General features: G+C 45.0%; 1 protein-coding gene across 2 annotated transcripts; it reads right to left on the bottom strand.

Moving 5' to 3' along the window:
* Positions 1 to 47,697: 47,697 nt before the first annotated feature.
* LOC123430509 (pre-mRNA-processing factor 19) lies at positions 47,698 to 58,142 on the bottom strand. 2 transcript variants are annotated; one of them, XM_045114384.1, is made up of 18 exons: positions 57,955 to 58,140; positions 57,755 to 57,840; positions 57,599 to 57,670; positions 57,353 to 57,415; positions 56,777 to 56,863; positions 53,101 to 53,242; positions 52,901 to 53,019; positions 51,873 to 51,989; positions 51,538 to 51,633; positions 51,382 to 51,441; positions 50,000 to 50,074; positions 49,325 to 49,429; positions 49,130 to 49,246; positions 48,958 to 49,035; positions 48,784 to 48,880; positions 48,456 to 48,507; positions 48,220 to 48,290; positions 47,698 to 48,127 (listed from the first exon to the last, which is right to left on the bottom strand). In XM_045114384.1, the coding sequence occupies exons 1-18, from the start codon at positions 57,965 to 57,967 to the stop codon at positions 47,994 to 47,996; spliced, it is 1,584 nt and encodes a 527-aa protein (XP_044970319.1). In that variant the 5' UTR covers positions 57,968 to 58,140; the 3' UTR covers positions 47,698 to 47,993. The 2 variants fall into 2 exon arrangements, with proteins under 2 accessions (XP_044970319.1, XP_044970314.1); XM_045114379.1 differs by having other exon boundaries at positions 57,755 to 58,142.
* Positions 58,143 to 72,089: the final 13,947 nt, after the last annotated feature.

Below are 72,089 nucleotides of genomic sequence, written 5' to 3'. Positions count from 1 at the left end.
GAGGAAATTCATTCCAAAGTGTAACTTCGACCCCCTTTAACAGTACGGTGTTCCTATTACTCAAATGTGAAGAAAATAAAACAGAAAGAGTAAATCTTCATGCTTCAAATTCTTCAAAGTGATTTTCTTCAGGACACACCGAATTCCTCAATTTCAGTATCTTCATGAGGAATATCAATTTCATCGCAGATTCCTTGCAATTCATTTCTTCAGCTGCAGACCAATTTCTTCAGCCGAAGATATACATTTTTAGGGGTCGATATTCTTCAAATATCTCAAACTCCTCAATGACTTATAGATCCTGTGTACACTCATAAACACATTAGATACTTAACCTATAAGTCTTCAAACCACCAAAATCACTAAGGGGCACTAGATGCACTTACAATCTCCCCCTTTTTGGTGGTTGATGACAATTAGGTTAAGTCTTCATTAGGGATCAAAAAATGAAGTGTAAATACTCATTTGAGGAATTTGAAATCAAGATTCAGAGAGACTCCCCCTGAAGATGTGCATATCTTGAGGATTTTGCTTTTCACAGCAAATGCACATTGATGATTTATATCATGGGAGATCTCCCCTTGAGTCTTGTAAATCATGCATACATGTAACATATCATATGAAGAAAATGAAAATGCATGATGACAAATGGTATCTGACGAATTCCAGCATGCGTGCATTAAAACTTGAGGAATAAGCATGCGAAGAAAAACGTCCAAAAGCATCAGAGTACCATCGGGCTTAAGTTACAACTCATTACATAAAAACTTTAGAAGAGCCAAGAGTTTGTAACTTCAATATAGTTCATAAGCCCCAAAAATATCCCGCTTGAAGACTAACTCTCAAGTTTCTCCCCCTTTGTCATCAAGTGACAAAAATGGACAAACTGAGGACTAACGCCCGTGAAGACTTCACTTCTTGGCGGTTGAGGAAGAGCCGTGATGCTTCTTGGGAGTAGTCTTCTTCCTTGGACCGGTAGCAGTGTCGAGCTGTTCTTCATCAGTTTCAGCACTGCGGAATGAAGAAAAGGAGTTGTCTTCAAGGTCTGGAACTGGAATAGTCCTGAACTTCTTCTTCGGAGGCCACGACCATTCAAAGTCTCGCTCAAAGTCCATTTCTTCAAGCTCAGTCTGAGTCTTCTGATGTGCAAGTGTAGCCCAGGTGCGATCAAAAACCTCATGCAGATAATGATGGTTAAGCTTCACAGAGTTCTGTGTTTCAGTGAGGTTTTTCACAATGGCACCAAACTAGCGTTTGACCCACTTGTGATTGTGATCCACCTTCTGGTGAAGACTGAGGAGGAGCTCTCTTGTATTCATCACGCGAGGAGGAACGGGGCTTGCCGGACGAGTCTCCGTATCATCCCATGAAGAATAAGCTTCTGGCTCTCTGAACTGGCCATCAAGGGGCCTACTGCCTTCTTCAATCACTGATTTGCCTTTTCCTTCAATGGGCTCGAAAGTCTTCTTGTTGACCCAGATAGGAGGCATATAGCCAACATGGTTTTGGAAATCAGCGTGGAAGTTGATGCATGTCCTTGTCCTGATGAATCTCATGATCCATGGGGCATATATTTTGTGATCAAAAGGACACATAGCATTGTCGACCAAAGTCCTCAAGAATAAATCATGGATGTTGGTAGGAATACCATGAATGATGTTGAAGAGGATATTCTTCATGAGGCCTAAAACATCTTCTTCATCATCATGGCCTTTGATCAGCGCGAGCACACTACAGAGGATTCTGTAAACAGATCTGGGTGTGTACTTGAGCTTGTGGACGAGGAAGGTTGTTGTTGGAGGTTTTCCTTCAGCCAAAGGCTTCATGAGTACTTCCATCATCCCATTTGGCAGCTCACGCTCACCATAAAGCTTCACAGCCTCGTCTGAGGGAATTGGTACAGGCAGTTCACGGAGGAGTTCGGTAGCAGGAGCCTTGTAGTGAGTGTTTGTTGCATCCAATCAAACACCCAAGTGTTAATGTCTTCAGGGTTGCCGGATATGTGAAGAGTGGCATAGAACTGAAGAATTAGCTCGTTGTTCCAGTCAGAGATGTCGGAGCACATTGGTAGTAAATCAGCATCATGGAGTACACTGAGGACTGGCTCGAGGCATGGTATAGCTTCAAGTTCAACGTGAGGAATATGCATGTGCTGGAATATCTTGTTTCGTCCACATAGCACAGAGGCATAGTAATTCATCTGTGTCCTAGTCCAAAACTTCAGATGCCTCATTTGAGGCTTGTCATAGGGGTTCTCTCCAATGAAGTACATGCGTTCTTCAAAGAAATTTTCCTTTTGAAACTTTGGACGCTTGGAGAATGGCTGACACTGAACTGGCTGAAGATTTTGCTGAGGAACAGGAGTGGAGACAACAATGGCAGTCTCTGGGTTGAGCACGACGAATGCATTGTCTTGGTCAGGTGCATTTTCCTCAGCATTTTCCTCAGGGTGAGGAATTTCAGGAGTTGGTACTTCAGGCTGAGGAGATGGTGCTGGCTGGGCGTCAGGCTGAGGGGCTTGCTCTGGCTGAGGAATAGCTTCTTCTTGCTCAGTTGGAGGAGTTGGGTCAGCCTGTTCCTCATCTTGAGGATTTTGCTCAGAGCATTGAATTTCATTAGCTTGAGGATTTTCATGTTGTTCTTCCTCAGCTGGCTTGGTGGCAGAGGCAGTTTCATCAGCTGGTGCAACTGATGCTTGAGCAGTATCTTTCTGAGGAATGAAGGGCTGAGGACTGTCGTCTATATGAATTTCTTCGTCAGTGTGGTCCTCAGAGGTGGCATCCTTCATTTCCTCATCTGCCTTTTTCGCTTGATCATCAATGATGACCATTTCATAAGACAGAGCGACATTTAAGGGCACAGGGTCCAGATGAGCAGTTTCTTCAAGTGCTTTGAGACGCTTGGCCTCGATTTCTTCTTTTGCTGAGGAGGCCTTTCTATTTTTGGATTCCTTCTCAGTAGCCCTGGTTTTCTTCACGTCTGATGCAGACGGAGTCATCTTCTTCACCTTTGAAGCTTTTGGTGAAGGGGATCTCTCGACAGATTCTTCAGCTGGTATGGAGGAAATAGCTGGAACAGAGTCATCAGCTAGCTTTGATGAAGCAGCTGCGTCAGGGGCAGTCTCATCAGCTGCAGCAAATTCATCAGCTGGAGCTTCCATGATGATTTCTTCAATGGTCGGTACATCTGCACGGCTTTCTTGGTGTACTTCCTCAGCTTGAGGAGTTTCCTCATCATGAGGAGATTCGTCTGCTGGCTCCTCAATCAAGGGCTGAGAAGTTGGTGCTGGGGGTGCAGCCTTCTTATTGTAGTCATCAACAGCTTTAGTGGCCAGCTTGATGAAATTGCTCTTGAGACTCTTACGATCTGACAGTTTGGAGTACTTGTCAGTCAATTTCTTCAGCTCTGCCTGTGTTGATACTAGTGCATCAGGAGTCAAGTTGAGGAGATTCTGCTTGAGGAATTTCTCCTTTTTAAGCTTTGCAACTTTGGCCTGCTTGGCCTGCTGATCTTTCCACTTGGCTTCATTGATGAAAGTGGTCACCATGTGGCTAATGCCAGGGGGAAGTTTCAAATCATCAAGCGGAGTGTTTGGGTCCTCATACCAGATGTTGATGTAGTCAAGGAGGACCTTGGGGTCCATGGCCAGAGGAATGGCACTGCCTGATGCTTGAGCTACTCTTTCCTGCTTGTTTCTGAAGATGGCTTGCAGGGTTTGATCATCATATTCATCACTGCCCTCTGATGCAGACGGGACGGTGATGATTTTGCTGGGGCTTGGCAGAGTTGCATGTTCAGCAGACACCTGAGTCTTCACAGGAGGTGGTGAAGATTTTGTCTCCGAGCTGGTTGCAGCTGGGAGTGAGGAGCTGGAGCTGGCGGTCATAGGCTTCATGACTTGCTTCTGTACTGGTTTCTCTTGAGGCTTTGGTGTTGGTGCTGAGGATTTTGGAGCTGAGGAGATTGGCACTGAGGGTTTTGGCGCTGATGGTTTTGGTGCTGAGGGTTTTGTAACTGATGCCTGCGCAGACTTCTCTTGAGGCTTCGGAGCCCTTGGCTTTGACGGCACAGACTGCATTTGAGGAATTTCTGAACCAGAGGTCTCAACGGCAGAGGAAGTGGCAGCAGCTGAGGATTCATTGAATTTCCTCACTGCAGCTTCTGCCTGCTTCTTGAGCTTAGCCAGATGCTTTTCCTTCTCATCTGGATAGTCATCAATGGTCTTGTGGCTTGAGGGATGTGTTACTTGATGATCCTCAAGTGGGGCCCGTCTACCAGGGGGCTTCAGAGCGAATTTCTTCGCATACTTGGCAGTCACAAACCTGTATTCCTTCCATTCCTTCGCCCATCGGCGTTCTATCTTCTGCAGCCGTATCTTTCTCTTGGCCATTGTCTCATTTTCATCAGGTGTGCAATAGTCCAAGTAAATATCCTCAGGGATATCCAGAGCTGTGTTTTCCTTAAGTTTCTTTACTCCCTTCTGTTTTCTGTCATCCTCCATTTTCTTCAGCTGAGGATTTTGCTGATGAGATTGAACTCTTGAGGATTCTGATGAGACTTGAAGATTTTCTTCCAGAAACGCTGCAAATGAGTTAATGTGATGAGAACCGAGAGATTCATCAGCTGACATGTGTGTACCTGTGAACAGAGTATAGTTGCGAGGAATTTGGAGAGGTCATATGCGTTCTCAGATTTGAAGAAAATGAAAAAGTTTGACAGTTGAGGAATATAACCAGTGGTTGAGGAATTTGCCTAAGCATACTGTTCTTGGGTTCCAGAGTTGTACAGATCCGAAAATTCGCACAATTGAGGAATCTCGTGGAAATCTTAGATGCTTAGTATAGTTCATCAATGATGTGGTGATAGGCATTGTTTGAGGAATCAAGTGCTTATCGATTCTTGAGGAAAAACAGATTTCACATAGAAGATGTAAAAAAATTAGATCTAACTTGCGGTAAAAATGGGATTTCATTTACCCTTGAAGGAGCACACGAAGAACACAAATAAGTTGTGTAGAGAGGCTCTTCGGTCGCGTGTCCAATGCACCCTAACCCGGCAACAGAGGACGTCTACGGCGGCGGCGGACGAAGATGGTCCGACTCCGGCGTGGTTCCGGCGATGGAGAAGTCGAGGCAGTGAAGCTCTTCCTCACCGGCGACGAGACTACCAGCGATGGTGCTAGGGTTCGGTGGTGTTTTTTGTAGCTGGAGAGCGATGGAGCGAAGAAGAGTTTGCCGAGGGGGATAAGGACATATTTATAGCCAGACAGTTACTGTTGGCGCGAAGATTTCGGACCAAACAGCCCCTGCCTCTACGTCTCCGCAGGATACGTGTAGTTCCCGAACAAGGCGGTGGAGATAGTGGAGATCGTGGTTATCCGATCGTGGGAAGTGGGGTTCAGTTACTGTGCATTAAAGAAACATTTTTTGAAGATTTGAGGATTTCCGTTGAAAAATCATCAGCTGACAAGGACGCAGTGAGGATTTTGAACAAAGTTTCAAGTAGAACGCATATGAAGAATTGAATAGACTGGATGAGTATAGCATAGAGGGAAAGTAGGGTCCGATCACATTCACTTAGCAGAAATATCAACTTGAAGAAATAGCTATAAGTGAATGCTGTTGAGGACTTGAAATCAAAGTCTATCTAGTCAAATGAAAGTCATCAAGTGTGTTTGAAGATTTTGTGATGAATCGTCCCAATGAAGAACAGCTGTTTTGAAGAAAAACACAATTTGAGGAAATGGAACATTTGAAGAAAATCAACTTGAGGAATTTCACATTGGGCGGTGGCGTGACCCACCATATAAGAATGTTGATTACAGACGCCGTGTACAATTGTCGTAGGGCCCTGAGAATCAATTTCTTCGTTAATTTCTTCACATTCAGAGTGACATTCTTCATCAGTTGAAGAAAATTGATTCATCATGTGTTGCACATCTAAGTCATCAATTTTGCATAAGTGTTAGGATGTGTGCATGTTTTTACAAAACATTTGAAGATTCTAAGATATTTAGCTCACACCGCAACTTGCAAAACATTTTCTCATCCAAGGGCTTAGTGAAGATATCTGCCAGTTGATCATCAGTCTTCACATGGTCGATGAGGATATTGCCCTTGAGGACATGGTCCCGAAGAAAATGATGACGAATCTGGATGTGGTTGGTCTTCAAGTGTTGTACTGGGTTGTATGCAATCTTGATAGCACTCTCATTGTCACAGTAGAGAGGCACATTCTTCATGTTGATGTCGTAGTCCTTGAGGGTTTGCTTCATCCATAGTAATTGAGCACAGCATGAACCGGCAGCAATGTACTCAACTTCGGTAGTGGAGAGTGATACGCAGTTCTGCTTCTTTGAGGACCAGCAAACTAGTGATCTTCCGAGGAAATGGCATGTGCCAGAAGTTGACTTGCGATCCACATGGTCACCAGCATAGTCAGAATCAGAATACCCTACCAGATGAAGATTTGAGCCCTTGGGATACCATAATCCTACTGTTGGTGTGTGAGCTAAGTATCGAAGAATATGCTTCACAGCCTTATGGTGTGATTCCTTCGGTTTTGCTTGAAAACGTGCACACATGCAAACACTAAGCATTATATCTGGCCTAGATGCACATAGATACAATAAAGAACCAATCATAGAACGATATACCTGATGATCGAAATCTTTACCATTTTCATCAGTGCCGAGGTCGCCATTGGTAGGCATTGGAGTCTTGGCACCTTTGCATTCATGCATGTCGAATTTCCTCAGAACATCCTTGAGGTATTTCTCCTGTGATATGAAGATTCCATTGCTTTGTTGACGAATTTGAAGACCTAAGAAGAATTTCAGCTCCCCCATCATGGACATCTAATATTCTTCACTCATCATGTAGGCAAATTCAGCACTGTATCGTTTGTCAGTACACCCAAATATGATATCATCGACATATATTTGAAACACAAATATCTCATTATCATAGGATTTAGTGAAAAGAGTTGGATCGAGTGAACCAGGTTTGGAGCCTTTCTTCATGAGGAATTCCTTCAATGTATCATACCATGCCCGAGGGGCTTGCTTGAGACCATAAAGAGCCTTTTTGAGTCTGAAGACTTTGTCTGGATTCTTTGGATCCTCAAAACCTGGAGGCTGAGCAACATATACTTATTCCTCAAGCTTACCATTGAGGAATGCACTTTTCACATCCATTTGATATAAGATGATGTTATGATGATTAGCATAAGCAAGTAGTATTCGAATAGCTTCAAGTCTAGCAACAGGTGCAAAAGTTTCATCGAAATCTATTCCTTCAACCTGGGTGTAGCCTTGGTCTACAAGTCGTGCCTTGTTCCTCACCACTTGACCGTCCTCATCTTGCTTGTTTCGAAAAATCCACTTGGTGCGGATGATGTTGTGCTTGCGAGGATCTGGTCGTTTGACGAGCTCCCATACGTCATTCAGCTTGAATTGAAGAACTTCGTCTTGCATAGCTTGGATCCACTCTGGTTCCAGAAAGCCTCAGCAACTTTTGAGGGTTCTCTGATGGATACAAAGGAAAAATGACCACAAAAGTTAACTAAGTGTGAAGGTTTTGAGCGAGTGAGAGGACCTGACGCGTTGATGTCGTTGAGGATTTTGTCAAGTTCTACTTCGTTTGCAATCCTCGGATGAGCTGGTTGAGGATTTCGTCTGGGCTGAGGAAGTGGTTCTGGTGCAATTTCCTCAGGAGCATCTTCTTGATTGTCATCAGTGATGGGGATAGTTTCTTCACCAATTTCCTCAGTGGGAACAATGTCTGCAGTAGGTTTGAGCTTTATTGCTTCCTCAGGAGACAGCTTATCTGGATCAGAAGGCAATTGCTCTCTTTGCAGGCCATTAGTTTCATCAAACTGCACATCTACAGTCTCAACAACTTTGTTGTGATAGTTGTTGAAGACTTTGTAAGTGTGCGAGTCCTTTCCATAACCGAGCATAAAACCTTCATGTGCCTTAGGTGCAAATTTTGAGCTACGATGAGGATCTCTAATCCAGCATTTTGCACCGAAGACTTTGAAATAACTTACATTGGGTTTCTTTTCAGTGAGGAGTTCATATGAGGTTTTCTTGAGGAATTTGTGAAGATATACCATGTTGATGATATGGCATGCAGTGTTGATTGCTTCAGGCCAAAAGCGACGAGGAGTCTGATATTCTTCAAGCATAGTTCTTGCCATTTCAACCAGAGTCATGTTGTTCCTTTCGATGACACCATTCTGCTGAGGAGTATAAGGAGCAGATAATTCGTGAGTAATACCAAGTTCATCAAGATAATCATCAAGACCAGTGTTTTTGAACTCGGTTCCATTATCACTCCTGATATGTTTGATCTTGATGCCAAAGTTCGTCGAGGCCCTTGAAGAAAATCGTTTGAAGATTTCCTGCACTTTAGTTTTATACACTATGATATGCACCCAAGTATATCTTCGAGGGATGCTTGGATCTGGTCATTTTCCCAGATTCACAAGCACCGCAGAGATGATTCTTGAGGAATTTGAATGATTCGATGCCGATGACATGCTTCTTCTTCGCGAGCGTGTGCAAATTCCTCATGCCTGCATGACCTAGTCTTCGGTGCCACAACCATCCTTTTGAGGTTTTTGCTAGTAAGCAAGTGGTTGGTTGAGGACCTGTAGAGAAATCAACAATGTACAAATCCCCTCTTCTTACACCTTCGAAGACTTTGGATCTGTCAGATTCCATGATGACTACACATCTATATCTACCAAAGATAACAATCATATCAAGATCACAAAGCATGGAGACTGAGATGAAGTTAAAACCAAGGGATTCAAGAAGCATCACTTTGTCCATATGCCTATCCTTGGAAATAGCCACTTTGCCAAGTCCCAATACCTTGCTTTTACCTTTGTCAGCATATGTGATTTGCTTCACAGGTGATGGAGTTAGTGGCATATTCATCACTAAGCTTTTATCACCAGTCATGTGATGTGTGCAGCCACTATCAAGAACCCACTCAGTATTCTTGGGTTTGTCATCCTCCAGATGAATTAGTACAGCTTACCATCTCATATGCTTCAGATTTGAAGAATATGATATTAGTTTCATCAGATCAGAATTTCTTCATAACAGAAATATAAGGACGTGTGAAATATTTCTATTTCATCAATCATTAGCTTGCGTCCTATCAAGCATTTCCTCAGGTCTCCAGCAAATTCTTCAAATGATGATTTTCATCTCGAGACCTGACCTGAGAAGTGATTAGTTCGATTTCTTCACCACCCACATCTGAAGGGGTGGCAAAGCATTCATCATCCTGCGAGCACCATATGAGAGAGGTGGCATTGAGGCCAATGCGCTTCTCTTAACAGTAGGGGGTTAAAGTACTCATATGAATATGCATAGAACTGGTTTGAGGATTTATGAACATAATGATTTGAGGAGTAACGCTCATATTCATATTCCTTGTAGTTTCCCTGCATGTTAGATGTATTAGCACGGGTACGAGCATAGCTTTGACCAGTTGAGGATTTTGATCCTCTTGAAGACTTTGGTCCTCCTCAGGAATTTGATCTGGGGTTCAGATTCTTCAGTGGCGGTGTCATGAGGACATTCACCTGAAGATTTTCAAGACAGCTTTTGGAAACCCAGATATTCCTCAAGGGAGGGCCAGTCCTGCAGTTAGTTCCAACATATCGAGCAAATACTTCACCAGATTGATTTTTGAACAGTTTATAGTTGGAGTCAAATGACTCATCTGAGGAATAGGATAATTCACATGAAAAGCCAGTTAGATTAGATGGATCAAAAGGAGGCCCAGTAGCAGCAACCCATGAGGTTTTGGGATACTGCTCAGGTTTCCAATAAGATCCCTCAGCATTTAATTTCCTCTCAAAGGCAATTCCTTCTTTCCTCGGATTCCTGTTCAAGATTTGCTTTTTGAGCACATCACAAAGGGTTTGATGTCCTTTGAGGCTTTTGTATATGCATGTCACGTACAATTCCTTCAACCCTGCATTTTCATCAGTAACATTTGTGTTTTCCTCAAGTGAGGAAATAGACACAACATGTGCAGTTGAAGAATTTGTAGCAATAGTAGCATTTGATGATTCTGGTGAGGAATTAGCAGTTTCGCGTTCAATGCATTTAAGACATGGAGGAATGAATTCAACTTGACCAGCGCTGATCTGTTGAGCTAGTAATGAATCATTTTCCATACGAAGATCATCATGAGACATCCTCAGCTTCTCAAGATCAATCTTCCTTTGAAGAAATTCATAGGAAAGCTTCTCATGATCAGTGAGGAGTGTATCATAACAATCCTGAAGATTATCAAATCTAGACTGAAGACTTTTCACATCTTCAGTGAGGATTTGGGTAAGGTTCATTTCATCATTCAACAGATCATCACTTTTATCTAGCAGTTTCTGAAGCTTTTCCAGGGCAGTTTGTTGTTTAGTGGCAATGATAGCAAGTTTACTGTAACTGAGTTTCTTATAATCATCAGGTTCACAATCACTTGAATCAGAGGAGGAGGCATTATTTGGTACCTTTGAACCTTTTGCCATGAAGCAATAGGTTGGAGCGAAGTCATCAGCATAGTCATCAGTATGGATAGAACAATCATTTTCTTCAAGATTGAAGATTGACTTGCTGACGAAAGTGGTTGCCAGTGCAAGACTAGCCTGTCCGGATTCCGAGTCTTCATCAGAACCCTCTTCTTCATCACCTTCCTCTGATTCTGCCTCTGAGTCCATTTCCTTGCCAATAAGTGCCCGAGCCTTCCTGAAACTAGTCTTCTTGTGCGATGAGGGCTTTGAAGATGAGGATTTTGAAGATTTCTTCTTCTTCTTCGAGTCATCAGAACTGTCATCCTTGTATTTCTTCTTCTTTGATTCATTTCCCCAACGGGGACAATCAGCAATGTAATGACCTGATTTCTTGCACTTGTGGCAGGTTCGTTTCTTGTAGTCCTCAGATGAAGATTCTGATTTCCTCATATCTCTCCTTGAAGATTTACCGAACTGGCCACCTCGTGTAAATCTCTGGAATTTTCTCACGAGCATTGCAAGCTCATGTCCAAATTCTTCAGGGTCACCAATGCTGTCATCTGTGTCTTCTTCTTCAGATGAGGAAATTGCTCTAGCCTTCAGTGCACGTGGTCTGGAATAGCTTGGTCCATATAGATCTTTCTTTTCTTCTAGCTGGAATTCATGAGTATTTAGCCTTTCGAGTATATCAGCTGGATCAAGCATCTCGTAGTTTGGTCTTTCTTGAATCATCAGAACTAAAGTATCAAATGAAGAATCCAAAGATCTCAGTAGTTTCTTCACAACTTCGTCATCAATGATGTCTCGAGCTCCCAGTGCTTGCAGTTCATTTGATATGTCAGTGAGGCGATCAAAGGTGTCTTGGCAGCTTTCATTGTCATGTCTCTTGAAGCGATTGAAGAGATTGCGAAGAATATCAACATGAGAGTCACGCTGGGTTGATACTCCTTCATTTACCTTGCACAGTCTCTCCCAGATCAATGTTGCAGAGCCCAAAGCACTTACTCTTCCAAACTGGCCTGGGCTCAGATGGCCACAGATGATATTCTTCGCCTGAGAATCAAGTTGCTTGAATTTCTTCACATCAGCAGTAGAGACACTGGCAGAGATGATGGGGACGCCATGTTCCACAACATACCAGAGATAATTATCAATAGCTTGTAAATGCATTTGCATTTTGTTCTTCCAGAAGGGAAAGTTCTTTCCTTCGAAGGTAGGACATGCTGCAGTCACCTTAAACATGCCTGAAGTCGACATAACTAAAACTCCAGGTGGTTAAACCAAAATCACACAGAACAAGGGAGTACCTTGCTTTGATACCAATTGAAAGTGCGTTATATCGACTAGAGGGGGGGTGAATAGGAGATTTTTAGAATTTCATCACCGAGGAAATTCCTTTTGAGGAAATTCCTCACTGATGACTAACTTACAGCGGAAACAGTAAAGGATCAGAAGTGCAAAGTTTCACAACAACAGTTTTTCGGAGTGAGGAATGTGAAAACAGATTGCACTGTGAGCAGGCACGCAAAATACAGATGAGGATTAACTTATGTGAAGAATTTGGGGTTGAGGAAATTCAGAGAAAGTCTTCAGCAAATTCTTCAAACAGTTGCAGTGAAAGTCATCAACACATAATACGAGGAAAGTAAGGAGTTGAGGAATTAGAACCCGTTTCTCAGTGAAGACAGTCGTTGATGACCCAGTTCCAACTGCTGTGACAGTCGTACATCTGGTTTGGAGCGGCTTGGTATTGAAACCAAAGGACACACAGTCCCGGGACACACAGTCCCTACCGTGTTCTCCTTGGCCTAAGGACACACAGTCCTCGCCCAACACTCGTGGTAATTCTTCAGGGCAGACTTCCAAACCCTCACAAACTTGGTCACCCGGCGATCCACAATTGACTGCTGGAAAGCTCTAGACCATGACGCCTAACCATCTGGAGGATGCACAGTCCTCAAAGGTAACAGGCTTCAGTCCCACACAGGAACAACTTCTTCAGTGATGCTCAATCACTAGGTTTGGTTTGTGTTTTCGGCGTATGGTGTATTTCCTCACTGATGAATTACTCTCGAAGACCGTGAGGACTTGGGTTGCTCTTATGACAAGTGTCAATTTCTAACAGAGCAGCCAACCAGCTAATGGTTGTGGGGGGTGGCTATTTATAGCCTCGGAGCATCCCGACATGATTTGACACTAATGCCCTTAAATAATATGACCGTTGGAGTGGATAAGACCAATGACTTGGCGTGGCTATCGAAACGGTCGGAACCCTTAACTGTGAGGGTCCTCATGTCACTCGTATTCCTCACTTGAGGCTTTTGGTAGAATTAGGCTTGGGTTGAGCATCATGAGGAAATTCATTCCAAAGTGTAACTTCGACCCCCTTTAACAGTACGGTGTTCCTATTACTCAAATGTGAAGAAAATAAAACAGAAAGAGTAAATCTTCATGCTTCAAATTCTTCAAAGTGATTTTCTTCAGGACACACCGAATTCCTCAATTTTAGTACCTTCATGAGGAATATCAATTTAATCGTAGATTCCTCGCGATTCATTTCTTCAGCTTCAGACCAATTTCTTCAACCAAAGATATACATTTTTAGGGGTCGATATTCTTCAAATATCTCAAACTCCTCAATGACTTATAGATCATGTGTACACTCGTAAACACATTAGATACTTAACCTATAAGTCTTCAAACCACCAAAATCACTAAGGGGCACTAGATGCACTTACAGCGCTGCATACCCTTCATAGGTGACACCTTGAGATAGACGAAGTCATCAAGCTAAGACATGTCACGGCGCTTTCTATCATAATAGCTCTTCTGACGGGACTGAGCTGCTCTGAGGTTGTCGCGAATGATCCGACACATCTCATCAGCTTCTTCTATCATATCATTCCCAAGGATCTGACGCTCGCCGGTCTCGGACCAGTTGAGCGGAGTACGGCACTTCCTACCATAGAGAATTTCAAACGGAGCCTTGCCAGAACTAGCTTGATAACTGTTGTTATACGAGAACTCCGCGAAAGGCAGACAATCTTCCCACTTCATGCCAAAAGAGATAACACATGCTCTCAGCATATCCTCAAGAACTTGATTCACTCTCTCCACTTGACCACTAGTCTGAGGATGGAACGTTGTGCTGAAGTGGATCTTCGTGCCCATAGCAGACTGAAAGGAGTCCCAGAACTTGGAAGTGAAGATACTTCCAGCATCTAAAGAGATCATCATAGGCACGCCGTGCAAAGAGACAATCCTAGAGGTGTACAACTCTGCCAGCTGAGCTGCTGAAATGGACTCCTTGGCTGGAAGAAAATGAGCCACTTTACTCAACTTGTCGATGACGACGAAGATAGCATCATTACCTTTCTTGGACTTCGGAAACCCGGTGACGAAATCCATCTCAATGTGATCGAACTTCCACTCAGGAATCGGCAAAGGCTGCAAAAGGCCTGCTGGGCGTTGATGTTCTGCTTTCACCCTTCGACATACATCACACTCGTTTACGAACTGAGCAATCTCACGTTTCATACGAGTCCACCAGAATGTCTGCTTCAAGTCATGGTACATTTTGGAGCTTCCAGGATGAATAGAGAGCAGAGAGTTATGAGCTTCTTCCATGATCACCTTCCTGAGATCACCTTTCGGGACGACAAGGCGATCCTCGAAAAACAACGTGTCCCTAGCATCAAAAGTGAAGCACTTATACTTGGGAAGACTCTTTCCCACGCCAATCTTGACCTTCTTCACCATAGCGTCAAGAAGCTGAGCTGCTCTGACCTGATCTTCCAAGGTAGGAGAGATCTGAAGGTTCACAAGAAATCCCTGAGGTACTAGCTGAAGGTTGAGCTTCCTGAAAGACTCAGAAAGACCCAACTGGAGAGGTTGCAGAATCAGACTGTTGCAATATGCCTTCCTGCTCAATGCATCCGCCACAACATTTGCCTTGCCTGGCGTGTACTCAACACTCGGATTAAAATCCTGGAGCATTTCCACCCATCGTGTTTGCCGAAGATTCAAGTTAGGCTGAGTGAAGATGTACTTGAGACTCTTGTGATCGGTGAACACTTCAACCTTACGCTCCAACAAGAGATGTCTCCAAGTCATCAAGGCGTGTACCACAGCTGCTAGCTCGAGATCATGCACGGGATAGTTCTTCTCCGCAGGCTTCAACTGTCTGGAGGTATAAGCAACCACCTTTTAATCTTGCATCAAGACTGCACCAAGACCGTGGAGAGAAGCATCGCAAAAGACCTGGTACGGCTTGGAATCATCCGGAGGGGCCAAGACCGGAGTGGAGATCAGCTTCTCTTTGAGTGTATCGAAGGCCAGTTGACACTCTGGAGACGAAGCATACTTAACACCCTTCTGAAGAAGACTTGAGAGCGGCTTGGCGATCTTGGAGAAGTTCTCAACGAACCTTCTGCAATAGCCAGCAAGCCCGAGAAAGCTTCGAAGCTGCTTCACATTCTGTGGAGGCTCCCATTAAACAATGTCTTGAACCTTGGACGAATCAACTTTAATGCCCTCGGCAGAGATAATGTGCCCAAGATAAACCACTTCTTTCAGCCAGAACTCGCACTTGGAAAACTTGGCATACAGCTTGTACTCTCTCAGTTTATCAAGCACCAACCTGAGATGTTCTTCATGTTCTTCCTCAGTCTCAGAAAAGACCAGAATGTCGTCGAGATAGAGCAAGAAAAATTCATTCTTGTATGGCGAGAAAATATAGTTCATCAATCGACAGAATGTCGGAGGAGCATTTGCTAGACCAAAAGACATGACCGTATACTCATAAGAGCCAAAACTAGTCCTAAGGCCGTCTTCGGAATGTCTTCCTCGCGAATGCGAATTTGATGATAGCCCATTCTGAGATCAAGCTTGGAGAATACTTTAGCACCTTTCAACTGTTCGAACAACTCAGTTATGTTCGGAAGTGGATATTTGTTCCGGATTGTCTTCTTGTTCAATGGACGGTAATCGACACACAGCCGGTCTGTGCCATCCTTCTTCTTGACAAACAGAACACCACAGCCCCATGGAGACGAGCTCGGTCTGATCAAACCCAAACGCTCCTGCTCATCGAGTTGCCTCTTAAGTTCCTTCAATTCTTCTGGACCCAGCTTGTACGGCCGTTTGCACACTGGCTCTGTGCCTGACTCAAGCTCAATGACAAACTCAACTTCACGGTGCGGAGGCATGCCTGGCAGCTCTTCAGGAAACACATCTTGATATTCGCAGACCACTGGGACTTGCTCAATAGGATTGATCTCACCCTTTTCATTCAAGGAGAACAGACGGATTGTATCATCACGTGCCGCGAATATAATCACATCCTCCGAAGAGTGGGTAAGCTTCACTTCTTTGGCTTCACAATCAATTGACGCCTTGTTCATGGCCAGCCAGTCCATACCAAGAATCAAGTCGATGTCGGAATTGCCCGAGACAATAGGAGATGCCAGAAAAGCATAAGCACCCATCTTAACAGAAACATCCGGAACGAACAAACTAGAACTCAAATGCTTTTAAGGAGAAACGACTGCCAATGGCTTAGGCAACTGCTCCTGACGCAGGTTATGCTTGGATGCAAAAGGATATGACACGAAGCAATGCGAAGCACCAGAATCAAATAACACTTTAGCAGGAATATCATTGAGGAGGAGGTTACCCATGATCACATCAAAGGAGTTGTCTGCTTCAGCTGCGTTCACCATGTTGACTCGAGCTGATCTGGGGTTGAACTTGACAAGAGCGTTGCTTGGAGGTTTGCATGGAGGAGGCGGCGGCAGACGGAGCTGAGAAGTACATTTGTTGGCATAGTGACCCTTCTGCCCACATTTGTGACAAGTGACATCTGCTGGCTACCGGAACTGAATCTGAGGAGGCCCTTGCTTCTAATGTTGGTATCTCTGCTGGAAGCGAGGGTTGGGTGGGTGGGAAGAGCCACGACCACCTGAGTGCTTCAGCTGTTGTGAGTGCCGAGGAGGAGGAGGAGAAACCCAAAACCTCTGTTGCTTCCGAACCACCTGAGTCGAGGAAGAGCTGGAATCTCTTAAGCGCTTCTTGGAATTTTCCACCCTGAGCAAGGTTGCCTCTGCTCTGAGAGCTAGGTTGTAGAACTTGTCGAATTCCTCAGGATCGTGCAAGGCAAGAGCTAACTGCAAGTCTTCTTTCAAGCCACCCCTAAACTGGTAAATCTTGCTCTTCTGATCTGGGATATCCTGCAGCGCGTAACGGGCCAGCTCGTGGAACTCAACATTGTACTTGTACACGGAATTGCCGCCCTGCTTCAAACGCATGAACTTCTCACGCATCTCCTCCACAAAACTGGAAGGGATGTAGTGGGACCTGAAGTCACGATAGAACTCGTCCGAAGACATCACCCTGGCGCCTCTGGAGTCCTTGAGCTGCTGTCACCATATAGAAGCCTGCCCCTTCAACTGAAACGTTGCAAACTTGACATAGTCCTCCGGACGCACATTGCTACACTCGAAATATTTGTTCATATCACGGATCCAATCTTCTGCATCAAATGGTTGGTCGTATGAAGTGAATGTCTTTGGATGGTTTGACACGAACTGACTCAGACTCGTAAACTGATTTCCACCATGTTGAAAATCGCCTGGTTGTTGGTTGGCTCTCTCTTGCAGCAACTGAATCAGCATCTGGGTGTTTGCATTAGTAGCTGCCATCATCGCTTGCCAGGCCTCTACAGGAGGAGGCGGAGGAGGAGGAGGTGGTGGAGGCGGCATATCCTCACGCCCTGGGTTCTGACGAGTCGGTGGAGCCATCCTGAAGACGGACAGCATATTAGTCCACCGAATAATTGAAGATATTGTTGAATCAAAAGACAGAATATCTGAACAGAATTTAGCAATTGCACTTGAACAACATAGCAAGAATGCATCCTCAAAGTGACGGACGACGAAATTCCGATAAGGACCACTGCAAACAAGTGTGAGCTAGAATTGCTCGGAACAAACATATGATCGAGATTTCCCCAACCTCAATCAAGCGTGTGTAGGAAGATAGTCCTATAAGATACTACTTGATATCCCACCTATGAATTCCCGAAATAACTGGTCATGCAATCTGGTACACGGATACAAGGAGTATTTCACACAACTCCTAAACTAACCCGTCACCTGTATCACATCCTTCAACACACAACCAGCATCTCGGACCTTCATCTACAACAGATCCTCGTGATCACAACGATACCAAGTGTGGTAGTACCCCCGAACAATCTGCACTAGTACTGCGGACATTGGGGTTATCTCACCACTACCAGTATTGAAGCAATAATGAACATCCTTCGTTCTTAGATACTCAGAAATCTGAATGATGGCGATGTGTGCAAGAATCCCCCGAAGCTCAACTCCCCTGAAACTTAGAGCAGATAGGAGGCACCAGGACAGGATTCCGTCACATCGAAATCATATAGATTTCACAAATACCCACGTGATCCTAAAAAAAATTGAGCGAGAAAAGGAGTAGAGTTAAAGATTTCCTAAGACGGGAACCTCACCAGAGCATAGAAGAGGAGAAAAAAAGAATCCTACTCTCCGATATAACTAAGACTCAAAACATTTTCTAGACTCGACTCGGCCAAGTACGATCACACAAAGGCTCCTATGGTCGTAAGGCTCTGATTACCAACTTGTAACGACCAAGATGCGGTCCTTTCTGATATGGGGATCGAGGCCCCGAATTGGAAAGGAGCGCATCTAAGCGTCTCGCAAACAGGTAACACAGCACATACATAATAATAAAGATAGACAATCAGGGATTCAATTGCCTTCTCATAAATATCTCATAGTACATCACACATACAACCAAGGTAGTTCCTCTACGGACTACAAAACATAGAAAGGCTATGCTACCCTGCCTGCAGGCCCACGATCACAACCACGCCTCAATCTTCTAGATAGTTCACGTACAGGCGGTTAGTCTCCCCATCGTACTGCCACGCCAGCTGCGTGCTGTCGGGATCATCTGTCTCTAGGGTACCTGAACCTGTTGGTATTGTGGAGGAATCCGTGAGCCACGGGGACTCAGCAATCTAAGACCTTGGTGCTAGAACTAGTCAAGTTATTAGGTAGGATAAGGTGAAGTGTTTAAGGTTGAAGCATCCTAAGCTTGATTTGGTGGCTATCTTACGTAGCATTTATGAAGGTGGTCTACACTAGCGGTCGTGAATACTTGATCACTAAGTGATCCTGAACACCTACCTACGTCATTCATAACCCCATCGTGTTCCCGATCGAAGAGAGATCTTCGAGGGGACAGTCACGGTTACGCACACAGTTGGCAATTTTATTAGCTTTTGTTTAAGTTATCTATTACCGGATGTTAACAAAATATTCCAAGTTGCCACATAACCGCGGGCACGGCTTTCCGAAAGATTAAACCCTGCAAGGGTACTCCAACTAGTCCATCACAAACGTACACACGCCGCAAAGTAATCCTCTATCACGAATCTCGTGATCTCGTCCGATTCCTTAGAGGAAAACCTCAACTCTCGAGAAAACCAAAGCTTCACTAGGATTCCTATACGCAAGATATATCGCTAAGGTAAGGCAAGACTAGCAGGACCTCCCGTCGTATCGACGACCCCGATAAGAGCCACGTATCTCAGTCTCAGGACACGACAGATGGAAAAGCCTACAGGAGCCAAACCTCAAGTTTCCCTGTGGTGGCCCCCGCAGTATGTCCATTTTGGACCAACACTCATGAGGAGCACTGGCCCGGGTTGTTGATTAAATTCCTCGGGGTAGCAATTCCCTATGTAGTTTATTATTAAGTGATTAGCAAAATTAACACCAATGTTGGGTCCTGCCGGACATGTCTTAGCGCTACGCGATTTATCGAGGGGGTCCCTATAACAACCCCGAACGTGTTAGGAGCGATCAATATGGAATCAAACACCGGTAGACGGTAACTATGGCAGCAATAACGGAACAAAACACCCGGCAAAAGGCTAGGCCTTCCGTTATTTACCAAGTATATAGGTGCATTAATTAAATAACAGAAATTTAAGATAATGATATCAAGCTCATGTTATCACATGAGTCAAAGCACCTGCATCTAGCAACACTAACATTAGTAGCTGAGCAAAGCCTACTTAGCCATTCAAGTCTGCTAGGAAGGAATCAGTGTTTGGGTTCATGGCATATCAAGAGGCAAATATTTCAGTGGTAGGCAGCGAGCAATATGACATGGAATCGCAAACTAGCATAACAAGTCTAGAGATGGAATCAAGGTCATATCATCTTGCATGTGATATCCTCAGCTTGGAATGGTTCTTGTTCGTCCTGCACGTACTCTCCCGAATCCACATACTCGTTCTCCGATCCCGGTGCTACCCAACATAAGAATAACAAACAATGAACAACAGCACCTCAAGATGCAACAAGCACATGATGCATGAGATGAATATGAGCATGCATCACTAATTTCTATCACTAGCACAAGCAAAAGAAGCTAATACAAGTTCCTGGACAGAACGGTACCCTAAGCTATTTTGACATGCATGCTAATGACATGATCAGATGCTTCTCGTGAAAATGATGCAAAACCATATAAAGAACAATACAATCGGAGCTACGGATCAACGGGAATCAACGAAACAAGATATGAAGCCCTACGTGTCAAAATCATCACCACACACTCAAATGGCACAAATCTGGTATTCCCAGGCTGCCAAGACATATAACAAACCATCATGTATGGGGTGGAGCAAATAAGAACACCACAACATCAACTAAGCACTCACAAACTTCAAAATGACAAAACTACACAATCTGCCATAAATTGCATCATAGCACTTTGTGAGCTACATGCAAAGCACCTACAGCCACCCAACTATGACAAATAATATATGTGGCTGTAGCTAGCCAAGCATACTACCAGCACAAGCAAGAATCACACACAAAGGAATTAAACACAGAAAGTTATAAGGCTGCAAACTTGCCAAAAACCATCAGATCTCAGGGACTTTCTGAAAATTCCTGCACCTAACTTTTTGTCTTTGCTCTGAAGCTTTTGTACAGCAGCCAAAATAATACCTACAGGGATCCAAATGACATGAAATTTTGCGGGGAGCTAGACAAACATATCAGGTCCAACTTTCTAGTTGAAAGCTAGACCTACATCACAACACAATAACCAGCACAACCTCATCTATACGAGAAGAAAATATAAACAGATTCTCAGACTTAGTGAAAATCTCTGATTTTCACTAATCTGGAATTTCAGTCACATGCCTACTTTGGATGGGCACAACTTGCACACATGGATTCCAAATCATGAATTGAAACAAACATGTGGTAGAGGGGGTCACCCTCTACTACCACAACCAAGAAACAAATACAAGAGCACATCACAATCCATGGAACCAAGCTCTAAACTTAGAAGAAAATGAAAATATGACCTTTTAAGAAAAATGTTCCAATGGTAAAAATGATTTCGCCAATGGATTCCTGGGATCTTTCTACCCCAAAACCATATATAAAACACATGCACTTGCTTGGAGCAAGTGAGCTCAAACTAGGAAGAAAAAACTACATAGAATCCAACATAGTGAATAGTGCAACATTTCATGCAACTTTCACTAGAACAAGTATCACATAGCTATGCTCATGTGCACAAGGACAATAGTTACATGAGGGTTTTGACCCCATGTATGTGTCATGCACAACACCATCACAAGCACTTCTACCAAGATAATCACTAGGACACCACACACACCCACACATCATGCAACTAACACCACTAGCACAAGACTCCCAACTTACATATGAGCTACAACTAGCAAATTCAACAAGCACCACATACTCCCCTAGGGTGTGTGACTACACACATACTTGTGCTAGGTTCACCACACACTCACATACACACAACCATGCACACACACATATCATCATACATGGATACACAATCGTGCTACAACCAAGTCACCCAAACAGAAGTTAGAAGAGGTTAACACAAACCTATTTGTGCCAAACAACTACAATGGGAAAAGCTGCAAGGTAGTAAAACAGCAAAGGGGAGAAAGACCAGGAAACAAGGAGGAAAAAAGAAAAAAAAGAAAAAGGGGAGGTGCGGGGGTCGAACCCCAGACCTGTTAGATACAACACACCAACACACAGGTGCACACCACTCTGCTACGCCACTGGATCGACCAGAGAGGGTGTGCCAGCAAGGTAAGCTAACCCTGCATCATTCCTACTCTACAGTACCGAGGAAAAAAATAACAAAAGGGCTGCCGAGGGGGGATTCGAACCCACGCCCTCTCATTAGGCAGCTACGCTCGCTACCACTACGCCACGAACTGGAGACTGCTAGTAAGGAGATATCTATACCGAAAATACCACTAGCACCCGCAACTGGGCTCTGCACGCCAGCGTCAGTGAGATCGTCGGGTTTTGCCCCACCGTTTTTGTTGTTGCTGCTGTGCTACGCCAGTGCACTAAGCCGCTGCTGCGAGGAGGTCCTAGAGATCCACTCCTACCGCACGGGCACGGTACTGCTGACGAGCCTATGCCACACACACTACAATAGACGAGCTATTGCCCTGCCTCGTCAGAGGAACACGCGATAGAGAGATCGTCGTGCCCTGCTGCTGCAGCTGCTACCGGAGGCACCCACGCCAGGGAGGCGATCTCCTACTCTACTGCTACCCACACATCGGCAACACGCCTCCGAACCACTGCACTACGCTACTGCACCCCCGTCACTACATGTTGCCGATTTACTACGACAGAGAGGCACGGCGAGCTCTAGGCGGACCTAGGCCGAACCAAGGAGGAAGAAGGAAGGGGAAGGTTGCTCCTCACCTTGGGGAAGGAAGGAGGGGCGCCGACCGGAGAAGAGGCCCGGCGAGGAAGAAGAACGACCTGCTGCTGAACTGAAGAAGAGGAGGCAGACCACCGCGGGCACGGCCTTGACGAACTCGTGGTCGTCGGAGCGGTCAATCCCCGGGGCTCCTAGCGCCAGGAATAGAACGCGGGGTCGAGGCCCGAGCTCCTGGACATGGCGGACTCGCCGGACGGTGAAGTAGGCGGGGTAGACGCGGCGAGTCCTCCCTCTCTCTGCTACTGTCTACAGACGACTTACCTGACACAGAAGAGAGATGGGGAAGGAGAGAGGTGGTGGCGGCGGATGACGGGAGAGGAGGAACCCTAGGAGGAGGGGGGAGGCACGGACGCCAACGCGTTATAAGGGGGGACCTCGACATCCGTGAGACCTCACAGCGTGCTCGCTCTCTCTCTTTTATGCTGACGGAAAGCATGCGCGCTGGTGGGGGGGACGGCTTCAGGAAGGAGGCGGTCGTGCCGCTTGGGCTCTAGCTGGGGAGGCAGCGAGGAGTGATGGGCCTCGGGAGGAAGGAGGTGGCCCATCTGGTGCCTGGTAAGAGAAAAGACTCCTGGAGGTTTTCTATTTAGAAACAAACAGAGGAAGGAAAAATATTACCTAGGCAAATCTGAAGAAGCTAAAAAAATAAAGCAACATACCCCTGGTCATAAGGAATTATGACCTATTTAACAAAAATAGAAAAGGGATTTTTGGAGCAACTAAATATTTGCAAAACAGAATTTGATCCTCTGTTTTGTGAATAATTGCACCTCACAAACCAGTTCCAAAACAGCAAAAAACACATCTTGACATCCACCACAAAATATACCAAATCATGGACATTTTTAAGACAAGGATGGGACAAGTGAATATAGAGCTTAAGATAAAAGAGAGGGGGAAGTTTTATAAACCTAGAGCAACCACATAGCTTCTTACTACCATCGTACCACTCCACAAGTCCACTTGTCACACATACCATCATCACATCACAACTCATGGAATACAAGAACAACAATACAAAGGCAAGGATGAATGGGATGGAATGGATGCATGCATGCAAAAGGAAGCAAAACAAGGGAAGCATCACATGAAATATCACATGCACATAATCTCATGTCAATGACAAGTTGGACCCACTTGCAATAGGTTCCAAATAAGGAAGGTTTACACTTGGGGCACTACAGCTCACCTATGTTAAGTATGAATGCTAGTACACATATGCACTTGCCTTACATGTCATTTTCTTGTGATCATAGCGCAAAGAGGTCAAGAAACAAGCTGATGAAACCGAAGCTGTTCTAGACAAGACACCTGGAGGAAAAAAGGGAGAATATGCACTTCGACTTTTCATAAAGGTGTTGTGTCATTATTAAGATTTTGCCGACGAATGCAACATACGGTACCTTATATATGTCATTTATCTTTCAATCTAACAGAAACAGGGCAAGAAGTTGCGGCGCCTATCCAACATTTTAGGTTGCCGTGACCCTAAATATGTTTCACCTTTGAGATCCGTTTCATCCAAAAGAAATACTCTAGACGATTCAACTTCTTCGGGAGCTCGTATGGACGATGGTGACATTACCTCGGCAGCTCATTTAGAGTATGATGTTGACACTCTAGAGGTATGACATAGCCATCATACATTGTGCACTTTCAACCTTCATATTTATGACGATATCATTTTCACATCATAGGTTGCGGACGAAATGACGTTGAAGGCTTTCCAACGCTCCACTTACATGTTGAAGCCTAGGAAGGAATTTAGGCGGTACTCACCGGATGATTATGCGCACAAAGGAAAGAACCCGGTCACCGGGGGATCACGTTTGTCAAGGATGAGAAGCATGGACAATGAGGATGACGATGACGATGACGATGACGATGAGTTGGATGAACCGGAGCCATTTGTAGTTGTGAGAAGAAAGAAGCTAGCTTCTAAGAGGGGGTTGAGGCCCCAAGATGTGAACCGGAGCCATTTGCAGTTGTGAACCATTTGCACTTGTGGGTGTTGCACTTGTGGGTGTTGTGAACCATTTGCTTACCGTGGGTGTTGTGAACCATTTTCTGTTTTAATGCTATGAATTGTGAACCATTTTCTTACCGTGGGTGTTGTGAACCATTTTCTGTTTTAATGCTATGAATTGTGAACTATTTGCTTACCTTGGGTGTTCCATTTGTGGGTGTTGTGTTAATTGTTGTGCATAAATGTGTTGTGAAATATATGTTGTCAAGTGTTGTGAAACAAGTGTGGAATATATGCTGTCAAGTGCTGTGAAAATGTTATGAAAGTAGGGAGGCAGTAGGTTTTCACATGTGTGGCGCCCAAGGCTTAGGCGCCACACATGTGCAACGCCCAAGGCTTAGGCGCCACACCAGTGCAACACCCAAGGCTTAGGCGCCACACAGTGTAGTAACCCTTTGAGGACACCCTTTCCTGCCACCTTTCCCTCCTCCGTTCCCGCCAAATTTTGAGCACACCCTTTCCCGCCACCTTTCCCTCCTCCGTTCACGCCAATATTTCCACGTCTCCATTGCCGCCAAATTTTGAGCACACCCTTTCCCGCCACCTATCCCTCCTCCGTTCCCGCCAATATTTCCACATCTCCATTCCCGCCAAATTTTGAGCACACCCTTCCCCGCCACCTTTCCCTCCTCCGTTCCCGCCAATATTTCCACGTCTTCTTTCCCGCCAAAATTTTCCCACCTCGTTTTCCCGCCATCTTCCTGCTCATCTGAGTCTATAAAAGGAGGCATTAGACTGCCTTCCTCCATCATCCAGCCTCACTTGAGAACACTACCATCGCTTTAGTCAATATGAGTTTGCCTTGCTCGGATCAAAGCATCAGGCCTAAAAAAATGAAGAGTGTGAGTTTGCCTCGGGGGGTGGAAGTAGTTCGATGTTGGTGCGGTGATCTCTACAAGGTGAAGGAGGTGACAAATTTTTCAGATTGGTTGGGCATGAAGTGTTTCATGTGCGCCAATTATGAATCTGATCCACCTGAATCTATTTCTGCGTACATCAGGCCTCCGATATGCTCAAGTCATCTAGATTATTGTTTACTTGATATTATTGTTTACTTCATATTTATATATGTATATTGTAGTCTCCTCCTCCTATCTACATGTACTATCGTTGGATTGACACGGAAATGCCGGACTAGGCGGTGACCAAGATTCGTGAAAGAGGTCGCCATGCATGGGCTAGCTTGGACTTGGAAGAGCGCTGCGAGAAGGCTGAAGCAGAGGAGAAAGCAGCGGAGAAGAAAGAGTGGGAAGAGTACTGTGTGGAGCAGAGGGCTTTTATTGATGAGATGAAAAGGAAAAACCAAGAAGAGAAACTTCGGCTGGAGGAGGTTTACAGACAGCGGGAACAGGCTCGTGAAGCTGAGAGGGAGAGAAAGAGAGAAAGGGCTTGTGCGGCCAAGGCAGCAGAAGAAGCCAGTGATGGAAAAGGAAAATATCCACGTTGGACTCAGTAGATTTATTTTATTGTATCCTAAAATTGTTGAATCTTAAATTCAGCAAGTTGTATCTTAATTTCAGCAAGTTGTATGAGCAAGTTGTATCTTAATTTCAGCAAGTTGTATCAGCATGTTGTATCTTAATTTCAGCAAGTTGTATTTTATTTCCGGCAAGGTGTATCTTACTTTGTTTGTAATCTAAAGTTCTTGGTAGTATATGTGTTATCCAACCTAGTCATACACATAACTCTCATACATAACCAACACAGGAATCTCATACATAACCAACATAGGAATCTCGGATCCACCGTGGTCATACTGTGTATCCTGTGTGGGCCATTGTGAAGAAGTCGAAAACATGGTCATATTGTGTACCCAGGACCACAATTGTAAAAAAAGCGGGAAACCAAGACTGGCCGTGTAAAAACAGTTGTTACCTCTACCCTCCTCTGATTTCTTGTCCATGGCACCTAGACCTTCTTTACTAAAAGAGTAGGCAAGCTTTATTTACTTTAAAAATAATTCTTGTTAAAGAGAGTAGCCAAGCTTTATTTACTTTAAAAATAATTCTTGTTAAAGAGACTAGCCAAGCATATGTTACTCTCTGTTTCAGTCTCAGGCGCCACACATGTGGAAGAGAGAGCAACAGAAAGTCCACACTTCAGATGCCAGTAGGTTTTCACATGTGTGGCGCCTAAGGCTTAGGCGCCACACATGTGAAAACCTACTGGCATCTGAAGTGGACTTTCTATTGCTCTCTGTTTCACATGTGTGGCGCCTAAGTCTCAGGCGCCACACCAGTGCAACGCCCAAGTCTTAGGCGTCACACCTTCTGGCATGCTGAAAGCTGCAGCACATAGTAGTGGAGTTCAAACATACATCTCATAGTAGTGGAGTTCAAACATACAACACAATAATAGTGGAGTCCAAACATACAACACAAGTATAGTGGAGTTCAAACATGTAACATACATAGGGTTCTTAAAGTACATATGTCCAAAAGTACATAATAGTGGAGTTTCATAGTAAGAAAGCGCGCAAGCGAACAAGGTTCAACAACACATAGGGTTTGAAGATGAAAGCGCGCATGAGAATAGAAGCATGCGGCTCTATTGGGTCGAGCAAGGCCCCTTTCCCTTCTTCTTCTTCCTCTCTTCTTCCTCTTCCTCTTCCCTTTTGCGAATTTTTGAAGCCTCTTCCATCACCCTCTCCTCAAAGCGTTGACGCTCCCTCTCTCTCTTTGATGCGCCCTCTGCCATCACCTTCTTAAAGTTAGCTTCCCATTCTTTTTGACGTTTCTCCATCATCTTCTTGTGTTGCTCCTTCATCCTTTTCTCATATCTCCAGTGTGCAAGGTCTATTTTCGACTCCTCCTCTATCCTTGCGTTATACTCCTCTTCCTTCTTCTTCCGCGCTTCGGTTGCGTCCTCCTCTCTCAACTTCTTTGTAGCCCTCTCCATCAACCGCTGCTCCTCACTGGCTGCATCTTTCTCCTCCCCCCACTCCGCTTTGGCCTTGTTGGGTTGAGACGCCTCCATACCTACATAAAAACATCAAGGCTCAGAATTAGTAAAATAACATACAAAGGAGCATGAAAAACAACATGATAAAGATAAGTCAAATATGTGACATACGAAAATGATCCTCGTAGGTATCCACGCATACCAATCCTACTAAGTCCACCACCTATCCCACCCCTGCCTCTAGCACCACCACCACCTATCCCACCCCTGCCTCTAGCACCACCACCACCTATCCCACCCCTGCCTCTAGCACCACCACGACCTATCCCACACCTGCCTCTAGCACCACCACCACCACGTCCTCTAGTAAGCCCAAGTCGGCTAGGAACATGTTCAGTAGGAACTTGTTGGCTTGTGATTGCTTGACTAGGACCTTGTTGGCTTGAACTTGGTTGGTGATAACCCACGAGTATACGGGATCACAACAGTTTTCGAGGATAGAGTATTCAACCTAATTTATTGATTCGACTCAAGGGGAAGCCAAAGAATATTCTCAAGTATTAGCAATTGAGTTGTCAATTCAACCACACCTGAAAGATTAAGTATCTGCAGCAAAGTATCAGTAGCAAGGTAGTATGATAGCAGCAGTAGCAACAGTAACCAGTAGCAGCAAAGTGACAACAGTAGCAGCAAAGTAACAACAGTAGCAGCAGAGTAATAGTAGCAGCAGTGACAGAAGTAGCAGCAAAGTAACGTAGCAAGGACCAGTAGGAAAAAACTCGTAGGCATTGGATCGGTGATGGATGATTATGACGGATTCTATTCATCATGCAATAGTTATAACACGGAGAGATGTGTAACTAGCTCCAGTTCGTCAATCTAATGTAGGCATGTATTATGTTGTAGTCATACGTGCTTAGGGAAAAGAACTTGCATGACATCTATTGTCCATCCCTCCCGTGGCAGTGGGGTCCTAATGGAAAATACGGGATATTAAGGTTCTCCTTTTAATAAAGAACCGGACCAATGCATTAACACTTGGTGAATACATGAACTCCTCATATTATGGTCATCTCCGGGAGTGGTTCCGACTATTGTCACTCCGGGGTTGCCGGGTCGTAACACATAGTAGGTGACTACAACTTGCAAGATAGGATCAAGAACACACATATATTGGCGACAACATAATAGGTTCAAATCTGAAATCATGGCACTCGGGCCCTAGTGACAAGCATTAAGCATGGCAAATTAGTAGCAACATCAATCTCATAACATAGTGGATACTAGGGATCAATCGCCGTCAAAACTAACTCGATTACATGATAGATCTCATCCAACCCATCACCGTCCAGCAAGCCTGCGATGAGATTACTCACGAACAGTGAAGAGCATCATGGAATTGGCGATGAAGGAAGGTTGGTGATGATGATGGCGACGATATCCCCTCTCCGGAGCCCATAACGGACTCCAGATCTGCCCTCCAGATGAAGAACACGAGGTGGCGGCACCTCCGTATCATAAAACGCGATGAACTCTTCTCCTTGATTTTTTTTCCGGACGAAAGGGACTAAATAGATCAGAGATTGGAGGCGGTGGAGTTTTGTGGGCCCCACAAGCCTGTCAGGCGCGGCCAGGGGGGCCCGCGCCTGGTGGGCTTGTGGGCTCCACGCTCCACTTCCTCCGTTGATTCTTGCGCCAGTATTTTTTATATATTCCACAAAAATTCTCCATAAATTTTCAGGTCATTCCGAGAACTTTTATTTCTACGCAAAAACAACACCATGGCAATTCTGCTGAAAACAGCGTTAGTCCGGGTTAGATCCATTCAAATCATGCAAATTAGAGTCCAAAACAAGGGAAAAAGAGTTTGGAAAAGTATATACTACGGAGGCGTATCAACTCCCCCAAGCTTAAAGCCTTGCTTGTCCTCAAGCAATTCAGTTGACAAACTGAAAGAGACAAAAGAAAAACTTTTACGAACTCTGTTTGATCTTGTTGTTGCAACTATGTCTAACTCATAACCAGAATTTCAGCAAGATCACAAGCTAACCACATAAGAAAATGACATCTAGGTCTCACGGTAAACTCATATCAATGGCATAATCAACTAGCGAGCAAATAATAATAAGTCTCAAACGTCAACACTTCAATCAAAACAATCATGAAGCAGTACGAATAGATGGTATCTCGCTAGCTCTTTCTGAGACCGCAAAACATAAATGCAGAGCACCTTCAAGGACCAAGGGCTGACTAAACATTGTAATTCAAGGCAAAGAAGATCCAGTCACAGTCATACTCAATCACAGTTAAAAGCAAAGCATAAAAATGATAGAGGTGCTCTCTAATTGGTGCTTTTATAAGAGGAGGATGACTCAATAGGAACATAAATAGGCATGCCCTTCGCAGAGGGATGCATTGATTTGCAGAGGTGCCAGAGCTCAAGCTTTGAAAACAGAGATAATAATTTTGGGTGGCATGCTTTCATTGTCAACGCAATGACTAAGAGTTCTCACCATCTTCCATGCTACACATGCTATAGGCGGTTCCCAAACAGAAAAGTAAAGTTTTGACTCCCCCACCACCAATCAATCACACTCCACGACTAGCCGAATACTCGGGTGCCGTCCATACCAACATCAATCCAGGGGGAGTTTTGTTTGCAATTATCTTTTCGATTTGAGCATGGAACTGGGCATTCCAATTACCGGCCCCTTTCTCATGAATGATAGTGAATAAACACATATCAAGGATAACACGCCTAGCATGGAAGATACTGATAGCCCCTGTCACCACATGAGCGGTTCGGGCATGCAAAACAGATTATTTCTTGAAGGTTTAGAGAGTGGCACATGCAAATTTACTTGGAACGGTAGGTAGATACCGTATATAGGTAGGTATGGTGGACTCATATGGAACAATTTTGGGTTTATGGAAGTGGATGCACAAGCAGTATTCCCGCTTAGTACAAGTGAAGGCTAGCAAAAGACTGGGAAGCGACCAACTAGAGAGCGACAACAGTCATCAAAATGCATTGAGATTAACTAACATTGAGTGCAAGCATAAGTAGGACTTAAATCACCATGAACATGAATATCATAGAGGCTATGTTGATTTTGTTTCAACTACATGCATGAACATGCGCCAAGTCAAGCCACTTGAATCATTCAAAGGAGGATACCATCCTATCATACTACATCATAGTCATCTCAAGATTCATGTTGGCATCCAAGGCAAACCATTATAAGCTCCTAGATAATTAAGCGTGGCATCAGAAACTATGATCTCTAAGTTGTCATTGCAAACATGTTTCTCTCACAACAAAGCTGAATCAGGAACGATGAGCTAGTCATATTTACAAAAACAAAATAGATCGAGTTCATACCAGCTTTTCCAGGCTCAGTCACTTCATCATATATCGTCATTATTTCCTTTCACTTGCACGACCGAATGATGTGAACAATAATAAGCGTGCTCGTGCATTGGACTAAGCTGGAATCTGCAAGCAAACACAAAGGAGAAGACAAAGTAGTATGGCTCTTTAACAGATAAACAGATATGCATGCGAGAGCCACTAAACATTGTAACCATGGTCTTCTACCTTGACCCAAAGAAAAAGAAAACTATTTACACGGGAAAGCTCCCAACAAGCAAAAGAAGAAAATAATATTTTTTTGGGGTTTTCTCAAACTAGACAGACACACGAAAAGAAAACGAGAAAAAGAAATAAACTAGCATGGATGATACAGTGGCAAAGTGTGAACACCGACAAACAAAGTGAAAGCATAAGCAAGAATTTAAGGTCGGTGAGAAACACGTACTCCCCCAAGCTTAGGCTTTTGGCCTAAGTTGGTCTACTCCCAAGGAGGGAAATAACCAGCTCCGGGGTACTTCGGAGTGGACTGAGGATGCCACTGCTGTGTGAGCTCCTCTGGCTCCCACTGATAAACTGGCGTCCAGTACTCGACTGGTGGCTCGGGCACGGGCACCTGTGGTTAGGCTATGCCCCAATATGCTTAGATGTCCGAGGTCATAATAATGTACCTGCCTGTATGAAGATTGAATAAACAAGGAGCATGCAAAGTAATAGTCTCACGAGTACCCTGACTAAATACCAGGTTATAAATCATCCTTCTATTTATATCTCTATCAAGAAAGTCATGGCGAACCATGCTATCATAATCTAGATATCTCTCGGGAAGAAGAATCTCTTCTTCCTCGTCCAGTCTAATAGGTATCTCAAAATGTCTAGCAAGACGACTAGCATAGATACCTCCATAGACAACGCCTTTAGAACGGTTCGTGTTCAACCGTTGAGCTACTATAGCGCCCAAGCTATAAGTTTTATCATTATAAAGGGCTTCGCGCAAGACCGCAAGATCTGGGGAGCTAAGGGACCCAGCTTTCCCACGGCCAATCAAACATTTCCCCACAAATAGTGAGAAGTACCGAAGCACGGGAAAATGTATGCTAGCAGCTCTAGCGCAAGACACTCCTCTCTCCTCTCCTACAGCAATAGTATCGATGAAAGCTTCCAAGTCCCGTGGACGAGGTTCATGAATATCCCCAACAAAAGGCAATTTGCAAACATTGCAAAAATCCTGGAGTGACATGCGCTGGGGGATATCATATAATTTGAACTCAACCATAGGAGGATTCTTCCTAGGGTAGAAGTTAAAGCTTTGTACGAAGATATTAGTGAGGAGGAGGTATTGCGGACACTTATCTTCAACGAAGGCGGTAAGGCCTGCGTTCTCCACCAAGTAATAAAAGTCCTCATAAAGTCCGGCAGCGCGTAAGAACACATCGCTTGTCCATTCGCACGCTCAAACTTCTGCAACTCGAGGGACCGGATACTTGGGCTTCTTCTCACTTCCATCATCCTTGGGGTCACGGCTTGAAGAGCCTCTTAAGAACCTCCTCATCCTTTCCCTTTTATATCTCTGAATATTTCTGAAATTTTAATGACTCTAAGTAAAAGTGAACAAGGCTCAACTAATATTCGTAGCAACTACTCCAACAAGTGCCTAGAGGCCATATTACGCATCCACACTACTTGGGACCAGCTAAAATTGGCGTGCAAAGCTCAAGAACATGGTCACCAAGGCAGCAAAAATACGCGAAGTATAAGGCACTAGAGCAAAAACTAATTTGACCAATGGAGGAGTCACTTACCAAGGAGTAATTTCCCCAAAACAGTTTGGTGAATGGAGCTTTGCACAAGGAGATCGAAAATCCCAGCAAGAAGAGCAAGAACACGGGTTTGAGCTGCGAAACGATTTTTTCTGGAGGTAGGAGGAGCAGATGGGAGCTAGAATGAGTGGAGGGGGTGCACATGGGCCCCACAAGCCTGGTAGGCGCGGCCAGGCGGGTGCCCGCGCCTCTAGGGCTTGTGGCCCACTGGTGTAGCCCCCAGACTAGCTCTTCGTCTTAGTATTTTTCAAAAAAATCCAAAAAAATCATACTTGATTTTCAGGATGTTCGGAGAACTTTTATTTTAGGGGTACTTTTACGGGACGCTAAAACAGAAAACAGGAAAAACTAAACTAAACCTATCATTTCTCTTCTAAGCAACCGAAGGTGAAAGCTAGGAACAGAGGTTTGTGACTCCTCGATTCATCCATCTCATGGTCATCGAAAGAAATCCGTCAATGAGGTTGATCAAGTCTCCTTGACAAACTTTTTCGAAACGCAAAAGAGAACGGAGAATTTTCGAATAGTCACTAGGTCACCTCAATGGGATATGCATATCCCCGACAACCAAATAATACTTCATCTTAACAGGACGTATAGGGCATTCAAAGCTCCCAATAAGAATCATTGAAGTTTTTTCGATAGCATTGATGCAATGTACTCGATATTGTTTCTTCGGAAAGTGCACCGTATGCTCATTACCGTTGACATGGAAAGTGACATTGCCTTTGTTGCAATCAATAACAGCTCCTGCAGTGTTTAAAAACGGACTTCCGAGGATGGCTGCCATAGCATCATCCTCGGGAATATCCAGGATAACAAAGTTTGTTAAGATAGTAACGTTTGCAACCACAACAGGCACATCCTCGCAAATGCCGATAGGAAAAGCAGTTGATTTGTCGGCCACTTGCAGAGAGATTTCAGTGGGTGTCAACTTATCCAATTCAAGTCTACGATAAAGAGAGAGAGAGGCATAACACTAACACCTGCTCCAAGGTCGCATAAAGCAGTTCTAGCATACTTGCCTTTAATGGAGCAAGGTATAGTGGGCACTCCGGGATCACCTAGTTTCTTAGGAGTTCCACCCTTGAAGGTATAATTAGCGAGCATGGTGGAAATCTCAACCTCAGGTATCCTCCTCTTATTAGTAACAATATCCTTCATGTACTTAGCATACGGAGACATTTTGAGCATATATGTCAAACGCATTTGCAGAAAGACAGGTCTAATCATTTCAACAAATCGCTCAAAATCCTCATCATCCTTTTTCTTGGATGGTTTGGGAGGAAAGGGCATGGGTTCTGAACCCATGGTTCCCTTTCTTTACCATGCTTCCTAGCAGTGAAGTCATTCTTATCGTATCACCTAACCTTAGGCTGTGGGTTATCAAGATCAACAGGTTCAATCTCCACGTCCTTATCATTGCTAGCTTGAGCATCAACATGAACATCACTATTGATATTATCATTAGGCTCATGTTCATCACCAGATTGTGTTTCAGCATCAGAAACAGAGGTATCGTTTGGACTCTCAGGGGTAACAGCATCTGGGTTGCTAGCGTGCAAGTTCCTATCATCTTTCTTCTTCTTTCTAGGATGACTAGGTGCATCAGTGCTGACTCCTTGAGAATCTTGTTCAATTCTCTTTGGATGACCCTCAGGATACAAAGGTTCCTGAGTCATTCTACCGCCTCTAGTAACGACTCTGCCAGAATTGTCATTCAACTCATTGAGCAAGTCATTTTGAGCCTTGAGTACTTGTTCTACCTGAGTAGTAACCATAGAGGCATGTTTACTCAGGAGCTTAAGATCATTGACATTTCTGTCCACATAAGCACTTAAATGACTAAACATACGAGCATTCTGTTCCAATTGTCACCTAACATAATCATTGAAACTCTGTTGTTTGGCAACAAAGTTATAAAATTCATCCAGGCATAAGCTAGCAGGTTTATCAAAAGGAATATCACTCTCATCAAACCTACGCAAAGAATTTACTTCTACTACCTGTATCAGGTTATCAAGACCATGGATCTCTTCGATAGGTGGTCGGTTTTTGACATCTTCAAATTTAATGCCTTTCTCTCTCATAGATTTCTTAGCTTCTTGCATATCTTCAGGACTGAGGAATAGAATACCTCTTTTCTTTGGAGTTGGCTTAGGAGGTGGTTCGGGAATGGTCCAAGCATTCTCATTGCACAAGATGTTATTCAACAGGATCTCAGCTTGTTCTACGGTTCGTTCCCTAAAAACACAACCAGCACACCTATCTAGGTGGTCTCTAGAAGCATCGGTAAGTCCATTATAGAATATATCAAGTATTTCATTCTTCTCAAGAGGGTGATCACGGAAAGCATTCAGTAGCTGGACGAGCCTCCCCAAGCTTGTGGGAGACTCTCTTCTTCAGCTTGAGCAAAGTTGTATATTTCCTGCAAGGCAGCTTGCTTCTTATGGGCAAGGAAATATTTTTCAAAGAAGTAGTAGACCATATCCTGGGGGCTACGCACACAATCAGGAGCAAGATAAGTGAACCAAGTCTTAGCATCATCCTTTAGCGAGAAAGGAAACAGCTTGAGGATATAGTAGTGGCGGATCTTTTCCTCACTAGTGAATAGGGTGGCTATATCGTGCAGTTTGGTAAGATGGGCTACAACCGTTTCAGACTCATAACCGTGAAAAGGATCAGATTCGACGAGAGTGATTAACTCAGGGTCGACAGAGAATTCATAATCCTTATCGGTCACAAAGATAGGCGAAGTAGCAAACTTCGGGTCGTATTTCATCCTAGCGTTCAAATATTTTTCTTTCCACTTGTGCAGTAATTTCTCAACATCATAGCTATCCTTACAAGCAAGAAAGTCCTCAGCTATCTCTCCCTCCATAACATAACCCTCAGGCATATCAGGCAATTCATATCTAGGAGAGCTAGTTCTAACAGGCAAAATAGCAGGTTCTACTTGAATAGTATCAGCACTTTCAGAAGTATCATCACATCTAGCAGCAACTCTAGCAATTTATGCATAAAGGAATGCACCTAGTGGCAAAGCAGTATCAAGCATAGCATCATCATAAGCATCATGGGCAGAAGAAGTAGCATCATTAAGCACAGGCGATATACCAAGATTTCTAGCAGGAGGTGGTGTCGCAAACTTACTCATAACTGAAGGTGAATCAAGTGGAGAGCTAGATGGAGTTCCTTACCTGTCCTCGTAGTGGAGGGCAAGACTTTAGTTCTTGGATCTATCGGATTCCTCAAAGTGACCAGCAGACGTAAATCCCAAGTGACTCATAGAATATAGTTGTGCTTCCTCGGCAACAGCGCCAGAAAATAGTCTTGATAACCCACAAGTATAGGGGATCGCAACAGTTTTCTAGGGTAGAGTATTCAACCAAATTTATTGATTCGACTCAAGGGGAAGTCAGAGAATATTCTCAAGTATTAGCAGTTGAGTTGTCAATTCAACCACACCTGACAGATTTAGTATCTGCAGCAAAGTATCAATAGCAAGGTAGTATGATAGCAGCAGTAGCAACAGTAACCAGTAGCAGCAAAGTAACAGCAGTAGCAACAGAGTAACAGTAGCAGCAGTGACAACAGTAGCAGCAAAGTAACATAGCAAGAACCATTAGGAAAAAACTCGTAGGCATTGGATCGGTGATGGATGATTATGTCGGATGCTATTCATCATGCAACAGTTATAACAGGAGAGATATGTAACTAGCTCCAGTTTGTCAATCTAATGTAGGCATGTATTCTGTATGTAGTCATACGTGCTTAGGGAAAAGAACTTGCATGACATCTATTATCCATCCCTCCCATGGCAGCGGGGTCCTAATGGAAACTATGGGATATTAAGGTTCTCCTTTTAATAAAGAACCGGACCAACGCATTAACACTTGGTGAATACATGAACTCCTCATACTATGGTCATCTCCGGGAGTGGTTCCGGCTATTGTCACTCCGGGGTTGCCGGGTCATAACGCATAGTAGGTGACTACAACTTGCAAGATAGGATCAAGAACACACATATATTGGCGACAACATAATAGGTTCAGATCTGAAATCATGGCACTCGGGCCCTAGTGACAAGCATTAAGCATGGCAAAGTAGTAGCAACATCAATCTCAGAACATAGTGGATACTAGGGATCAATCCTCGTCAAAACTAACTCGATTACATGATAGATCTCATCCAACCCATCACCGTCCAGCAAGCCTACGATGAGATTACTCACGAACGGTGAAGAGCATCATGGAATTGGCGACGAAGGAAGGTTGGTGATGACGATGGCAACGATCTCCCCTCTCTAGAGCCTAGAACGGACTCCAGATCTGCCCTCCAGATGAAGAACAGGAGGTGGCGGCGCCTTCGTATCGTAAAATGCGATGAACTCTTCTCCTTGATTTTTTTCCGGACGAAAGGGACTAAATAGACCTGAGATTGGAGGCGGTGGAGTTTTGTGGGGCCCACAAGCCTGCCAGGCGCGGCCAGGGGGGCCGCGCCTGGTGGGCTTGTGAGCTCCACGCTCCACTTCCTCCGCTGATTCTTGCGGCAGTATTTTTTATATATTCCACAAAAATTCTCCGTAAATATTCAGGTCATTCTGAGAAATTTTATTTCTGCACAAAAACAACACCATGGCAATTCTGCTGAAAACAACGTTAGTCCGGGTTAGTTCCATTCAAATCATGCAAATTAGAGTCCAAAACAAGGGCAAAAGAGTTCGGAAAAGTAGATACGACAGAGACATATCAGTTGGCTATGACCATGTTGGCTAGGAGTTGGTTGGCTTGACCTGGAACCGTTGTTTTTGGAATTCTTCTTTGGCTTCGTACACCTTCTTGTGTTGTGCCCTCTTACACCGCACTCTCCACAATGTGATCTCTCAGTAGGCTCTTGGAATTGGTTGTTCCCCATTTCTCTGCCACCACCATGGCCCCATCCATCCATGTCTCCTCTAAAACGCTTTGTCTTTCGTCTTCCCCGTTTCACAACCTTCCACTCCGGGTCGGGCCATAGTTGTACTCCATGATACTCCGGCCATTGTGATTGGTGAAAGTATGGTTCAAATCTAGGAGCCCATGTATGCTTCGTGGTCATGATCGAGAACTCGGACTCCCTCACGGTTAGTGGATGGTTGACGTCCACATTCCTAGTGCGAGCTGTCGTGTACAAATGCGAGCATGCGAGATGAAGCAACCTTGGCCTCCCACAAGAGCAATCACACAACGATAAAGATACCTTGAACGCCCTGTTTCCGTGTTGCTGGCCATCGTTTGTCGTTCCTCTGGGCTCATTCACTTGGCATGTCCAATCCTCGTTGTTGTACAACGTAGCCGTTTGGGAGTCAGCCTTCCGTGATTGAAATACCATCCATTTGTCAACCTTTGGTGGAAACTGGTACTTGTACTTTTTCTTGTTCTCTCCCGCAAGTTGATCATCCGTTTCTTGCGAGAACTTTAGAAAGTATGCTCTCAACTTGTCGAATGTGTATTGAACTATTGTCGTCACCGGCAACGCACGGACACCCTTCAGCACCCGGTTGAAGCATTCTGCCATGTTACTTGTCATTTGACCATATCTTCAGCCATCTTCGTCATAAGCTCGTGCCCACTTGGGCCGAAGTTGAATGTGCCTGTTGAGAAACTCAAGCCCACTTGCATCAAGTTTTTTGTTTGCAAGCAAAGCGTTGTACAATCTTGCAAATTGTTTGTCCGAAAATGCTTGACAACAATCTTGAAGATCATTGCTACAGCAACAAACAACAGCTCCAGAGATTGGCACGTTGACGGAGACTGGGCTTGCATTGGTTTTTCCCTTGAAGAGGAAAGGGTGATGCAGCACAGGAGCAGTAAGTATTTCCCTCAGTTTGAGAACCAAGGTATCAATCCAGTAGGAGAATCTCGTCAAGTCCAGAGTACCTGCGCAAACACAAAAGAGCTTGCACCCAACGCTATAAAGGGGTTGTCAATCCCTTCAAGATTGATTGCAAAGTGAGATCTGAAGGCGGAAAGTGCAACGAAGTAAAAGAGTAAGGCTGAAAATATGGTGTGAAGTAGACCTGGGGGCCATAGTGTTCATTAGAGGCTTCTCTCAAAATAGAAAATATTATGGTGGGTGAACAAATTATTGTCGAGCAATTGATAGAACCGCACAAAGTCATGACGATATCTAAGGCAATGATCATACATATAGACATCACGTCCGAGACAAGTAGACTGATACTTTCTGCATCTACTACTATTACTCCACACATCGACCGCTATCCATCATGCATCTAGTGTATTGAGTTCATGACGAACAGAGTAACGCCTTAAGCAAGATGACATGATGTAGAGGGATAATCTCAAACCAATGATGAAAACCCAATCTTTTTACCCTTGATGTCAACAACATGATGCGTGCCTCGCTACCCCTTCTGTCACTGGGTGAGGTCACCGCACGTTATGAACCCAAAACCAAGCACTTCTCCCATTGCAAGAATCATAGATCAAGTTGGCCAAACAAAAACCACAACTCGAAGAGAATTACAAGGATATGAAATCATGCATATAAGAGATCAGAAAAAAACTCAAATAAGATTCATAGATAATCTGAACATAAATCCACAATTCATCGGATCTCGACAAACACACCGCAAAGGAAGATTACATCGGATAGATCTCCATGAAGATCATGGAGAACTTTGCATTGAAGATCCAAGAGAGAGAAGAAGCCATCTAGCTACTAGCTATGGACCCGTAGGTCTATGGTGAACTACTCACGCATCATCGGAGAGGTCATGGTGTTGATGATAAAGCCCTCTGTATCCGAATCCCCCCTCCGCCTGGGCACCAGAACGTGCCCCAGATGGGATCTTGCGGAGACAAAAGCTTGCGGCAGCGGAAAAGTACTTTCGATGATCTCCTGATTTTTTTGGAATTTTTGGGAATATATAGGCGAAATACCTAGGGCACAGGTGGCCCAGGGAGCCCACAAGCCTGGGAGGCACGCCCCCCCCCCTTGGCCGCGGCTACGGGGCTTGTGGGGTCCCTGGTGGCCCCCTGTCTTGGTTCTCAAGTTCCCCAATCTTCTTCTGTTTCGGAAAAAATCTTTTTGGAAGTTTCGTTCCGTTTGGACTCCGTTTAAAATCCTCTTATGAAAAGGGTCAAAAACACGGAAAAAATAGGAACTCGCACTTGGCACTGAGTTAATAAGTTAGTCCCAAAAAAGATATAAAAGGCATACAAAACATCCAAAGTTTGACAAGATAATAGCATGAAACCATCAAAAATTATAGATACGTTCGAGACGTATCAAGCATCCGCCAACTCCTTGCTACCGCATTCCCGGTAGAAGGTTGCACAGAAATGCCTCATGCACCATCGATGATGCAAAGGAGCATGGCCGGGAATGATAATGTCAACCGCGTTAAGTATGCCTTGATGGAGATCCGATATGACACAGATTTCCCTTTCAAACGGTGATACTTTGGTTCTCAAAATATGCAAGAACCATTCCCAGTTAACATTGTTCTCTGCCTCAACCAAAGCAAAAGCCAAAGGCATCAATCGGTTATTGGCATCACTTGCTATTGCAACCAACAAAGTGTCCTTGAATTGTCCGGTCAAAAACGTGTCATCGATGGAGATGACCGGCCGACAGTGCTGAAAAGCCCTCACACATTGCTCAAATGCCCAAAATGCACGGCCAAATACGCGGACCCTATTTCCATTGAGAATCCTTGTTTTCTCCCCATACGGCTCGACCACATGAACCATGCCCAGGTTAGTGGCGGCAATAGCTCCCAAAAACCTAGGTAGTCGGTTGTATGCTTGCTCCCAATCACCATACAACATCTTGAATGTGGCTTGCTTTGCTTTCCATGCCTTACCGTATTTCACCTCGTAGTGAAAGAGGGCTTTCACAAGGTCTTGTACGCTTTTTATGCTCATTGTAGGAAGACAGGAGATGGAGTTGGAAAGCCTATAAGCGATGAACTCGGAGGTGGGTTGTCTATGGCTTTGCGACGAAAGGTCACCATCAACCCTCTTGCCTCGACACGTGTGAGGCAGAGAACTGACAATGTTCCATCCTGGCCCTCCTTTCCATGGTCTTGCACGAACCATCCAAGGACACCCTCTATCCTCACATGCAACCGTGTAATGCAGCTTCATGTTTGAATGAACAACATTGTGTGGCCTATAATGTGTAACAGAATATTCATCCAACTACATCTTCAGTTCAAGGAATGTTTGGAACTTTGACCCCGGCAAAATAATATTCTTCCCATGTTTGTACCGGTGAGAAGGTGTCCTAACTCCAAACAATATGCCTTCGCCTCCGTCAACCACGGCTTCATCCGCAAGGCTAAGATCCTCGAACAATGGTGTCTGGTGATCCCGCCCTAATACCTTCGTGAAAGCTTCAGCCTCCTTTGCCATGAACCCTTCCTCGTCAACTTCTTCATCGGGACCCTCATCGTCATACTCAGATGCATAGCCACGTGAGTACGGAATAGAATGGTCCATTGTCTCTTGCAAATTATATTTGTCCAAATCACCAAGGTTGTTGTCATGAAGAACAGTACCATCATTCTCATCATCATCGTGCTCATCATTAGCCTCTAGCAATGGTTCATGTTGGATACAAGATTGTTGTGTTGAAAGAGGTTCAATGTTGTCCTCTTCGTTGATGCGTGGAGGACTAGCTTCAACAATCGTAGAGGCAACCCGGTTCAAATCCAACTGCAAGTTAGGAACATTTGTTTTGATGGCAAATAACTCTAGAGCCTTGTCTAGTGATTCGGCCACCGTATCCTTGTATGCAAGCCAACGTTGCTCGGAGTTGACACGCATGGTCTTCCAACGAATGTGCATTCTGAATCCCACATTATGCCTACCATCAAACTCAACTAGATCACTAGGGTCCATCCAATTCAAATCCTTTCGGACTTGTTCCAACAATTCAGCATGGCTAGGACAGAAATCGAACACCATGTCAAGCTCATCCGTGTCCGGATCAATATTGCCTTTTAAAAAGGCATCCTTGTCCACGTGATGAACATAAACACATGTTCTTCTCATCCCTAAACAACACAACATACAATATTTTTTATAAGAGATCATCCAAATACTACAATATCTACTTACTAAAAATAAACCATATTCCTAACTTCCAAACATCCATAACACTAACCCTAACCCTAACACAACCAAACATCCATAACCCTAACCCTAACCCTAGCCTAACCCTAAAACAACCATAATGCAAACATCCAAACAACCCTAATCCTAACCCCATCATACCCCTTATCCTAACATACAAACAAATACAACAATATCATATACATCCCATATTTCATGAAAAACTAGGGTTTCCTCAAATTTGCAACAAAATGACCACAAGTGATTTTTGTTTGGATGAGAATGAGAGGATAGGTGGGGATTACCTTAGGGGAGGGATTGGACAACAAATGTCCGGTCCAAACCTTCAGATTTGGTGATTTGGAGAGGGATTTGACGAAGGGGCGACTTGAACACAGTGTGGGAGAGGGGGATGGGGGAGGGGAATGAGGAGGGGGTGGGGGAGGGGGGCTGGCCCGTGGCTGGATAAGTGGCAGTGTGGCGCCTAAGCCTTCGGCGCCACACTTTACAGTGTGCGATGCTTGAGGCTTAGGCGTCGCACTGCCTGGGGGTGGGCCCTCTCTGCCAGGTGGTAGGGGCGTGTGGCGCCGACGACTTAGGCGTCACACTGTGTAGTGTGGCGCCTAGGTGTCGGACGCCACACGAAAGGGTCAGACGGGTGAATTTTTTTTGCGTTCGGGTTCACTTTGTGACTTCTTTTGCTACAGAGGTCAATTTTGTCGTGCGGGGCCGTGCACAACGCACAAGGTGGATTGAGGGAAAGATGGAAATAGACAGGGAAAGGAGCAAATCGAAGCAAAGAAGAAAACAAGACGACTCACTCGATGCTCGTGGGGATCCCCCGCCTGGGGGTCGGTGTTGAGGCGGCATGACGTGCTTTCTTCCCGCCTCCTCTTTTGGTGCCACCTGGTGGTGCCCCCGCCGCACGTTTCACAACCGGTTGGGACTCGACCACGTCCTTACCACACGCATGCTCCGTCGCAGCTGTTCCACCGGGTGTCGCAGCATCGCCCACGCGCTGAAGACGCCGGCTTGGCACAGAGGCGTCGTCCTCCATGGTCATCGGGTCCGCTGCATCGCGTGTCCCTCTAGGTTCAGCGACATCATCATCCATCTAGTCGCGCAAGGGACACGGGGATAAGTACTCATCGGTTGTTCCTCACCCGCCAGCTCGAGCGTCCTCTTTCGCCGGCTCCTCATCCTCCTCGTTGTCCGCCTCCTCGGCGTCCGACTCTGTCCGGTTGTGTGTCGGTCCGCCGTGCGTCCGCTGGCGCGGGAACAGCTGCAGTCGGGCTGGGTCACCATAAGGCAAAGCACAAAACTAAGACAACGGCAAGGCTAGCTATGTCGCGTACATGGGGTGCGTGGTGGAACCAGCGGCAGGGCTCTTTTCCCCACGCCCATCCATCCTCCGGGAGCTTGGCGGTGGTGATCACATTCACGCTCGCGCAGCGGCAAATGACTTCAGATATTTCGTTGCCACGCACGGATCATGCCTCCCACCCATGTCACAAATTCGGTGTGGCCAGCGATGCAGCGTCTGCACCCGAAGGGCAATGATGGTGGCGATGAGATCGGTGGCCTTGAGCCCCTCCGAGACGATCATATTGTCTAGTCGGACACACATCCGCTTCACCTCCTCGTTGGTTTGCTTCGGATCGATTCTCGAGTTTAGCTGCGTAGTCGGCGGTGGTTAAGAAAGGACGGTATGTTGATGAAGTCTTGGGCCTAGTTCACATTCTTCACTAGAATAAGGATCGCTGCCACTTCTTCGTTGACTACATCAAGGGGAGCTTGGGGAAGTCGGCTTCCCATCGCACGTGGACGAGGGCCGCCCCGCATAAGGTCATCTCCTTCATCTTCCTCGCCTTCTCCTTAGCCGTTTGCTTCTTGAGGTAGAAGAGACGGTACCACAGCTCGAACGGTGGAACAGAACCGTAGTATCCCTCAAACAGCACAACAAAGGCGGCCAACTACAAAATGGAGTTGGGCCCGAGGTGGTGCGGTTGCAGCCCAAAGTCGGTGAGGAACCTCCGGAAGAAGACGCTCGCCGGCATCCCGAACCCACGGGAGAAGTGCTCGTCAAAGACGACGACCTCGCCATCCCGCGACGCCGGGGCGAGCTCCGCCCCAGGTACGCGTGCCTCCACGAGCTCTGACAGCGACATTTTCCGACGATGGCGAAGGTGCTCGATGAAGTCCTCCACCACATCGATGTCGTCCCACGCACCCTTGCTCCCAATCGGCGGGCACGACGTTTTCTCGGGCGCGATGCTCGCTCGGGCGCGGTGACGGCAAGAATGGCACGAAGGAGGTTCCCCAATGGAGCGTCGGCGTCGGGCGTTGTGAGCATGGCGTGCGAAGCTGCGAAGGTCGGGCTGTGTCGTGTGCTCTCCTTCCAGCGGATGGAAGGGGAAGAAGACAAGGGCGGGGGGAAAAGAGAGTTATTGGCCTCTCCCGCACCCTCTCCCTTCCATTTAAACCCCTCGCGGGGGAAGTAGGGTAGTGGCATCTATGGCGCCCATGATCCCCGCTACCACGCACTATGCGTCCACGATCCCTCGCGGGGGAAGTGGGGTAGTGGGATCTATGGTGCCCACGATCCCCGCTACCACGCACTATGCTCACGCATCAACCCCCGCATGGGAACCCAATCATTGGGCTCGGCCACAAAGAATTCATGCATGGGCCAAGGCTGCGACCTCGTGGGTCCAGCTTGTTGCCGCATCCTGTCACGCGCGTGGCATGGCATGCTCTGGTCCCCCAGCGGGCGGCACGTGGAGGCCCTACACCATGCAGCATGCGTGTCCCTTCACGCCAGTCGGCGTGAGCTAGCCAGACCGTTCGTTTCCTCCGCCAACCGGATCCCGCCCAGGGCCCCGGGCTCAGCGGGTAGTCGGACAACCGTGCTCTCAACCTACGACACCAACCCTCGCAGAAGATAACCGTCGAGGTCCGCCACCTCAAGAAGGCGTACCTTGCCGACTTCGGGAACTGTTGTTGGGGTATGACCCCACGTAGGCTCAAGGACACTTGGCCCTTTTTCAAAACATCAGGGCCGCATGCGCTCCTCAATCCGCCTTGCCCTCGTCGGCTCCCACGACGTGGTTCGCCTCGACATAAAGCCACCTTGTGGGTCGGCTCTGTGGTGACCCGACGAGTTAGCTCCCGTCCCATCGTTTTGTACGACAAGACCTCACCATGACGGTGAGGCGTGGCTAGAGTGGCCCCGGCGTCGTTGACAACGGCACGCGTGGCTACAGTGAAGGCGGTTGTACCGCTGAATGGCGCTAGCGGCAACCGGGTGACACAGCACTCTGGTTGCATAGTGCCAACCACTCCCATGACGTTGTTGACGTATGGCTACAATGACGGCCAGCTGACGGACCCCCACAGCGATGGGACCCTGCAGCGAGCGGGCCCCATGTTCGACTAGAAAGGTTGCCAGTCGGGGCCCACCCGTGTTATCCTTGTATATTTTAAGCTGGGGGTTGGCCTATAAAACCCCCAACACCCCTTCAAGCTTGGGAGCTTCTCGAAGGATTGCACACACACACACACACACAAGAGAGAGAGGTAGAGAGAGTGACCTAACTCCTTCCTCCTCCGACAAACAGCTCAAGGAGCACCATTGTACTACCATCCCATCATATACTTGATCTAGCAAGACTAAGGATGTTACCTCCCTTAAAGGGCCCCGAATCTGGGTACATCGTGTGTCCCTCACCGCTTGTCCACAATCTCGCCTCCGAAATCCAGCGACGTTCTTTGGCCTCACATGTGTCCCATGGCATCTACCGTGAGAACACCATGACACGGATGCTGCAAGATCTGAATCTGGATCCCTCGAGCATAGTTGTCTCATGTGTTCCTCCAAGCGCGTGTTCTTCCTATAATTTGTGCAACATCATATATTACTTCCACAACATTATCCATATTCTGCACGAAGTTTGTCCCATGTTTGTGTCTGCTTCTGTATCACAGTATCTTAATAGCTCGGCCCCATGACGCTCCCCACGAGCGTCTCGGGCGCACACTAGGTCACCGCCACCGGCCGCCTACTCCTTCTCCCCCCCCCTCGCCGTCGCCGACAAAGCCCGTGCGACGCAGGCGGCGGCAGGGCTCTCCTCCCTTTCGCTAGGCGAGCGGCGCGAGACGGCTTGGCCTTGCGGAGTTCTCAGGTCGTGGTGTGGAAGTGTCAGCCCGGCGGCGCGGGGGCGCACTGGAGCTTGGCAGATCCGGCGCTGCGGTGGTGGCGCCAGTGGCTGGCGAGAAGCACATGGGCGGCAATGGATCTAGCGCTGCGTTGGCGCAGCGGATGTGGCGCGCGGCTGCGCGGGAGCATGGCTCCACGATGATCTACGAGGGGAGGCCGCGGTGGATATGTGCCACAGAGTGGAGAGCTTCGGCTCAAGTGAGGCCTCGCATGGTGGCTCGGCTGGCGCGCACAAGGTTCGGGCAGCATGGATCTACCGCGGGAGGGCCGAGCCCGTCGTGGTACTGCTTCTCGTATGGGGCGCTTGGTGGAGGGGCTCCAGCGGCCTGTACGACGCTCGGGCAACGGCTTCGGAGGTTCGATGGCGAGGAGGTGTTGTCGTGAGGTCGTGCGGCGGCGCGAGGGAGGGTTGTTGCTGCTCTGTCAGCACGGCAGCCCGATGTGGTGGAGGACTGCAGGTGGAGGGGCTTGAGCGGCGTGCTTGGCGCTCGAGCAGTGGCTTTGGTCGCACGGGGCGCGACCGATGTGGGTCTGTGCGGTCTGGCATCGCATGGACGCCCTTGGGGTGTGCGAATCGGAGGCCCATGGTTACGAGGAAGTGCGCTCCGGCGGCGTGTCATGCATATCTGGTCTCCGGCTGTCGGTGGTCTCCGCGTGGTGTCGCTGGCCGTGACGGATCCTAGTGCTTCTTCGTCGATGGGCAGCTTCGATGGTGGGATGTTTGGTGGGCTTGCCGACGCCAATGTGGGATGATGTGCGGTTGAGGTGGTGTGGAGCTGGGTGAAAACCATGTCTTGGCCTTGTGGCGTGACCAGCGATGGCGGCGATTGTGGCCGTCGTTGACCTTCTTGGAGGCATCGTTGCCTCGTTCTCCCACCCCTCCTGCGCGGATCTGGCCAGTTCGGTCTCTCTGAGGGAAACCTTGATCTGTGATCGGACGATGGCGGCACCTTGGTGTCGTATTCCCTCTGGAGGGCTTCGTCTTGGGAGCTTGGCATTGACGAGTGGGACCGATGGATGGCGGTTGGCGGCGGGTGTGGCATCCAAGCTTCTGTGGCAACGATGATGGTGGGAGTGATGTGGGCGACGAGGCAATGGTTGCGGTAATCGGCTCTTCTTCGACGTGTCCACGGTTTTGTCTCGGTTTGTTTGTTTCTATAAAGTCGAAGGTGCGGCCGCGAGGCCAAGTAGTGTACAATGACTAGCTGCAGGTAGACCATTCGGCGATCTCCCATGGCGTCAGACGTGCCTAGTTTTGTCCTCCAGATCTCTTCATCGGAGTCAAAGTTGCATTGTCTGGACACAGGTGGTTGAGATTTTGGCATAGATCTTCATGCAGCTTCATGTGTACTCTTCAATGTGGGTTGAGTCGACGATCGCCTACGCCTACGCCGGAGTCGTTTGCTCAAAGTGTAGGGATGACGAGGACACCTCTAGGAAGGAGTGATGACAATGACGCATGCATTATGTCTTGCCGAGACCCTCTTTGGAATGGTGTACATATGCTCTTCGGAATGGTGTACGTGGGCCTTTTTTTTTACTGCTCAATGATTGTAACGGTTTTTACCTGATTTTCCATAATAAAATGTGCAACCTGGTTTTCGCTTGATTTTCCCTAATTAACTAACCAACTCTTTTTTTTCTTAATGAAACAGGATAACTGGCATTAAAAAAAACATTACCCATATTGCAAAATAGTGAAGACGAGAAAAATATAACACTTATTCTTTCTGCAACATGGACTCTGTTGCAAAGACGGATTCACAACACTGACATTGTTGCAATAACAAGGACAGGGTTAAACCATTGGTGGGACCAGATCTAACTTCTGCTGAGGGGACGGATTTTCAGATTAAATCTCATTAATTCATCAAATAACGGCCTTGTGACAAACTGGTAAAATAAACCTGCATGCCCGTGGCCCTTTGAGATTGTATTCCTCTTCAAAACAAATTATATCCTCATTAGAAAATTAGTGAAACCTACAATACAATATTGCCACGGTCTGTTTACATCGGCGGAAGCCTACGCCATTGCTCCCTGAGGACCCTGCTTTTCTTCATACGCAACCCATCCATCCACTGTCAAAAGAGAGCGCTGGGAGCAACAAACAAGTAAAAACCAGGTACACTGCATTTCCTCACTCGGCCGATGATTTTGCATCATCATCCATTTGATCATCTCCAGGAAGCCCAAATATCCTCAGGTTACGGTCCATAGAGCCGACGGCGATATATTTAGCATCAGTGCCGAACTTCGCAGAGGTCACTTTCCCTGTGAAATGACACGATTCACAAGAATGAAGTTACTTCACCTCAACTCTACATGCATGGCCAACTTAATCAGGGCCAGGAAGGGGTGCAAACCTGTTCCTGATACATCTGGTAAGGTCTTGATAAGATTCCATTCGGTCTTGACATTAGCTACTTGGTATACCCTGCGAAAGACAGATAGGAGAGTGTAATATTTAGTTTTACATTGTAACACAACTGAAAGAAGGATAGATGGTATTTTTGCAAGGAAGTCGAGATATCATGTCTAGTCCTATCAACAAGTTCCCCTCCAGTAGCCATGCCAAAGTGCCAGGAAATCAAGAGCATACCTAATATCTGAACCAGCAACAGCAAGATAGGTGCCGCTAAAATCAAATTCCACTGCAGAACAGAAGAGAAGGCATCAATGCAACATAGAAATAGAATTGAACCCATAGCCATAAACTATAAACATGCCTATCACAATCCAAGATAACTATATAAATAACATGTCAAGATGGAAATGTGATGAGTCTAAGGAGTGATCGTATGGAGCCCAGAAGTGGCATACTAGCTATAGGCTATAGCTATAGCCATGCATATAGCACTATTCACAACTTATATGCTCTAAAGTTTACTATCGTACGGAGCACAGATGTGACGTACAGAGTTCCTTACCAGAATTTGTCGGCGTGTCCGAATCATATGGCGAGAAAGTCCTAAAATTTCTCAATTTTCTTAGATCCCAAAGTTTGACACCATCAAGAGCAGCAGTCTGCAAGGGGATAGTGAAAATATCAGAATAACAAAGACATCTAACACTGTGCACATGTTTTATGGTAACAAGCATACCGCCAGGAAGTAACCATTTTCAGAGAAGGACATAGCAGTAACAGGTCCAGTATGCCCCTCAAACTTTGCAACATTGGACTACAGACAAAAAAAATCATTAGTAAATATATTTTAAGCACCGACATATGCATGACCATCTGAAATTATTCCTGAAGACAATTGCAGTACCAACCTGAGTCTTCACATCCCAAATTTTGACAACGGCTTCAGTAGTTCCTGTTCCAAGGATAAGACCATCTGGGTGGAAAGATGCAGATGTATATCCCTCTTGTCCTGAAGCCTCGCCAACCTGATAAAAAATATTATATCATTGAATACACATGTATGCAAGGACAAACAGTGATGATTGTAGTCTATGTGAGTGGACCTGTGAGAGGCAAGACCCAGTTGAAATATCATAGAAGCACCAAGTATTATCCTTGGCAGCGGTCACGAAGTACTTCTGAGTCGCATGCACAGTAACAGCTTCAACCTGAGATTTTTTTTAAATAAAGGATGAGTTAAAAAACATAATTTATTCACCATCAGAGACATTTTAAAAACACAAGTCCAAAATGACAAGAACGAAAGAAAATATTATTAACAGTGGCCCACAAAAAAAGGCATTTCTGCATTAACAGCAGAACATGAATTAACTGTATAACAGACTAACAGGTCAACAGCTAGTGGTGCAATGAGCAAGAAAATTTGAAGAAAGGTATCTGATGCGTGAATTTTTGTTTCAAGTAGTATAGCTGCTACCATCACAAAACATGTCACTGTAGAACTTGTCTCTTTTTCGTTGTCCATTGTTCCTCAACTTGAGAAATACTTCCTCCAAGAATATAAATAGAAAATAGAACTTTGCTACTATTATCATTTTTTTAAATGTTTTTAATCTAATATGAAACCAAGAATATAATTAAAAAAATGGAATGATAAATATGAATGTAATAAGAGTATCAAATATCCTTGAACCATAATTGTGAAGACAGGAAATTATAACCTCAAGCCTGTGCGATCTGCTTAGCAAAAGCAAGATCTACCTGGAGTAAACACTAACCTCAGCGGTATGATCTTTCAATGTATGGATGCAACTGTAGTTTCCCTCCTCAGTCCCTTGCCAAATCCGAACAGTCTGCAGCGTTTGCAAAAAGGTCAGCAAAAACTTAAACTACCAAAATCGATATCCTCATATAATCCAAATCCCCAGTTTTGTGCTAGAGGACTCAGAAAGGTCTGTATTTCTTATGACTGCAACAAATGCAAAGCAGTCCATTTATATAGCAGGAGTAAGAGCATCTCTAGCAGACCCCCGCAAACCGGGCCGACCGCTATAATAACCACCGGTTTGCGGGATCCATCCTGTATCCCTGGCCCGAACAGATCCTTCAAATCACGCCGCCCCGGAAATGTTTTCGAGGGATCCCGCATCCACAAGCCCATTTCCTCTATATGTACAGGATTTTGTCCGGTTTTGGAGGATCCCCTTTCCTTTGGCAGGAGGGAAATTTCAGCCTGAACCGCTTTCCTCGCGGCTGGCGCCACGGCTTTCCAAGCTCGATCCCGGCCAAATCTCACCGTCACCGCCACCCGCGAGCTGTCGCACGCCGCTGTCGCCACACGCGAGCAGCCGCACACCGCAACCTCTGCCCGCCGCCGCCCGCAAACTGCTGCTGCTGCCGCTGGAGCGAGCGAGCTAGATAGCTAGCTAGCTGCCACCGCAGCCGCGAGGTAGCTGATGCCTACTTGTTGCGCCCGTCCCCGTGGTCCTTGTCTTGCTCCATGACGGCAGCGTCACTGACAAGATGTTCTTGACGAGGACCCAATTGTAATTTAACGAACGTTTTAGGGGGGTTTGTGCAATTTTGCTGGGACAATGAAATATTTTACGGGATCTATTCTGCCAGAACAAAATTCATACCATAAAAATGCGGAAAAAAACGTTTTGTGTATCCCTTAAACCGATTTTTTGTGGGACCGGGGTATACGGGATCTGCTAGAGATGCTCTAACATCAGCAGATCCATAAAGACCATAGCAACTTTTCAACTTGCTATCCACAAGTGAGCATGTATGAAATATTACACGACTTGGAAAAGTGGTAGTAGTTTACTGACCAGCATAAGCAGGCAGCTACACCTATATGTTAACAGAAGGTTTCTGGCATGAGCTAAAGCATTATATAAATTATTTCTAGATAAATGACCTCTCAAATTATGATTATAAGTATGCACTAGTGCAATTGATCTCACCAGGTAGAAGGTGGGAGAGCTAGTGCACAGAGTTTTTACATATTTGAACGAGTCTGTTTAGATCGATGTTGGTTGGGTCCAAACAGCAGCTAGCTAAACTAAAAAGTGGCCATGACAGAGTCAAATAAAATCAACATCTGAATGTCTTAACCATACTTGTGATTAATTTGAGGCATCAGAAAGTGGCATACCTTATCTGCTGATCCAGTTACCACAAGCTCGTCCCGTGGAACAAATTTCAAAGTGGTTATCTGTCATTAGAAAGTTCCCTTGTTACAATTTAACTCCGACAAATAATATGAAAAATAGTAAATTAAGGATGCCTCAGAAGCACTTCGGGGAAAGACCTTCTTGGAGTGACCAGCAAGTGTACACAGGATTTGACCAGATGTCCTATCAAATAGCACTGCATTCGTATCGATACCCCCAGTTGCAACTATGTCCTGTTAATCCAGATTAAGAATCAAGTAAATGGATAACTCAATCACTTTGACATCGGAGTAAATAAACAAATCCACATTTGTGAAGTCCTGCTCTACATAACGCATCATATTGGACGACACAAGTAAATGTATTAATATGATGGTAATGTATTAATATGATGGTATGTACTTCAATTAATGTGTACCACATATGCAGTTTAACCCAACAGGATGAACACATAGCCAAATCATAACCTAACCTTTGACGGATGGATATCCATAGATAAAATGCCTGGCTTGTTTGTCTTGTGGAGTGGATGACTAGAGATCTGAGTATATTTCTCTAGTTCATCAATTGATGCCAAACTTGGTGGTACCTGAGAGAAGACGGATAGGATTGCTGCTCATTTCACCAACAAAGTCATAACTAGTTTTGCAGTAGTGCATTCATACAAGATAAGGGAACATATTATGTGCAAATCCACATCTTTCGGAAAATCCCTAGCCACACCATTCAATTGCATTTTAACAGGCAAATCTTCCAACCCACCCCCCCCCCCACCCCCCAAACGCACACACACCCTTTCTCAAAGAGCCCCCGGTCTCCTCTATTCCTCACTTTCCTGCCCTCTGTCTCACACACACATTTTTTTCACTTCCTCTCACAATCACGCTGTCTGATACAGATGTGGATGCCAGCATCCTTCTCTGAAGGTCCTCCACCACAAGGTGACCCTGGCACACTACTCCCCTTGATTCGGCGGGGCCCCTTGTGACTGACACCTCCATGTGCACCTCCGTTTATCTAATGTTCTCTTACGTTTTATCTGGAAGCTTTGTTTGGATCCAAATGATGAAATAATGATCTTGATTACCAATTAGTTTCCTGATTCGTTGTGTCTGAAGCAAGTAAATTGGCTGTTTCAGATCCAAAATGTTCCACGGTCAGTTTCTTCCGTACTTTCTTTTGGGGAGGGGGGAGGGGGCAAATAGAACATTTTGCTGTTTTCCATGAAAATTTGAAAGGTTTCTATTATTTTATCAACCTTGGGGGAGGGGGTGGCATGGCTTCGCCACTGGGCATATGATGTGGGCAGGAATGAAATTCAGATTTTCAATTTTAGGTCCCATTTCACCTGTTACACTCCCTATAAGATAAAGCTCCACCCTGCATAATGCTAACAGTGAACAAGCTAACTCTTTAGAGAGGACATTGTTTTGAAAACAGCCAACACATAATATACAGTTGTCAACTTATTTCTGTTATGGCTATGGAGTGGGTGCTTACCTGCCGTTTCTTACGCTGAGCAGAAAGCATGGTATTACACTCTGTTAGTTCATCGATCATGACAGGATTGATACCAGGGCGTATCTTCTTCCCATCAGGGCCAATTTCATCCTCCATTGCTGTACCCAACAAAGCTAAACTATGAGAAATAAAAATACTCTACCAAAGGATATACTTGCACAACTTCAAGCAGTAGGAACCTCTTTTTCCATTGGAAACGACAGCTGCAGGTGCAACTCCCGCCATCGACGCAGGAATCTGTCTCTCAGCTAGAGCCAAAAGCGCTCTAGACTCATCTCTTTCCTTCTTTAATCTGGCTATAACACGGCAGGCAGCATCATGCTGAAAGGGGCAAAAACAAACTAGTAAACTGAGAGCGGATGGGTAATGTTCTTTCATGCAAGATTATAACCGAGTTTGAAGAAGTAAAAATGAGCATACAAGACTGCTAAATTAAATCAAGCATTGAATAAGATAGCTTGGCTCAATAAAGTTTGTGTAGATCAAACTTGACAACCCAGACAACCTCAATACAGAGTCTCATAAATAAGATTTTATGCTAAAAAAACTAGAATAGCTTCACACAATATAGCTGACAAGAGGATATTCTATTCCCTCCATTCCTGAATACATGTCATTCAACCTTCCAATTTTCGTTCCTAAATACTCACTCTGTCCCAAAATAAGTGTCGCTGATTTAGTGTCCCAAAATAAGTGTCGCTGGCACCGTTTTTTATTTGCATACCTCTCCTTTCGGAGGTTAACAGTTCATTCATTAATCCAAACCACAGGAACACACATTATCCCAAGAGGAATAAATGGAGTAATGAGGGGCGGGGCGACGGTACTATGGTACTATATGTACACTATTGTTATCCAAATCCTAGAATAAAATCTATTCAGGGACAGGTGGAGTATGTATGTTTTAATATTTATTCAACTTATTAAGAAAACATAAATTGAAGAGTGCAGATCAATTCGACTACTGGTGCACAGGAGAGAATAGAGGGTACAATGGTTAAAGCAGACAGATTCCAAGGTCATATTACAGTACAGATAATCATGATGACTAGTTGACTACAGAGAGGGCGAGATTTGGTAATAACTGGTGTGAAGTTAGACAGGTCAACACATAAAGGCCAATAACATTTGACCACTTCGTCATATAAGATGTTTGGGTGTGCTAGTGCTACCCGCATACGCGGTCAACCATTTCTACCCACATAAGCACAACTACAAGCATAAAAGACCAGCTGTAAATAATTGTTAGCTTGTTTTCAGATCTAAGAATGTAAAATAAAAGTTCATTTGAAGGCACACAACAAAACAAACTCATCGCATCGAAACTTCCAAAATATTTGAGTCTACATCAGTAATTAAAGCATTGGTTTGAAACAACACCCTCTAAAATCATGTTCAGTTTGTGCATAACTCAAGTTAAGCTATAATTCCAGTATGAACAATTCTGAGTCGCATCTTCTATATCTAAATACCCACTACCTCATTTTCCTGGCCTGTGGTGAAGCCACGTCATCCCTAAATCTCCCGCACGCATTTGCCGTCCCGTTCGCATGCATGCATCAAACAATCGCTAGCTAGGCCCGCCGACTCGACTACTTGGGTTTTTCCACTGGGCTAGCCGACCTGTTTTACGTACATGGGCTGCACATGTTAGTTGGATCTCGACGTTCTAAGCCCATGAAAGGAAATCAGTATCCGTGTTATCTTCCCATTGTGCGTGTCGTGGCTTCCCGTTGCCCTATCGCCTGCCCATGCTCCATGAGCTAGCCGCCGTCGCCAGCTCCAGTCCAACGGCATCCCGGATGTCCAATGGCCATCTGGCACGGTAGCACCGCTACGCTCCCCGGCATGTACCCTGCCCTCCTGTCGCTGCACCTCACGCTCTCTCCGGACCAGCCGCCACCATGACCGACGCTTCCCTAGCCAGCCACCACGGTCGACGCTGCCACGTCCATTGATGCACATTAACTTGCTTCTTGGTGGTCCTTCACGCTACCCACCACTATCCCCTCGCCTTCCACGACAGAAGGCCTCCCGACCACAGTGCAGCCACAAATGCACATGAAACTGAAGCACCGGCCCTTCACTTTCCACCTTCATTTCAGTTTCTTCTCTCCATATAATATACCCCACGCCAACCTCCCTATTATGGCAGAACTCCACCCCCTTTCCCTTTCATTTTCTTGCTTAAATTCTCCCGAAGGCCACAAGAGCAGGCCACCCGGATCATTTTCAATCCTATTCCTATCCTTCAGGCCACCCGCATCTGTTACGTTCTTCCTCTTTTGTTTTCCGATTAGCAAAGCCTCCACTGCTACTATATTATATACAAAGATATGGGGATGATCTGTATGCTAGGATTTGAGTAAAGTACATGTGTTTTTTCACTGCCTCAAAATATTGCAGTTCCCCATCGGTGACTGCATGCCATGGAAGCAACCTTAACTTCTCGATTAACAAGCATGACGAGACTGAATGCCTGACGGCCATTGTAATGTCCGGTAGGTCTATGTCCAATCTCGATTCTCTTATATTTCTTTATTGGAGAAAACATTGATGTGTATTATTTTTGTTGCTTTTGTGCAAAGTTTTCCTTGGCACACTATTTCTTCATCATTATTGGTGCATAACTTTATATGACTTCCTTGGTAGAAACTAATTTCATCTGGCAGAAAATACTCTATTGTGCAATATGCAGATTAGTGGAATGTCTACAAATTGCTCGACACTAGGGACTTAAACAAGCAAGTAAGTGATGTATTTGTTTAGGGTAAACGTTCTTGATGTTTAAGCTGTGACACTGTCCAATCACATGCTGCTACTGAGTGTTGACAAGTATGACCTTTGGGTTTGTGCCAAGATCATGTGATTTCCATTCTCTTTCAAATCGTTACACTTTTATCTAATGACATTCCTTGCCTATTAGGTCTAATAGTATATGTCAGTCGTGGATGTTTTAAGTTTGATGAATGCACTACCAAGTCAGTTGAGCAAAAGTTTTCTCCTTGGTAAATATATGGATGTATCTCATTTCCCTCCAGTACCTATTTCTTGATTTTTACTGTATTTAATTTAATCACTTATCTGACATTTATAGTAGACTAGCCTCTAGATAATTCACCCTGTTGGAGACATAGCTTGAAGCAACAATACATGTAGACTATCAAACATATTTTTTGCAAGAGATACATATAGCCTTTTAGCTAGCAGAACCTTCATATGGCTATTTGTTGTACATCTTTATATATGATGATACATTGATATGAAGATTCCTTTCTCTCTATTAGCCAAATTAGGGCTGTAGTTCCCTATGAATATCAGACATGAAAAAACTGAGATTCGTTGTTAGATAATAATAATTTCAGTTACTAATAATTATTAGTTAGTACTTTGCCTTTTATGCTACTGTGCTTAAAAAAAAAGCCCAAAGTTAACCTGCCGTTGTTATCACATGTCAGCATAAGATAGACGTTATCCCATGCCAATATCCCGCAGCAATGCGCGGGGTATCAACTAGTTTATATAATAAGAGCGAAGAAAGCAGGACTCCAACAATGAATATTCGACATTCTAGTGAATCTAGTGAGACCAATCGCCAACCAATTTGTAAAACGAGTGGAGTCACTCAAATGTTAAGAAATATCCACCGCAGCCTAACTATGGACCCATAGGAAGCTCAGATCCTTCCAGCAGGCCCTCGGACAGCGAAAAATAGATGGTCCATTTGCTATGAATTAACACGGACTGGAATTTCTAAGAAGAAAACAATTACTTTCTTACTATTTGATTTGCAGGGAAGTTTCCTTAATATATTTTGCATGAATTGAGAAGAAATTGCATTGGTCAAACAAAGACCTGGTATAACGCATGACTCAGTTCTTGTCTTGCTGTGTGAAGCTGCTGCTCCAAAGCAAAATTAGAAAGCATAAGGGCATCCCACTCCTGCAAAATCAGAGAAAAACTAGTTCTAGTGAGAGTATGACAGGGGTCAGGGAAATAGTACCATAGTGCAGACTTCACCATCAAGGGAAATATTATCAACAGAACTGAAGGATTATTCATATATTTCAGCAGTTATTAAAGGTGATCCTTCTGACTCTAGGACAAATATGAAAACGTAAAATAATGATGGGTCAACAAATATTACTGTACCAGAGTTCCTGATTCCACATTAAATATAACTGACGAGCAGGCAATTTTTCTAGCTCTAGCTTGGTGTAAGTTACATCTCCGTAGGTGCTAAAGAATACACTTAAACAGCTCCACGGTGTTGCAGGAAGCACAGAACTGTTTGTCTTTGACGTTAAAAGCACGCTACAAATTCACTGTGGGGTGTTTGACGTACAATTATAACACGCTATAGTAAACAAACAATACAAGTATGATTATCAACAGTTCAGACTCAATTCAGATATTCAGAATTCGACTTACGTTTTGAAAGATTCCAAGGAGTCCGGGAATGCTTGCAGCCTGCAGAGGCCTAGGCCTCACGACCTGTGAATAATAGAGCTCATCAATGGTTGTTTCAAAGATTGAATCCCTGAATATTTGAGGGGTGATGTGGCAGGTTACGTTTAGCTAATTAGTTTAGCCCCGCCAAGTAGCAGGATGTAACATACGATAATCTACGGAAGCATGCAATTTCGAAAAAATGTTAGCATTCCAGAGAGGCCTCACCTTGTTGGTCTTCACCAGCACGATGTCGTCCATGGAGAGTTCCTCCTTCGTGACTGGACACTTCCCGTGGTCCTGCGTCACAGCAACCACCGCCACACAATCTTAGCGCAAACAGGATAAAGAAATGTGAGGCAGGATCTAAGACGTACTACCGACCTCAATGTAGCGCTCGACGAGCCGCCGCTCAAAGAGGAGCCCCGACCTCTTTGATACCACCGGCTCATCAGGCACCTCGCCGGAGACTTCAGGCACAAGCGTAGAAGCAACGCAAGACGAATTAGCGCACGGGTAGCCGGATCGTACAGCTAGGGTTTTGAAGAAAATAAAGGATGGGGGACTGAGCCAAAAGAGCTTACTTGCGCAGATCATAGTGGCCGCGGCGAAGGTAGAGCCGGAAAGAGCGCGAGCACGCTGGACCTCTCAGGTCGCAATCTCGCTGGCGGTGGCAGTGGCGGCGCGCCGGCGATGGGTGGAGGAGGCGGCGGGGAACGAAGGTGTAGCCGCTAGGGTTTTAATTCGAGTGGAGTGGGAAATTTTGTCTTCTCGGCGGGGAGGGAAATTACAAGAGGAGACTCGGCCTTTACGAAATCTTCATCCATGCCCTTGGACTTGAAGGGTTTCTTTGCTGTCGGTATTGGGCTTTCTTCGGATGGCCCACGCCCGGCAAAACCTTCGAAAAAGTCTATTTTCAAACGAAGCAAGAAGCTTTCAATTCCCTTAAGTTACAAAATCCAAATGTCGCCAAATCTCCCTAAAAAAAATACAAAAAACACTAGTTAAATCATCTACAATCGAGCGCCCCATAAATGCCTCAAACTCCAGTGTGGCTTGTCCCGTCACGAATTTGACACCCAATCGACGTGTGCAAATCCAAATCAAACGAGTGAGCTATCCGGCAACCTTCATACTCAGCCCATAAGTGAGGCGGATATAGGACCGGACACGACCACCGCCTAGGACTAATGGATGGGCCCGAGCTAATATATCTCGAACCGACAAGCACCTCCTTCGGTTTAGGTGAGTATGCATTATGGTGCCGCTACAGCGCGCCACCTCACGAACCTAATCAGCTATTTAAATTGAACAACGAGGCAACCCTAGCCAATTCTCATCCTCACGTTCGTGCAGCCGCTTCCCTTTCCTCTTCCTATTCCATCATAGTATGTGGCCAGTCGACGTCGGTCGCGCCATGGTCCGCAATAAGGTGACCTACTACAAGCTTCTGACGCAGGTGCGTCGGGCGGGGGAGGAGACCCACGTCGTGCGTTGCAACGTACACATTGCGGTTGGCTAGCTTCCAGAAAGTTCAGGGGAGGAGGTCTGGGCGCATGAGGGCGAAGAGGCTGAACAGTAGGAGGAGGAGGTGGGGCACATATAGGGACGTTGGGGAAAAGGAGGAAGAGGCGGAGCAACATGAGGAGGAGGAGGGGATGAAATATGAGCCATCTGATGAGGTGGAGCTAGCACCGGCGTTGGAGCAGAGTCGGGTCTGACATGGCGAACACGCTCGCCGACTTTGAGCTCGCCTAAGCGGAGTAGGCAGTAGAGGAGCAGGCATCCTCGACTCCACCTACTCCGAGATGGAGGTGGAGACCAACCTAAGCTTCCTCCACGAGGCGGTCTGATAATGTATCTACTTTTTCAAACAATTTTTCTATTATTTTAACCTCTAATTTGCATGATTTGAGTGAAACTAACCCGGATTGATGTTGATTTTAGAAGAACTGTCATAGTGTTGTTTTTTGCAGAAATAAAAGTTCTCATAGTTGAACGAAATTTTTTTGGACAATTGTTTTGGAATATATAAAAAATACTATAGCCAATAAGTACTAGATAGGGTCACCAGGAAGCCACATGCACAGGTGGCACGGCCACCCCCGGCTGTACCATGTGTCCATGTGGGGCCCCTAGGCACGACCTTGACATGATTCTGACGCTTTAAATTCACATTTGTCTCAAAAAACACAAAGAAGTTTCATCGTATTCTATGATGCGAAGCGGCCGCCACCTCATGTTCTTCGTCGGGGGCCCTATTCTAGAGTTTGTTTGTGGTTACGGATAGAGATCGTCATAGCCAACCCTTCTCCATCAACAATTTCGTGATGCTCACATTCATGTGTGAGTAATCCGTTGTATGTGTAGTGGAGGTAGATAAAATATGGGTGGGATGTTATATGTAATCGTTTCATATTTGTTTGGATTCGATCCCTAGTATCTACTATGTTCTATGATTGACCTTGCTACACTTAATGCTTATCAATAGGGCCCGAATGCCATGATTTCATATTTGAACTTATTCTTGCTTTTTCATGAATATATTTGCGTTCTTGATCTTACATGTAAGTTGTATGTACATGCTTTTGTTCTTAACCCTAGAACATCAATTTGGATACTATACGGGGATGATTGTACCGGAGGGGGACAACAGGAAGCCACGTGGACAAATGGCACGACCACCGACTAGTTGCAACCATGTGTCCATGTGGGGCCCGTACACACCGCCTTGACCTAATTCTGACGTCATAAATTCACATCAACCCCAAAAAATCACACAGAAGTTTCATCACAATTTACGATAAGGAGCCGTCGCCACCTCCTGTTCTTCGTTGGGTGCCCTAATCTGGAGTTTGTTTGTGGCTCTAGAGAGTGGGATTTGTTGTCGTTGTCATCACGAACCCTTCTCCATCAATAATTTCATGATGTCATGTGTGAGTAATCCTTTATAAGCATACTGGAGGTAGATGTGATTTCATGTGTAATCATTGTTAGATTTGTTAGGGATTGGTCCCTAGCACCACTATGTTTCGAGATTGATGTTTCTATGACTTTGTTATGCTTAATGCATGTCACTGGGGCATGAGTGACATGATTTCAGACCTGAACCTATTATGTTTTGTCATTAATATATTTGTGTTCTTGATCGTAATTGCAAGTTGTATGCACCTGTTTTTCTCTTGGACCGCATAACATCAATTCGGATACTCTACGGTGGTGACTGTATTTTGAGGAGTTCATGTATTCACTTTGTGTTAATGATTTCTTCTGGATCTCGATTAAAAGGAGCGCCTTAATTACCATTAGTTTTCATTAGGACATTGTTGTCATAAGAGGTGTAAGTGCATCTAGTGCCCCTTAGTGATTTTGGTGGTTTGAAGACTTATAGGTTAAGTATCTAATGTGTTTGTGAGTATACACAGGATCTATAAGTCATTGAGGAGTTTGAGATATTTGAAGAATATCGACCCCTAAAAATATATGTCTTCAGTTGAAGAATTTGGTCTGGAGCTGAAGAAATGAATCGCGAGGAATCTGCGATGAAATTGATATTCCTCATGAAGATATTGATATTAAGAAGATCGGTGGTTTCTGAAGAAATTGAAGCGTGAAGATTTACGTTTTTTGTTTTACTTTCTTCGCATTTGATGAATAGGAACACCGTACTGTTAAAGGGGGTCAAAGTAACACTATGGAATGGATTTCCTCATGATGCTCAACCCAAGCCAAATCCTACCAAAAGCCTCAAGTGAGGAATATGAGTGACATGAGGACTCTGACAGTTGAGGGTCCCGACCGTTTCGATAACCACGCCAAGTCACTGGTCTTATCCACTCCAACGGTCATATTATTTAAGGGCATTAGTGTCAAATCATGTCGGGATGCTCCCAGGCTATAAATAGCCACCCCCCACAACCACTAGCTGGTTGGCTGCTCCGTTCGAAACTGACACTTGTCATAAGAGCAACCCAAATTCCTCAGAGCCTTCGAGAGTAATTTATTAGTGAGGAAATACACCACCCACCGAAACCACAAACCAAACCTAGTGATTGAGCATCACTGAAGAAGTTGTTCCTGTGTGGGACTGAAGCCTTTTACCTTTGAGGACTGTGCATCCTCCAGACGGTTAGGCATCATGGTCTAGAGCAATCCAGCAGTCAATTGTGGATCGCCGGGTGACCGAGTTTGTGAGGGTTTGGAAGTCTGCCCTGAAGACTTACCACGAGTGTTGGGCGAGGACTGTGTGTCCTTAGCTCAAGGAGAATACGGTAGGGACTGTGTGTCCCGGGACTGGGTGTCCTTTGGTTTCAATACCAAGCCGCTCCAAACCAGATGTACAATTGTCACAGCAGTTGGAACTGGGTCATCAACAACAGTCTTCACCAAGAATCGGGTTATAATTCCTCAACTCTTTACTTTCTCTGTATTATGTGTTGATGACTTTCACTGTGACTGTTTGAAGAATTTGCTGAAGACTTTCTCCGAATTTCCTCAACCCCAAATTCTTCACAATAGTTAATCATCATCTGTATTCTGCGTGCCTGCTTACTGTGTAATCTGTTTTCACAATCTTCACTCTGTAATACTGTTGTTGTGAACGTTTGCACGTCTGATCCTTAACTGTTTCCGCTGTAAGTTAGTCATCAGTGAGGAATTTCCTCAAAAGGAATTTCCTCAATGATGAAATTCTAAAAATCTCCTATTCACCCCCCCTCTAGTCGATATAACGCACTTTCAATTGGTATCAGAGCAAGGTACTCCCTTGTTCTGTGTGATTTTGGTTTAACCACCTGGAGTTTTAGTTATGTCGACTGCAGGCATGTTTAAAGTGACTGCAGCATGTCCTACCTACGAAGGAAAGAACTTTCCCTTCTGCAAGAACAAAATGCAAATGCATTTACAAGCTATTGATAATGATCTCTGGTATGTTGTGGAAAATGGAGTCCCCATCATCTCTGCCAGTGTCACTGCAGCTGATGTGAAGAAATTCAAGCAACTCGATTCTCAAGCGAAGAACATCATCTGTGGTCATCTGAGCCCTGACCAGTTTGGAAGAGTAAGTGCCTTGGGCTCTGCAACACTGATCTGGGAGAGACTGTGCAAGGTAAATGAAGGAGTATCAACCCAACATGACTCTCGTGTTGATATTCTTCGCAATCTCTTCAATCGCTTCAAGAGACATGACAATGAAAGCTGCCAAGACACCTTTGATCGCCTCACTGATATATCAAATGAACTGCAAGCACTGGGAGCTCGAGACATCACTGATCACGAAGTTGTGAAGAAACTGCTGAGATCCTTAGATTCTTCATTTGACACTCTAGTTCTGATGATTCAAGAAACACCAGACTACAAGATGCTAGATCCAGCTGATATCCTTGAAAGGCTAAATATTCATGAATTCCAGCTAGAAGAAAAGAGAGATCTATATGGACAAAGCTATTCCAGACCACGTGCACTGAAGGCTAGAGCAATTTCCTCATCTGAAGAAGAAGACACAGATGACAGCAGTTGTGACCCTGAAGAATTTGATCAGGACCTTGCAATGCTTGTGAGGAAATTCCATAGATTTACACGACGAGGCCAGTTCGGTAAATCATCAAGAAGAGACATGAGGAAATCAGAATCTGCATCTGAGGACTACAAGAAACGGACCTGCCACAAGTGCAAGAAACCAGGTCATTACATTGCTGATTGTCCCCGCTGGGGAAAGGAATCAAAGAATAAGAAATACAAGGATGACAGTTCTGATGACTCGAAGAAGAAGAAATCTTCAAAATCCTCATCTTCAAAGTCCTCTTCACACAAGAAGACTAGCTTCAGAAAGGCTCGGGCACTTATTGGCAAGGAAATGGATTCCGAGGCAGAATCAGAGGAACGTGATGAAGAAGAATGCTCTGGAGAAGACTCAGAATCTGATCAGGCCAGTCTTGCACTAGCTACCACTTTCGTCAGCAAGTCAATCTTCAATCTTGAAGAAAATGATTGCACAATCCATACTGATGACTATGCTGATGACATCGCTCCAACCTATTGCTTCATGGCAAAAGGTTCAAAGGTATCAAACAATGCCTCCTCCTCTGATTCAAGTGACTGTGAACCTAATGGTTATAAGAAACCCAGTTACAGTAAACTTGCTATCATTGCCACTAAACAACAAACTGCTCTGGAAAAGCTTCAGAAACTGCTAGACAAGAGTGATGATCTGTTGAATGATGAAATGAACCTTACCCAAATCCTCACTGATGACATGAAAAGTCTTCAGTCTAGATTTGATAATCTCCAGGATCGTTATGATACACTCCTCACTGATCATGAGAAACTTTCCTATGAATTTCTTCAAAGGAAGCTTGATCTTGAGAAGCTGAGGATGTCTCATGATGATCTTCGTATGGAAAATGATTCATTACTAGCTCAACAGATCAGCTCTAGTCAAGTTGAATTTATTCCTCCATGTCTTAAATGCATTGAACACGAAACTGCTAATTCCTCACCAGAATCTTCAAATGCTACCTTTGCTACAAATTCTTCAACTGCACCTATTGTGTCTATTTCCTCACTTGAGGAAAACACAAATGTTACTAATGAAAATGCAGGGTTGAAGGAATTGTACTTGACTGGTATGTACAAAAGCCTCGAAGGATATCAAACCCTTTGTGATGTGCTCAAAAAGCAGATTTTGAACAGGAACCCAAGGAAAGAAGGAATTGCCTTTGAGAGGAAATTAAATGCTGATGGATCTTATTGGAAACCTGGGCAGTATCCCAAAACATCATGGGTTGCTGCTACTGGGACTCCTTTCGATTCATCTAATCTAACTGTCTTCTCATGTGAATTATCCTATTCCTTGGACGAGTCATTTGATTCCAACTATAAACTGTTCAAAAATCAATCTGGTGAAGTATTTGCTCGATATGTTGGAACTAACTGCAGGAATGGGCCTCCTCTGAGGAAAATCTGGGTTCCCAAAAGTTGTCTTGAAAATCTTCAGGAGAATGTCTTCATGACACCACCACTGAAGAATCTGAACCCAGATCAAATTCCTCAGGAGGACCAAAGTCTTCAAGAGGATCAAAATCCTCTACTGGTCAAAACTATGCTCGTACCCGTGCTTATGCGTCTAACATGCAGGGAAACCACAAGGAATATGAATATGAGCGTACTCCTCAAATCATTATGTTCATAAATCCTCAAACCAGTTCTCTGCATATTCATATGAGTACTTTAATCCCCCTACTGTTAAGAGAAGTGCTTTAGCTTCAATGCCACCTTTCTCATATGGTGCTCGCAGGATGATGAACGCTTTACCACCCCTTCAGATGTGGGTGGTGAAGAAATCAAACTAATCATTTCTGCAGGTCAGGTCTCCAGATGAAAATCATCATCTGAAGAATTTGCTGGAGACCTGAGAAACGCTTGATAGGACGCAAGCTAATGATTGATGAATTAGAAATATTTCACACGTCCTCACATTTCTGTTATGATGAAATCACTGAACTGATGAAATTAGTATCATAATCTTCAAAACTGAAGCATATGAGATGGTAAACTGTACTAATTCTTCTGCAGGATAACAAACCCAAAAAAACTTAGTGGGTTCTCGATAGCGGCTGCACACATCACATGACTGGTGATAAAAGCCTACTGATGAATATGCCACTAACTCCATCACCTCTGAAGCAAATCACATATGCTGACAAAGGTAAAAGCAAGGTATTGAGACTTGGCAAAGTAGCTATTTCCAAGGATAGGCATATGGACAAAGTGATGCTTGTTGAATCCCTTGGTTTTAACCTCATGTCAGTCTTGATGCTTTGTGATCTTGATATGATTGTTATCTTTGGTAGATATAGATGTGTAGTCATCATGGAATCTGACAGATCCAAAGTCTTCGAAGGTGTAAGAAGAGGGGATTTTTACATTGTTGATTTCTCTACAGGTCCTCAACCAGCCACTTGCTTACTAGCAAAAACCTCAGAAGGATGGCTATGGCACCGAAGACTAGGTCATGCAGGCATGAGGAATTTGCACACACTTGCAAAGAAAAAGCATGTCATTGGCATCGAATCAGTCAAATTCCTCAAGGATCATCTCTGCGGTGCTTGTGAATCTGGGAAAATGACCAGATCCAAGCATCCCTCCAAAACCATCATGACCACTACACGTCCATTTGAATTGCTTCATATGGATTTATTTGGACCTACTCACTATGCCACACTAACCAATGCAGCATCTCTATATGGCTTTGTCATAGTTGATGATTATTCCAGATACACTTGGGTGCATATTATAGTGTATAAAACTGAAGTGCAGGAAATCTTCAAACGATTTTCTTCAAGGGCCTCGACGAACTTCGGCATCAAGATCAAACATATCAGGAGTGATAATGGAACCGAGTTCAAAAACACTGGTCTTGATGATTATCTTGATGAACTTGGTATTACTCACGAATTGTCTGCTCCTTATACTCCTCAGCAGAATGGTGTCGTCGAAAGAAAGAACAGGACTCTGGTTTAAATGGCAAGAACTATGCTTGAAGAATATCAGACTCCTCGTCGCTTCTGGCCTGAAGCAATCAACACTGCATGTCATATCATCAACAGGGTATATCTTCACAAATTCCTCAAGAAAACCTCATATGAACTCCTCACTGACAAGAAACCCAATGTAAGTTATTTCAAAGTCTTCGGTGCAAAATGCTGGATTAGAGATCCTCATCATAGCTCAAAATTTGCACCTAAGGCACATGAAGGTTTTATGCTCGGTTATGGAAAGGACTCGCACACCTACAGAGTCTTCAACAACTATGACAACAAAGTTGTTGAAACTGTAGATGTGCGGTTCGATGAAACTAATGGGTCGCAAAGAGAGCAATTGCCTTCTGATCCATATAAGCTATCTCCTGAGGAAGCAATAAAGCTTAAGCCTACTGAAGACATTGTCCCCACTGAGGAAATTGATGAAGAAACGATTCCCATCGCTGATAAAAACCAAGAAGATGCTCCTGAGGAAATTGCAACAGCACCACTTTCTCAGCCTAGACAAAATCCTTAACCAGCTCATCCGAGGATTGCAAACGAAGTTGCACTTGACAAAATCCTCAACGACATCAACGCGCCAGGTCCTCTCACTCGCTCAAAAGCTTCACACTTAGTTAACTTTTGTGGGCATTTTTCCTTTGTGTCCATCACAGAACCCTCAAAAGTAGCTGAGGCTTTTCTAGAACCGGAGTGGATCCAAGCCATGCAAGACGAACTTCTTCAATTCAAGCTGAATGACGTATGGAAGCTCGTCAAACGACCAGATCCTCGCAAGCATAACATCATCGGCACCAAGTGGATTTTCCGAAACAAGCAAGATGAGGACGGTCAAGTGGTGAGGAACAAGGCACGACTAGTAGCCCAAGGCTACACCCAGGTTGAAGGAATAGATTTCGATGAAACTTTTGCACCTGTTGCTAGACTTGAAGCTATTCGAATACTACTTGCTTATGCTAATCATCATAACATCACCTTATATCAAATGGATGTGAAAAGTGCATTCCTCAATGGCAAGCTTGAGGAAGAAGTATATGTTGCTCAGCCCCCAGGTTTTGAGGATCCAAAGAATCCAGACAAAGTCTTCAGACTCAAAAAGGCTCTGTATGGCCTCAAGCAAGCCCCTCGGGCATGGTATGACACATTGAAGGAATTCCTCATGAAGAAAGGCTTCAAACCTGGTTCACTCGATCCAACTCTTTTCACAAAATCTTATGATAATGAGCTGTTTGTATGCCAAATATATGTTGATGATATCATATTTGGTTGTACTGACAAAAGATACAGTGATGAATTTGCCTACATGATGAGTGAAGAATATCAGATGTCCATGATGGGGGAGCTGAAATTCTTCTTAGGTCTTCAAATTCGTCAACAAAGCAATGGAATCTTCATATCACAGGAGAAATACCTCAAGGATGTTATGAGGAAATTCGACATGCATGAATGCAAAGGTGCCAAGACTCCAATGCCTACCAATGGCCACCTCGGCACTGATGAAAATGGTAAAGATTTCGATCATCAGGTATATCGTTCTATGATTGGTTCTTTATTGTATCTATGTGCATCTAGGCCAGATATAATGCTTAGTGTTTGCATGTGTGCACGTTTTCAAGCAAAACCGAAGGAATCACACCATAAGGCTGTGAAACATATTCTTCGATACTTAGCTCACACACCAACGCTAGGATTATGGTATCCCAAGGGCTCCAATCTTCATGTGGTAGGGTATTCTGATTCAGACTATGCTGGCGACCGTGTGGATCGCAAGTCAACATCTGGCACATGCCATTTCCTCGGAAGATCACTAGTTTGCTGGTCCTCAAAGAAGAAGAACTGCGTATCACTCTCCACTGCCGAAGCTGAGTACATTGCTGCTGGTTCTTGCTGTGCTCAATTGCTATGGACGAAGCAAACCCTCAAGGATTACGGCATCAACATGAAGAATGTACCTCTCTACTATGACAATGAGAGTGCTATCAAGATTGCATACAACCCAGTACAGCACTCGAAGACCAAGCACATCCAGATTCGTCATCATTTTCTTCGGGACCATGTCCTCAAGGGCAATATCCTCATCGACCATGTGAAGACTGATGATCAACTGGCTGATATCTTCACTAAGCCCTTGGATGATAAAAGGTTTTGCAAGTTGCGGTGTGAGCTAAATATCTTAGAATCTTCAAATTTTTTGTAAAAACATGCACACATCCTAACACTTATGCAAAGTTGATGACTTAGATGTGCAACACATGATGAAACGATTTTCTTCAACTGATGAAGAAAGTCACTCTGAATGTGAAGAAATTAACGAAGAAATTGATTTTCAGGGCCCTACGACAATTGTACGCGGCGTCTGTAATCAACATTCTTATATGGTGGGTAACGCCACCGCCCAATGTGAAATTCCTCAAGTTGATTTTCTTCAAATGATCAATTTCCTCACAATGCATTTTCTTCAAAATAGTTATTCTTCATTGTGTTGATCTATTACAAAATCTTCAAAAACACTTGATGACTTTCATTTGCCTAGGTAGACTGTGATTTCTATTCCTCAACAGCATTCACTTATTGCTATTTCTTCAAGTTGATGTTTCTGCTAAGTGAATGTGATTGGACCCGACTTTCCCTCTATGCTATACTTATCGAGTCTATTCAATTCTTCATATGCGTTCTACTTGAAACTTTGTTCAAAATCCTCACTGCATCCTTGTCAGTTGATGATTTTGTAACGAAAATCCTCAAATCCTCAAAAATTGTTTTCTTTAAAGGAACAGTAACTGAACCCCCACTTCCCACGATCGGATAACCACGATCTCCACTATCTCCACCGCATCGTACGGGAGCTACACGTGTCCCGCGGAGACGTAGAGGCAGGGGCTATTTGGTCCGAAACTTTCGCGCCTAACAGTAACTTTCGGGCTATAAATAGGTCCTTATCCCCCTCGGTATCCTCTTATTCGCCTCATCGCTCTCCTGCCATCGCACTCTCCACCGAACCCCAGCGCCACCGCTGGTAGTCTTGTCGCCGGTAAGGAGGAGCTTCACTGCCTCGACCTTCTCGTCGCCAGGATCACGCCGGAGTCGGAACATCTACGTCCGCCGCCGCCGTAGACGTCCTTTGCCACCAAGTTAGGGTGCATTGGACACTCGACCGAAGAGCCTCTCCAACACTACTTTCTGTGTTCTTCGTTCGCACCTTCCAGGGTAAATATATCCCATTTTTACAGCAGATTAGATCTGAAATTTTACCCCTTCTATGAGAAATCTGTTTTTCCTCAAGATACGATGTGCACGTGATTCCTCAAACACTATCTATCACCACAATCATTGATGAACTAGCTAAGCATCTAAGATTTTCACGAGATTCCTCAATTGTGCAAATTTTTGGATCTGTACAACTCTGGAACCCAAGAACAGTATGCTTAGGCAAATTCCTCAACCACTGGTTATATTCCTCAAACTGTCAAACTTTTTCATTTTCTTCAAATCTGAGAACGCATATGACCTCTCCAAATTCCTCGCAACTATACTCTGTTCACAGGTACACACATGTCAGCTGATGAATCACTCGGTTCTCATCACATTAACTCATTTGCAGCATTTCTGGAAGAAACTCTTCAAGGCTCATCAGAATCCTCAAGAGTTCAAAATCATCAGCAAATTCCTCGTCTGAAGAAAATGGAGGAAGAAAGGAAACAGAAGGGAGGAAAGAAACTGGAGCAGAACACAGCTGCTGATATTTCTGAGGACATATACTTGGACTATTGTACGCCGGATGAAGAACCAGAGACAATGGCCAAGAGAAAGATTAGGCTGCAGAAGATTGAACGCAGATGGGCGAAGGAATGGAAGGAGTACAGGTTTGTGACTCCAAAATATGCGAAGAAATTCGCTTTGAAGCCTCTTGGCAGAAGGGCCCCACTTGAGGATCATCAAGTAGCACATCCCTCAAGTCTTATGACAATTAATGACTACCCAGATGAGAAAGACAGGCATCTGGCCAAGCTCAAGAAGCAAGCTGAAGCTGCAGTAAAGAAATTTAATGAATCCTCAGCTGCTGCCTCCGGTGCTGCTCATTCCTGAGCAGCAGAAACCTCAGGCTCAGAGATTCCTCAAATGCAGTCTGCGCCAACAAAACCTAAGGCTCCAAAGCCTCAAGAGAAGTCTGCACAGACTTCTGTCACAAAACCCTCAGCTCCAAAACCCTCAGCTCTAAAACCCACGGTTCCAAAACCTTCAACACCAAAACCATCAGCGCCAAAACCCTCAGCACCAATCTCCTTTGCACCAAGATCCTCAGCTCCACCTCCAAAGTCTCAAGAAAAACCAGTACAGAAAAATGTTGTGAAGCCTACGACCGCAAGCTCCAGCTCCTCACTCCGAGCTGCAACAAGCTCGAAGATAAAGTCTTCAACACCACTTGTGAAGACTTTGGCCACTACTGAATGTGTACCTCTGCCCAGCCCCGGCAAAATCATCGCAGTCCCGTCTGCATCAGAGGGAAGTGATGATTATGATGATGAAACCCTGCAAGCCATCATCAGGAACAAGCAAGAACGGGTAGCACAAGCATCAGGCAGTGCTATTCCTCTGGCCATGGACCCCAAGGTCCTCCTCGACTACATCAATATATGGTATGAGGACCCAAACACACCCATTGATGATTTGAAACTTCCTCCTGGCATCAACCACATGGTGGCCACCTTCATAAACGAAGCCAAGTGGAAGGAACAGAAGGCTAGGCAGGCAAAGGTTGCAAAGGCCAAAAAGGAGAAATTCCTCAGGCAAAATCTCCTCAAGCTGACTCCTGAAGTACTGGTGTCAACCCAGGCAGAGCTGCAAGTCTTGACTGACAAATGTGACAAACTATCAGACCGCAAAAGCATCGAGCGCAATTTCATCAAGCTAGCCACTAGTGTTGTTGATGACTACAACAAACGACACCCAACCCCAGCACCAACTCCTCAGCCCCTGGTTGAGCAGCCAGCAGATACATCTCCTGATGAGGAGGAAACTGCTCAAGCTGTGGAAGAACACCAGGAGCGTCGTGCTGATGAACTGGCCATTGAAGAAATCATCACCAAGACTGCAACTAACGAAATTGCAACCCCTGATGCAACTGCTCCTGATCTAGCTGCTTCATCAAAGCAGGCTGATGACTCTGTTCCAGCTGGTTCCTCACTACCAGCTGAAGAATCTGCAGAAAGAACACCTTCACCAAAAGCTTCAAAGGTGAAGAAGATAATCCCGTCTGCATCAGACGCGAAGAAGACAAGAGCTGCTGAGAAGGAAGCAAAGAAGAGAAAAGCTTCTTCAGCAGAAAAAAGATAGAGGCAAAGCGCCTCAAGGAAACTGAAGAATCTGCCCCTCTGGACCCGGTGCCTCTAAATGTTGCACCTTCAAATGAAATGGTCGTCATTGGTGACCAAACTACAAGGGCAGATGAGGAAATGAAGGATGTCGCCTCTGAGGAACATACTGATGAGGAAATCCAGATTGATGACAGTCCTCAACCTCATGTTCCTCAGACAGAGACTACTCAAGCTTCAGCTGCAGCAACTGATGAAAATGCCTCTGCCACAAAGCCAGCTGAAGAAAAACAAGCTGAAAAAAATGCACATTCTGAGCAGACTCCTCATTCTGAACAGGCTGACCAAACTCCTCATGCTGAGAAAGAAGCAGAAATTCCTCAGCCTGAAGCTCAGCCAGAGCAAGAAGTACCAGCTGATGAAATTCCTCAACCTGAGGAAACTGCCGAAGAAAATGTTCCCGCCCCTGACAATGACTTCATTGTACTCAACCCAGAGACTGCCCTGGTTGTTTCCCCTCCCATTCCTCAGCACAATATCAAGCTAGTTCAGCGCCAGCCCTTCTCCAAGCGTCCAAAGTTTCAGAAAGAAAATTTCTTTGAGGAACGCATGTATTTCATCGGAGAGAACCCATATGACAAGCCTCAAATGAGGCATCTGAAGTTTTGGACAAGGACTCAGATGAACTACTACGCCTCTGTGCTCTGTGGATGCAACAAGATATTCCAGCACCGCCACATTCCTCATGATGAGCTTGAAGCAATACCTTGCATGGAACCAGTCCTCAGTGTACTCCACGATGCAGGTTTGCTTCCTATGTGCTCCGACATATCAGACTGGAATAGTGAGCTCATTCTTCAGTTCTAT

This window comes from Hordeum vulgare, chromosome 1H (genome assembly GCF_904849725.1).
Source record: "Hordeum vulgare subsp. vulgare chromosome 1H, MorexV3_pseudomolecules_assembly, whole genome shotgun sequence".
NCBI classification, from domain to species: domain Eukaryota; kingdom Viridiplantae; phylum Streptophyta; class Magnoliopsida; order Poales; family Poaceae; genus Hordeum; species Hordeum vulgare.
This window is presented reverse-complemented; position numbering and strand designations above follow the sequence as displayed.

Excerpts from the sequence above, each read along its gene's own strand:
- LOC123430509 (XM_045114379.1), bottom strand. The coding sequence starts at position 57,967 with ATGATCTGCGCAAGTAAGCTCTTTTGGCTCAGTCCCCCATCCTTTATT. Across the intron at positions 51,442-51,537 it reads TTGCTGGTCACTCCAAGAAG|ATAACCACTTTGAAATTTGT; the intron begins GTCTTTCCCCGA and ends TTCTAATGACAG. Across the intron at positions 49,036-49,129 it reads TTTGGGATGTGAAGACTCAG|TCCAATGTTGCAAAGTTTGA; the intron begins GTTGGTACTGCA and ends TTTTGTCTGTAG.